Raw genomic sequence first — 72,089 nt, 5'->3', positions numbered from 1 at the left:
ATCTCAGTTTGAGATAATGTGACAACATCCGATGTATTGCCATCTTGTTGATTATTTGAAGTCGTTGCAGGAGGTGTAACACCCCGGGTCTACACTGTGTAATATTGTCCGCTTTGGGCCCACTGACCCTCACGGCTTTAAACGCGTTACACAGGATAGGCCACCCAGGTCTTATAAGCAACCCCAGGACTCCCCCCCTAAGCGATGTGGGACAGAGAGATGCCCCCCCTTGCCATCCTAGAAGCCTGCCAGGAGCCGCTCCTTGTCCAGGCCCTCTGGCCCCGGTGACCACTCCCCGCCCTCGTCGGACCGGGATGTTACATTCTCCCCTCCTTCGAGCACAGCGTCCTCGCTGTGGCCCCACACGCGGTCGGGAGTCGGCTCTGATACCACTTGTAATACCCCGGGTCTACACTATGTAATATTATCCGCTTTGGGCCCACTGACCATCACGGCTTTAAAACGCGTTACACAGGATAAGCCACCCAGGTCTTATAAGCAACCCCAGGACTCCCCCCTAAGCGATGTGGGACAGAGAGATGCCCCCCCTTGCCATCCTAGAAGCCTGCCAGGAGCCGCTCCTTGTCCAGGCCCTCTGGCCCAGGTGACCACTCCCCGCCCTCGTCGGACCGGGTCGTTACAGGAGGTGTTGGATTGATTCCTTTGAGGACAACGTCCCATTGCAAGGGATCAATGGATTTGATGAATGTCTTCATTTTGTTTTTCCAGACACCGTATTCTTTACCATCAAAGTATGGAGGTCTGGTGTTACTCTGTCCTTCCACCCACAAGACCTGGAGCATTCATGCTAGCCATAAAAATTGTTAGCTTAGAAGAAAAACACTCCAATAAACGAGCAACCTGTTCGGATACCAATTGAGGTGGCTAGCAAGGATCACCTAAAGAGGGTGAATAGGTAATTTAAACAAATCTTGACCAATTTAAAGCGGAAGTAAAAGATCAAGAGCAAAGTCTAAACAATGTTTAGATTTTAAATAGTCTTTGATAGCAATCGTGCAAGTGTGCAATGAAATAAATAAAAAGAGTTTTAAGAGATGAGAAAATCTGCACACAAGACGTATAGTGGTTCGGTTTAGATCAAGCCTACGTCCACTCTCCCATGCTGACAGCCTACTGATTGGATTCCACTAGATGATCAATCAAGAGATTACAACTGTGAGTGATAATCCTCAGTGTATAATAGGTTTCACTATCTCACTCAATCATTATTTTCAGTCTTTCTTAAAGATTGCACTTTAAAGCTCACGAAAGACAAGTATATAGATTGAAGATCGCTCAGACTTTGAAATTTTATATTCTAGATCTCGTCTCTTACTTCTGCTCCTCGGCACGTTGGTCTCATTTTATACTCCTCCACTTTTAATCTAGCTGTTGGACAGTCTCTAGAGGACCGTCTTCTAATCTACCCATTGGACAGAACTGTATCAAGAAGATTGCGTAGCTGTTGAGGGAAAAAAATTGAATCTTCGCTGAATATGATCGCCCATACAACTAAAGTCTTGGTTTCCATAAGTAGAGCTTCTCCGTTTAGAAATATCTTGTCTCGAGATTAATTGCCAGTCAATCAAGATGTTTTGCATATTAAACCGTTGCAAAATAATCTTCAAGATTGAGTCAATCAATTTATTTTAAGTGTGAAATCCAAGCCAGATTACTAGCCGTTATGTATGTTCTGAGTTTGCGTCAAAGTCTAGATAAAGTCTGCTTCTTATCTCACATTCAAAACTTAAGTCAGGATGGGTTGTTCTATAAAGTCCGATCCTTTCGATTCCAACATAAATTCTGAAGTTCATCATGTGCAGTATATAAAGTCTCAACTTTGTCATTTACGGTATAGAATCTAAACTTCTCCTTCTGATTCATATAAAGTATGAACTTCATCTTCTAATGTCTAAATTTCTTATCTTGAGGTAATTTCATAATCTGAACAAGACTGTCACATGCTTCTCTTCCAAGAATAATTTCCTGAATCAAAATACTTCCAAGCATTTGTCGGACTTACAAAATACTCTCGGAACAGAATTGTTTTTCTCTCTAAATATTGTGTTAATAGCTTGATTACATCAGTAATCACTTGCTTACGTGCACGATGGGCTGTTTATTAAGGCCTACTTAGCTCTAAGAGAATTCTCAATTAAACCTGAAAACAGTTTATTTTAATTGATAAAATCCTTTGCTTTCCTGGAAAACAAAACTTATTTCCAATTAAAAAAACAGAGAAAAAAACAAGGGTCGAACTCAATTAGCAGATCCCGACAATGGTGAAAAGAACAGGAACTTGCCTCGTAAGTTCGACCTTGACTTAGTAAAGTTCCACACACTCACTTCACCATCAAAGGACCGTGAAAAAGTCAAGTCAAGTCAAGTCAACTTCTGATTAAGACAAGGCAAGGAACGAAATCCATGTGTTCACAGGGGTTGTCGATGAACATTGGTTTTTGGTCTTGTCTCTCGGACAAGCCTTCGCTTCCAATCCCGGATGAGGTTCGTGCACAAGAAATAGTGTGCACTGCGAAGTCTTTGTATTTGATTACAAGTCAATCATTTATATACCAAAGTAATTCTAGATGGACCAAGTCATTAAGCATCATGAAATATTTCGTACCTCAACCATCCTTCTAATTTTTTGTGGACAAATTATCCAAAAAGTCCTAAATATATTGTATTTTTGTCAATTCAGTCTTAAATATTTTATTTTGTCAATTCAATCCTAAACATTTTTTGCGTTTTGCCAATTGAGTCCATCCAGCCAATTTTAGCCGGAAATTGCTGACGTGGATGCTAGCCATCTTACGTGGTATGGCCGACGCTGACGTGAAATTTTTTTAATAATTTTTTGATTTTTTATTTTCATTTACCTTTTTTTCTTTTCTTTGTTTTTTTTTACAACTCTAGCCGGCAACCATTGCTAGCCACAGGCAAGAGTGTCGCAGCCCTCGCCAGCCCAAGCAATGGTCCGCAGGCAGCCTCACTGGCTAGGGTTGTAAAAAAGAAAAGAAAATAAAAGAATTAGCACTAGGTCATTTTTTTTACTTCGGTTACATTTTACTTACGTTTCTAATCGTCCTGTAATAAATTAGTGGTGACTCCATATTCAATTGACTTACATGTTTAATTAATTAAATCAAAACCCCAAAAATGCAATTAGTATGGGCTTGTGAGTGTCTGTGCTAAGTCTTTAGCTTAGTATTCCATTAGCTTCCCCCTAGTGGTTCACCAACATGGAGGAAGTTAAAAATCGACTTCACCAAGAGGTTATGATATATAGGGCAGAGTTGGGGTGAGTGAGTATGCAAATTGGGAGATTGCAGTGTGAGATTCTGAGAAGTTGGTGATGAGCTTTGCGCTTTTGGTAGTGGAGATGATCTGGGGTTGGTCTTAAAAATGAGAGACTTCTCTAAAAAAGGGAAAAATTACCAAAAAAGTCATAAACCTATTATAATTGTGCTAATTAAATCCTAAACTTTTTTTCGTCAATTCAGTCCTAAACCTTTTGCAATTGTGTTAATTCAGTCTATCCGACCACTTTTGGCCTGCCGGCATTAATGTGGACGCCGGCCGGCTGGCGAATGCTGACGTGACAAATTTTAAAATAATTTTTTATTTTTTCGAATTTTTTTATTAATTTTTTTCTTTTTCTTTTTCCTTCATCTTCTTCAACCTCAAGCCGATCGTCAGTCCGACCAAAGGCTAGGGTCGGCGAGGCTGACCTCGCCGTTGCTAGGCGAGGTAGACCTCACTAGCGGCCGGCGAGGTCTTGTCCTTGCCGTTTGCTTCAAGCGAGGCCAACCTTGATAGTTGCCAGTGAGGTCAAGCCCTCGCCAGCGACAGCGAGGACGGCCTCACCCGACCTCGCCAGTTGCGAGCGAGGACGGCCGCTCGACCTCGCCGTCGCTGGCAAGGGTTTGATCTCGTCAGCAACTGGCGAGGTCGGCCTCGCTCGAAGTAGCTGGCAAGGACGAGACCTCGCCAGCGGCCAGCAGGGCCGACCCCACCAGCTAGAGGTTGAAGAATATGACTATAAAAAAAAAATTTCAAAACAAAAATTCAAAACAAATAAAAAAATATTTTAAAATTTGCCACGTCAGCGTTCACCAACCGGCCAGTGTCCACGTCAGTGCCGGCTTGCCAAAAGTGGCCGGATAGACAGAATTGACAAAATTGCAAAAGGTTTAGGACTGAATTGGCACAATTGAAATATGTTTAAGACTTTTTTTAAAAATTTTCCCCTAAAAAAGAATCTGCAACAATCACCTCCCTTTCTGCTTAACGGCGTCTTCGGTAAAGAATTTGCTTTGGTAACAACATGCTGCAGAAGAGGTTAAACATTCCCGGGCACAACTCGGTAGGCCGAAATTCGTTCCCAAAAGCTTATATACCACCAGAGCATCATAAGCTAGGTGCTTGCACCATTCGAGATTTGCCCCAGTTGGATCGCATAGGCCCATATCCACGAAATTGGAGAACAAACTTGGCATCATAGGAGTCACGTTCTTGATGCTATCGTCCATTCAACTAATTGCGATGCGATAACGAATCCCTTTGCTTCGTAGGTTCTAAGATTGCTTCACACGTTCATCAAAAGAGAAAAAGTTAGTGCAAGACAACTTGTCTAACCCGAGATGTTTCCTGGCAATATCTTGTTGACACTAATCATTGTTAGTCCTTTCCAACCCCAATGCTCCGACCACACTCCGACCGGAGCTTTTTGACTTCAGGGGTTTTGCATATTTTAGTGGAGCCATTTGACGTACACGAAGACCATATCGAAAGACATCGCAGAGCCAAAAATTACCAATGCTTGAGAAGTGTAAGCCGATCTTTCACTATATATGGTTGCAATTAGCTCTTTCTACATGCCGTGGTCCAAGTGCCGGTTGTTTGGGGATTTGTTAGTGAATTCAGCATAGAGGAACGGCCGCAAATTGGACTCCATCGAGGCGTCGCTTTAATCACACTCTGAACTTCCTCGCGCTACGCCTACTGTAAGTACATAATCCACTTTACTCGAAAATTTAAATAACTGCCGAGTATATGTGCATATGTTGACAGACGCTGAAGCAGGAGAAAGAAACTTGCACTTATAAATGTTTGATGCAGCGAGTTGTGCTTGTTTGACGGTTATTCCTATTTCCAAGTTTCATTAGGTCGAAGTCTACAATTTCATATAATAATATGGCTTTGCCCCGGGGTAAATTGTCCAAAAAGTCCTAAACTTATTGCACTTTTGCCAATTCAGTCCTAAACCTTTTAACTTTGCCAATTGAGTCCTAAATCTTTTTACTTCTTACCAATTGAGTCCAACCGGTCAATTTTGACTAGAAATCGCTAATGTGGACACTGGCAAGCCACATGGTGTTGACGTGGATATTTTAAAATAATATTTTAATAATTTTCTGAAATTTTTATGGTTTTTATACCCTCGCAGGCCCTAACTCCAAAACCTAAAATTATTAAAAGTACACCGCAGCAAGAATCTCTAGAGACCTATTTTTTAATTTTATTTAAAATTATTAAAATATTATTTAAAAATGTCCATGTGGCCGGCCGGTGTCCACGTCAGCGATTTCCACCAAAAATTGATCGGATTGACTCAATTGGCAAAAAATGAAAAGATTTAGGACTCAATTGACAAAGTTGAAAGGTTTAGGACTAAATTAGCAAAAGTGCAATAAGTTTAGGACTTTTTGGACAATGTTCCTCTTTGTCCCGTATTGTTTACTCCTCTCAGTCTCTGTGCACCACTAAGGTCTGATTTTTGGCGACTTCCATCGTTTCCCAGAATGTCGCCTTCAACCTTCCTGCACTGGCTTTGCCCTTCTTCTCTTCACCTTGAGAAGATACAGTCGATCTTCCTTCACTGAACCCTCCCAATCAGCTCTTTTTACAGAACGCTGCTCCTCTGTGGGTGAATACAGGTGAGAGGACCAGCCCACAGATGGGATCCAATGAAGGTCCGGCTCTAATCACCATCCTCGCTTTGGCTGTAGCAAGAGTGTAAGCGCTCTAATCCCACTTCTTTTCGATCTCCTCTTGACATATAATGAAAAATAAAATAAAACTTTGCTCCTGTACATGTTCGATATAATTCAGCCTGCTTGTTCAATTCACATTCCTTATTTTACGTCTAAATCAGGTTACAAGTCTGTAATTTTTGTTTCACGAACTCAAGGAGAAATAGGGACACGGAGTCAAGCTCAAGAACAGACGATAGGTCTGGAGAAAAGGAGGAGGTGTTAAGGAGGGACTCAGAGTCAACCTCGAGAACCAACAACGCGTCTCGCGAAGAGTACGATGTGTTGCTGAGTTTCCGGGGACCAGATACTCGCGATGGATTTGCCAATTGCCTCTATCATCGCTTGAGAGACGCTGGAATCCGCGTTTTCTTGGACAATGAAGAACTCCGAGTTGGTAAAGTAATTGGTGGAGAGCTTTTGAAAGTACATGAAAAGTCTCGAATATACGTACCTATCTTCTCTAAGGGTTACGCTAATAGTTCGTGGTGTCTCCGTGAGGTTGCACACATGGTGGAATGCACCTCAACATCATATGGGAAGAAAGAGATACTTCCCATCTTTTACGATGTGGACCCTGACGATGTTAAGCTCAAAACTAAATTGTACAGAAAAGCCATGTCCAAGCACAAGAAGAAGTTTGGCTCTGATGAATTGAAGCGGTGGGAAAATGCCCTTGTTGAGGTTGCACGTGTGAAGGGATGGGATCTTAAAGGCAAAGGGTAAATATCCCCAACTTTTATGATTAATACGCATAGTACTTACATTTCATTGGATGAAAGTTTGTCCCTCGAAATTCTCAAACATAAAGCATTTGGACATTTTATTTAGGATTTGCATTAGGAGTTAATGAAAGCAAGACCAAAACAACCGAAAGCCCACAATAGAAAATAGAAAATTGCTAATTTTTTTAAAGCACAACAAATCGGGTCAAACCCAACGCAGATAAGGCATTTTTCCAATTCATGTCGGGTTAAGCCAATATGATCCGACAGGCATAACCAGCTTTTTACTTAATGATATTCCTCACTTAATCAACTATTTTACTTAACCGTATAACCACAATAAGTATAGTGGTAATCATGCGCTTTTCTGTATTTTTATCTCCCGTGGTAATCACAAATATTGTACAGTAATAAACTCGTGTGATTGTTGATTTAATAGGAGTATTGCAATTTTAAAATTATACTAAGACATGATTAGATTTTTTTTCTAAAAAGAGTGCATAATTAACATTACAAAAGTGCACATGCCATGCATCTATGCAAAAAAGAGAAGTTTAAAAGATTTTTAAAAATTCCCTATTATGAAATATTAGAATAAATAATTTAATGAAAATAAATTATTGACATATTATGAAGAAATTGAAGCGGTGGAAGAAGGCTCTTGCAGAGGGGAATTTTCTGCACTTTTTCTTTGGAAGAAACTTTGTGTGGCCAAATTTTCAAACCTATATCACTGTGTCATTACATTAGAAGTTAATGGAATGCTGACTAGGATTCTGCTCGAGAACCTACAAAAGGTAATGTCAATGAGGTGGGGGTGAAAATCTTTTTCTCAAATCCGCAAAAAACTATGTCAAACCTAACCTACACCCGAAAAATGAAAAAAATACCAAAAAAGTCATGAACTTATCGTACTTATGCAAATTTAATCATAAACCATTCAATCGTAACAATTGAATCCTAAAACCTTATGACAATTTGCTAATATAATCCATCTAGCCAATTTTGACCGAAAATCGCTGATATGGACTCCGATCCTACAGGACACGACCGGCACTGACGTGGACAAATTGTACAATTTTTTAATATATATTTTTAAATTTTTATAATATTTTTTTTATCTTTTCTTTTCTTGTTATCTTTTTCCTTTTCTTTCTTTTCTTTATTTTTTCCCAACTATGGGTTGGCGAGTTCGCCGGCCGATTAAGCAAATATTCAAACTTATAGCAATGTCGCATTACATTAGAAACTAATTGAATCTAGACTGAAATTGTGCTCAGAAACCCTACAAAAGGAAATGAGGCGTGGGTGAAGGTGAACTTTTTTCAAACCCACAAAAAACTACGTAAAACCCAACCTGTACCAAAAAATTTCCAGTTCATTGATTATAATGGTTGAATTCCATTTTTTTAAGTAGTTGAAATAGCTGAGTTATGTATCCATTTGTTCCCTAGAGTCCACTAGTCTATCATGTCTTTGATTGAAAAGAAATTTTCATGCTTTACTGCAGCCAAGGAGAACAAATTGAATTGATTGTTGAAGAGGTTTCCCGCAAACTTAATACAAGACACATGATTGTGACCGAACATTTGGTTGAAGATACTGCTCAAATGGAAGCCATAATGAAATTGTTGGATGTTGGCTCTGGTGGTGTACGTTTTGTCGGTATCCATGGCATGGGTGGTGTTGGAAAAACAACTCTTGCCAAAGTCATTTTCAACAAATTATCTTCTCACTTTGAATGTTGTAGTTTCCTTGAAGACGTTCGAGCATCATCGCAGCCTCATGGTGGCCTTATAGAATTACAGAAAAAGCTCTTATTAGATTTGGCCGGTCATGGGATTGCTAACCAAATTAAAGATGTTGATGGCGGGATCACAATGATCAAAAAATCATTGAGTACTAAAAAAGTACTCATTGTTCTTGATGATCTAGACAAGAAAGAGCAACTCCAAAAACTAGCTGGAAAATCTGATTGGTTTTGTTCTGGTAGCAGAATCATTGTCACAACCAGGGACGAAAGCATCCTGATGACTCAAGTTAGCTCATCTAGTAAAAAGGTCCTCAACCAACCCCAAGGAGTTTTGCGTTATGAAATTCAAGGAATGAGATTTGATTTAGCGCTTCATCTATTTTATAAGCATGCATTTAGAAGTGACTCTGGTATAGAAGAATATGATGCTCTTTCAAGAGAAATTGTTTGTACAGTGGGCATGCTTCCTTTGGCTGTTGCAGTTATAGGATCCAATCTTTTTGACTGGGGCAAAGATTTGGGGCATTCGGATAAAATAGAAGTATGGGATGAGACGTTGAAGAAGTTAAAGGAAGGTCCTTTTGAGGATGTTCGAGATACATTAATGATAAGTTATGAACGATTAGAGAATAAGCATCAAGAAGTATTTCTCGATATAGCCTGCTTTTTTATCAATGCTGACAGATCATATCCGGTTATCATGTGGAAGGATTGGGGATACTTTCCTAGCATTGCTATGAGGGTTCTCTCTCAGAGATCCTTGATCAAAATTAGATATGATAATAGGTTTTGGATGCATGACCAAGTTCGAGACTTTGGAAGATACATTGTTCTCGAAGAGTATCCTCGCAAGTTTTGTAGGGTGTGGATTTGTGAGAAAGCCCTAAACCTACTGGGGAGAAAAAAGGTAAACGGGAACTGCATCTATTATTTAAAGTACAGCAATTTGGTTGAAATCTGCACCCAATAGATGGCTTTGTTTAACGTCGCTTTTGTCTTGCGGGGGTTACATCTGTCTGTCAAAACCTCCGGTCAAAGGTTTCAAAGTTTGAAGAGAGAAAAAGAGATTGCCTGACAGTTGGCTTTATTTTCTTGGTTCTAGTCTATATAAAGTAGCTCTTTTGAAATTTTGAATAACTAAAGAGCAGTTTATGTGTGATCCAGATTATTTTCAATCCCGAATTTTAGAATAAACTAAGAAGCTTTTGAATTAATATGCAAATTATATTTCCCGAACAGTAGAAACCGAAAATTCGATACCTCCAGACTTGAAAATTAGTTTACGTAGAGAGAAAAGGAAACAACTACTTGTTAGGGAAAAAAGTGTGCCATAGTTTTGGGAAGCGTATGTGGCGAGCTCAATCACCGGAGAAATTGTTTGACAATGCTTTTGAGTCCTCTCGGTTGTAGTTCTGTAAACCTTATGTTGCATGTTCAATTGAGTCTTTGATATGCAGAGAAATGAAGACGTTGAAGCATTAAGCCTGACTTCCAATGGCTACAGCCGCAACATTGCATCTGAAGAATTAGCTACTCTACCAAATCTAAGGTTCCTTAGAGTGAAAGGCATTGATTTTTTCGGCAACTTCAAGAATCTTCTTTCGGAGCTAAGATGGTTTTCTTGGGAAATTACGAATAAGGAATTTTATGCGGAGAGTTTTCATTTTACTAGTTTGGTCGTGCTAGACCTTTCAAGAAGTGATATCGAAGATGACTGGGGTGGGTGGAGCCAAATCCAGGTACGATATGCCTTTCTCTATTTGCCTTCTTTCCATTCTTACCGATCATTCAATGCACAGTACACATAGGTAGCATGCTTCCCTGATCTAAAATTTTTTGTGCTAGTCTAACATCTAGAATGGACTACAACCAACTAAACTATAGAATCACATGGAATCAGCATATCATCCCAGCAAATGATATTACGAGCGGAATATCATTGTTGTTCTATATTTCATCCATTCATTGCCGACTGCTTTAGTAATCGAGCCATAGATAAATATGATATGCTTAAAAATCGTACTAGCAAGAATCATTGGCTGTGCTCACAAGTCCAAGTACACCAAGTAACATCTCTTCCATTCTAACAGGATGTATATATTTCCGCTCTTCCATTCTTAGAAATTTTACAACAACCTATAGTATTTTATCTATATTACTAACAGGATGTACATCTCTTTTACTATGACATTTTTAAGACTTGATCACGAAGAAATATTGTGACATCGTAAATCTTTGTAATGACACTTTACAATTTTCTTTTTGGTAACTTAATTACGACTCCACATCATGAATATGCATGATTTAGGGATACATGGAAGTGCCCCATTCTCGTATTGTTGATAAGACCCGAAATAAAGTTCCATGTGTAACGTTTTTAAATCTTGGGAAGATTTAAACTTCAACTGCAACTTGCAAGCAGATTTCTATAAATTTATTGCCAAGAGGAAACTTGTTTATGCATTGTAAATTTGAATAATAGATGGTAAATTTGAATTGTCGTTGATAAGAAAAAACTGATTGGCAACTTTTTAGTTCGATAAATTATCCACAAACTAACAATGTTACCATCATTAAACCTCAGCCAGATTGCCAATTGTTTTTTAATATTGCAAGTGATCCCTTTCATTAGTTAGTAGATTACGATTTGCGTAGATACTTTACTAATAGTTTTGTTTAATTGTTGTAACATATAAACAAAATACTATTTACCATGGTAAAGGGATAATAGATTATGGCCATCGCTTCAATTTTACCAAGAACCAAGTTTTATTTTTCAGTAACATACAAATATAATAATTAATATATCAGGTTAAAATACCTTTGTAGACTACGAATTGTCGTCATTTTTCAGCTGGTAGACTATGGAATTGCTTACATACTTTACTAATAGTACTAGTTAACGATTTTAACTTAGGGTTAATGCCACGGAAAACCCCAAGCTGGTACAGTTGAGAAAAATTTATCCCAAACTAATATTTTGACCACAAAACCCCAAACTGTTATACCCGTGACAAATTTACCCTTAACTAATTTTTTGATCACAAAAAACCTCAAATTGATACACTTGTCACAAATTTACCCTAAACTAATTTTGTGACCACCAAAAACCCTAAACTTGTTATCCCGTGACAAATTTATCCTTGTTAGCAAATCGGTTTGGGGTTTTCGTGGCATTTTCCCTATGGATATCCACGTGGACTTACCACGTCACCATACCACGTCACCATGTGTCATCTACGTCAGCAAATTTAAAGGTAAAATTTGATGAAATCTAACGGAGGGAAAATTTCTCACTAGCGTATCAGTTTGGGGTTTTTGGTGTTCAAAAAATTAGTTTGGAGTAAATTTGTCACATGTGTACTAGTTTTGGGTTTTTTGTGCTTAAAAAATTAGTTTGGAGTAAATTTGTTACGAGTGTACCAGTTTAGGGTTTTCGTGGTCAAAAAATTAGTTTTAGATAAATTTGTCACAAATGTACCAGTTTTGGATTTTTCGTGGTACTAACCCTTTAACTTATGAACCAAAAAATTAGTCTTTTACTAAAATATCGTAGTAGTTTGTTGACACCTATTTTAATTTTTTAATTTTTTAATTTAAGGGTTGGTCGCGACATAGATAATTAGATTTATTTGATTTTACAAACAAACAAACTGTTTTATCACTATAAATCTCTAGTAGCTAATAATTTTCACTACTAACACAAAGATGTAGTTATGAGCAGTAAATTTATAAAGAAAGGACTTGGTAATCTTCAATTACATTGAGGTACATGTTTTCAATCAATGGAAGATTATTCCGTTTTCCCCGAAGGAAGTGTTAGAAGCGACCTAATGGCACTATTTGCAAGTAGACGAGGGAGTATATTGAATTATAAAAATGAGAATAATTACTTACATAAAAATTCTAGCTAGGATGATTGATATGTTTCATTCTTTTTAATATCACATTTTTTCCTGCAGATGACAGAAAAATTAAAAGTTTTGGATTTAACGGATTGCACAAAATTGAGGAGTACACCCGACTTCTCTAATTTCACATCTTTGGAGACATTAATACTTGCTCGGTGTACCAACATAATCACCATTCACCCCTCGATTTCTAAGCTTCAACTTCTAGAGATTTTGAATATCAAAGGGTGTAGTTCTCTTGGGGAGTTGCCTGAAGAAGTCGGTTCTCTACAATCTTTGAAGCATATCGTCATGCCACAAAATTTTCAACCCTTCAAGCTTCCGGAGATATTTGGCAATTTGAAATCTCTGTCGAGTTTTAGATTAAACGAGCACCCTAAAATCCCCCAACTTCCGGACTCAATTGGAGGGGCAGCAAATCTTACTAGCATAACTTTGCGCGGGTGCGTCGGGATAAAGGAACTTCCAAGCTCAATTGGGGAGTTAAAAATGTTGGCAGAGTTGGATGTATCAACTTCAGGTGTAATTGAACTACCCGATTCTATCGGAAACTTAAAGAAACTAAGGGTGTTGAGGTTATGTAGATCGAAGATAAAGGAGTTTCCTCATACTATTGGAGGACTGGAGATGCTTGAAGGCTTATATGCCCACAAATCCTATGATTTGATAGATAAAAACTTGGAGGAAATTGGGAAGCTATTCCATTTGAAGACATTGGACTTAGCATTTACTAGTGTTTCTAGATTGCCTCTAGAGATAAGTCGTCTCCATCTCCAAAAACTTCAAGTGGGTTCAATTGAGCTTCAACATGTGCCGGCTCTTCCATCAAGTTTGAAATTCCTTGCGGTTCAAGCTATGGACTTCTCTCTTGTCCCTCACCCCTCAAGCATCACCGATTTAGAACATCTAGAATTATATAGATTTAGCAATTTGAGAATTAGAAATCACTTTACTAGGTTGGACTATGACTCAAAACTTAAAGCAGCTTTGATGAGGGAGCAACCATCCTATCAGCTTCCATCTCATTTGTTGACCTTGAAACTCAGGAATATTAGTCCACTGCCACATTTTTCCAACTTACTAAATTTGAAGGTTCTGCATGTAATTGAATGTCCAATATTGCACCTACCTATCACTCCAGGGCTAACACATTTGAGGGAACTGCACATAAGTAGATGTGAATCCCTTAAAGAAATACCCGGTCTATCACTCTTGAAGAGTCTGGAGCGCTTGGAACTGAAAGGCTTGAATATGCTAGTTGAGATTCAAGGTTTGGCAGAACTGCAATCTCTGCAATACCTCCTCCTTTCCAGTTGTGATTTACTAGGAAAGTTACCCAACTTGGATAAGTTAGGTAAGCTACAACATCTAGAGCTAGAAGCTTGTCCAAATTTAAGAGCCATTGAGGGTATGGAGGGCTTAGAAAGCTGGGTGTTGGATAGTCGTGGCCGCACAATCCTTGAAAGAATGTTGAATATTTCAAGATCGACTTGGCTTTCCCACAGATTACCTATGTATGATGTGTTCTTGAGTTTTAAAGGACCAGACACTCATTATAGCATTGTCAATTATCTTCACTATTATATGTTACGTGATCGAGTTTCTGTTTATAGTGATGACGATGACTTGAGGTCCAATGAAGGGATTGGGGAAGAGATTCTACAAGCACTCACTAATTCCAATATCTATATACCTGTCTTCTCTAGAAACTACGCTTCCAGTCATTGGTGTCTCCGCGAACTTGCCTACATGGTAAAATGCGCGTCCGAATCAAAGGGGAAAAGAAGAATCCTCCCCATTTTCTACGACGTGGAGATTGATGATGTTAAGCTTGAAACTGATATATACAAAAGTGACCTAGACAAGCATCAGACGAACTTCGACCACAACGAAGTGAAGTCATGGAAAGAGGCCCTCATTGAGGTCGCAGCAATGAGGGGTTTCGTGTGGAAAAATAACAGGTAATTATGCTATTTTGCCACTAAATCATGAGCTGGAAGGTCAATTGAACTTCGACCACAACTAAGTGAAGTCATTCAAAACTTTCCCAACATACTGAGTTTCAAAGTTACTGCAGTGCGACCCTTTTCCATACAAATAGTTGTCCACCCAAGCAAATTCAATCATGTAGAATAAGAAGTAGATCCTTCTAGTTCCTAATATCAAGAGGAACTCTGGGGTCGAACAGAACATAATTGCATATTAGTACCGGCACACATATTTTATTTCTTTTGTTTTGTTTTCTAAGTTAAAGATCTTCAGGTTACAGTGGTTTGAGAAATCAAATCAACAATTAGATTGCCATTTTGATATGCTTTAAATTTTGTCTATCCAACTAAAATGAACTGTCTTTCACTTGTGCATTGCTGCAGCTACGAAGAAGTACTTCAAATAATCATTTCAGAGGTTTTTAGAGCAAGGAAATTGTTAGACGTTGACTCCTGAAGCCTTCTTTTGGTCAGTTGACAAAGATCTTCAGGTTACAGTGGTTTGAGAAATCAAATCAACAATTTGATCATCATTTTGATATCCATTAAATTTTGTCTTTCCAACTAAAATGAATTGTCCTTCAATTATACATTGCTGCAGCTACGAAGAAGTACTTCAATTAATTATTGCAAAGGTTTTTAGAGCAAGTAAATTGTTAGACGTTGACTCCTGAAGCCTTCGTTTGGTTCGGTCATCAAAGAAAAGGTGAATGGATTTGCTATCAATGTACTGAAATTTTCCCCAATTGCATTCTATTTCAATTGTTTGGAGGATCTAGATATTTCATTGATGAAAATGGTTTACGATGCTAATGCTTAGGTGCATTATTGACATGGTTAGCATATTTGTATGAATGAGTATATCGGTGAACTTCCATGCTTTTTTAGAGGGTTGGTTAGGCTCAAATGTCAGTGTTTACAAGGGTGCTATGCAATAAAAGAAAAGGAGCTTTCATACAAAGTTGGGAAAATTTGAATTGCCGGTGGAATTGGATTGGCAACTGTTAAAGATAGTTGATCTACCTAATTTAGTCGTAAATCTAAAAAGATACTGAAAGATAGTTAATCGCTCACTTCTCTTTGAATGTCAATTTACGCACATGTAGTATGAATACGAGTAACGGTGAAACTTCCTTTTTAAAAAGTGTGTCAAAATTATTCCATTACCATGCAGATCTTAGTCTAGTCGCTGTCAGGCGCCTACCTTGAATTTTTGGGACTGTGGCTCCATACATGTTATATCATAGTCTCTCATAAAACTCACATCCGTCATCTCACAGGCTAGCCATATGGATCGTGGTCAATTCATATCAGTCACTTTACATAAATGTTACCGTGACCTCATCTTGATCTTTTATCAAGCGAAATTCGTATGAGAAAAAGAAAGAACGTGCAGAGGAGTTCTTGTTTCAGCGGACGTATAGCTTGTGCTTCGGCTTGAACATCCAACGATTCATGCTATGAGTCTTACATCTGAATTGAGTTGTTTATTTGTAAATAATGCGGGTTTGGACTTAACCTAGGTGTGGAAAATATTCAAGTGTGTGAGCGATTGTAACTCTAATTCTCCGATTATAGTGGATTATTTGCTGCTGGTTCTCCTCGTGGATGTAGGAACCAACATTCGGATCGGACTACATATATATTCGGTGTCCTTTATTGTTTCTCATTTATGTCTCTGATTCTCTCGGATTTAATTGCAAGATCCTATTAATTTTCATGTTAATATTACAAGAGAAATGAACTTGCCCAGGATATGCAAATTAACAAAGACGAAATGTTCAACTAAAAGTCTGGGTAGAAGACTTTTGTGGACCAGTTTTACCATAAATATTTTCCTTTTTTCTAGTACAATTTCATATATGCCTTTCTACTGGATTTCTTTGGCAACATATTTGGAATGAATAAGTGAGAATACGAGTTTGGAACTTTAATGATACCCAGGTGTCGTCATAATCTGAGGTAATAGTACAGATGCGGTTTTCTTTGATCATGCTTTTAGCTTGTTTGCATCCAACCACATTACCATCATTCAAATTTGGTACAGACGGCAGTAAGTGTTAGCAAAGCTGCTTGTGCAAGAGAATGATGTCTCAGCTGAAGCTGAAATTGTCTGCCAGGCGAATCACTGGTACTCCTCTTTGAGATTACCAATTTGTGTAGCATGAGAAGTCGGGGAATTCCTGGTTTTGGAGTTTAAAGATCCCACTGAAAATTCTGGAGAAATAAGACATTTGAGGTCCCTTGACTTCTCAAACTTGAGAAGCGCACAGCAGCTTCAAGAAGAATGGCGTGAGATGCTACAAGACCGTTGACTTCTCAAAGATCAACAATATACTCGTTGGAGCCGTGGGCACTAGTTAGAGAGATGAGACGTAGGAGCCGAGGGCCTGTTTCAACCACCTATTCCTATCTCCGAGCCGTGGGCACTCGTTAGAGAGATGAGACAATGAAGTAGGAGCCGAGTCCTGTTTCAACCTCCTATTCCTATCTCCTGCCACCATTTCAAATATGCCAAAGGAAAAAAGCGTGAGACTCGATATGGAACGGGCCAAAGTGGACAATAACTCAGTAAGTTAATTTAGAGATGTCACAAAACCCTCAAAGGGAGAACTTATGGGATGGGTGTCCACCATGAAATTACATAAATTTCCCAGTCAACATGATTTAATCCAAACTTCAATCAAGCTTCGAAGGGTAGTTTTTTGTCTCTCACTAGAAAACATGTCAATCAAAACAAAATCAATCCATTCAATTTGAACCAGCACAAAAAAAGTGCAAGTACCACTAGAAAACCTTTTTAGCATCATTAACACGGAAAATTCAAGCATCTACTGTCCTATAAGAAATCTCAGAAAGTCTACAATTCTCAAAAGAATATTAGGGCATCGTGTGGATAAAAATTCAGCTACTGAGCAAATTAAATATTCATGTGCTGATCTATCAAGAGAAATTATTCGTATAAGTGGTAAGCATGAAGTTAGAAGTGACTATACTGTGGAAGAATATGATGCTTTTTTTAAGAGAAATTGTTCGTACAAGTGAGTGTTCGATACAGCCCAAATTGAAGTTGTATCCAAATTCCAAAGCTTAGTCAAAAGATTAGTTGTGAAAAATATTAAGGTAAAAGAGAAAATTGGGTCCAAGTGAATGTTCAAGAGAGTCCAAATGGCAGCGACCCGACTTATCACTTGTGTAAAGCGGAACTAAAAACATGATCATCATAAGAATGGACTGGATGAGGATTGGGGTGTAAATTTAAAAAAAAAAGACTTTCTCAAGAGAATTCGGAAAAATTTTGGGATTGGGGTCAAATCTTGGAAAATGGAAAGAATCGCGTGGAGTTCTAGGAAAAACAACAAAAATGGAGGGAAAAGAAAAGGAAGGAAAAGGATCGTGTGGAGTGGATGAGATTAGCCATCTTTCACCAATAATTGTGCGTACGTGAGATCTCTCTGTCAAACCTTCAGGTCAAAGTTCTCAAAAGTGTATGTAAAGAGAGCCAAAAGAGATTGACTGATACTTGGCTTCATTTTCTAGGTCAAGTCTTGTGGAAGGGAGATGGTGGCTTACTAATGCACAGGCGATACAATCCTGGTATTTATTTCATTTTTCGTTACTTTTGTTGTCTTGGCATCCTAGACATCACCACCAAGCAAATGATACTATTCTTTTCTAATGTGCGCTCCATCCTTCCCTTCGAGAAGCAATCAAGCACGATATATTTGATAAAATTTCCTATTCAAATTATGTGGACACGAATTCGGGGTTGGGCATAGATATTTTGCATTGATAGGAATTGGTACGACTAAATCAGCCATTGATAATTCAGGGTGTACTTGCTATGATGTCTCTAGTTCAAAATTGCGGAAGAGTACCAGCAGAAAAAATAAACGCAGAATAACGAAATGACAGAATTTTTTATTAGGGGTTGAATTGCGCAGTTATCGGCAGATTCAATCCCAATCGTTGTGGAACGTACGGACGAGCTATGTAAATTGAAACATGGACATTCATGGGCTATCATGCCTCTAGAGACGGGCTTAAGAGCAAAGTTCGGATGTCAACAGTGGGGCGTCTGTCGCTGTGGGGCTGAGCGTTCGGGTGGTGAGGTGGTGCACGACTGTCCGCGGTGACTGATTCTAGGTGACTAATGTTTGATTTTTGTGGTTAGGGTTTGTGTGTTTGGCGTGTGGGAGAGAAGGGTGGGGTATCTTGGGAAAGAGAAATAGTAAAACTGCAAATAAATGTACAATTCTACTGAGCGGGGTATGAAACTTGTAGTTTGAAAGGTAGAGGCATGTTTTTGGTATCAGGATGAAAGCTCATTAATGTCTTTGGTATTTTACCTCAAGTATTTTAGGCATGCACACAATTTCATTTTAGTGTAACCGTCCAATCATTTTGTTAAATTGGTTACATTGCTAAGTAATCGTTAAATCTGTTTGTGAATTGAACATAATGAATGCGCACTTTGGTTAATCACATGTACATGGGGCGACTGTAAGATGGGTATCCCGATTAATCTTTCTTTGCATCATAATATAGTGTTTTGATCATTGTAACGGATGATCCGAGCGTATGTATGTTTACGACCGGATATATTGACAATTGAGATAGTTAAAATGCTCACGGAATACAATTAGAGGATTCCCTATCTGTAAACATCACTATAAGATTGTCACTTAATCATTATTTAAGTGTAATAAGTATACTACACTGAATCTAATATAGACAAGAAGCACAATCATATTACAAGCACATAGCAGAATAAACTCTAATCTCTGGCCATGTTCGTCCAAGAGGAAGCCTTTGATGATGTAATGAAGATGCTTAGATTGAACCGCACATGAACAAAGGCACAAACCATTCATATTGATATATCTTATATGGTATTTAGTGTCTTCTAATCAATGTCTCGGGAACTTGTGGAAAACCCTTACATAAATAAACAATGACAGTCATATTTATGAATTAGACTAGAGACCCAGTCACCATGTTTCACGTGAAACTGATTAGTGCCTATTTGATGTGGACATCGAACCCTATCGAGGAGGAGGTGCTAGGGACCCGTTATTCTATCCGCTAGGCCCGATCACTCGAGCGAGAGCGAAGAAATTCAAACAAGCTGTCGGCATCATGGTTCAAGATATTTGGAATGGAGACAATCTGGATTCGCAACTTGAAGATTCTAAAGCTCCTTGGCGCAACATGATTACTCTTGGTCCAGCGAATTCCGAAGGAGCTTAGAATTGACGAACTCCGAATTAGCTCAAATTTGGATGGACGCTTGGAAACAGGCCGCTGATCAATACTCCTACTTTAGTAGTGATTGATGACTTCTTTTAGCGATTTGGAGTCGTTTAGATGAACTTTTAGGTCTTTTTCTTTTTTTGGACAAATTTTTTAGTAATTAAGATTATTTTTGTAATTTTAAATCCTAGTAGGGTTAGGATTAGGGTTAGCACCCTATATAAGGTTGCTTATATTTTTCTAAGGGAGGAGGCAGAATTTATATAGAGAAGTTTTCTTCTTGAGTTCTCTTGAGGACTAGATCTTATCAAGACTCCTTTGTGGCGATCGAATTCAACTTATCGAGCAAGATCGCGAATTCTCTTGTTCGTGGCATTATAATGTGGATTGGTTGACACAGGTTCGTCAACAGGTCGCGTTCATACCGAGATTACCAATCACAGGTTTGATTGGGGGTCGAGGTCAGCAATTCGTAACTCACAAATCTTCGTAAAACGATCATCTTCCGCACAGATTCATATCATCTAGTACCAAAGCTGGTTCTACAAGATCTAGTTATCCTACTTTTACTGCTTTTCATTCATCAATCTAGGGTTCATAGAAACTAGGGTTTATAGAATTAGGGTTTCGTTATTAATCGAATTAGGGTTCTGAATTTGTTCTTGCTATGATTTCAATTTTGATTTAGGGTTTTCGGTCCTAGTTGTTTTTTTTTATATTGTACTTGAGTTCATCAAAAGAAAAAAGAAAAAAAAACCAAAAAAAAAAGCAAAGAAAAAAAAAATTCAAGAGGACGACTCTTTTTTTTTTTCCATTGATAGTTGGACCGAATAGAAAAAAAAATTTCAGTAGCAGAAATTGAATCTGAATCCGAATCTAGCGAAAATTTGCTGAATTGCTGAGTTGAGCGGTATATTGCTGAATTTGATCTTGCTTGGTGGTTTATCGATTGTTGTGAGGAGCTTGTGAGACTAGATTCAAGTCTGAAAAAATGAGCTTGCTAGAAGGAAATGAGAGGTAAAAGGCAAGAGTGTGTGAGTTTAATTGAGGGAAGAAAAAGCCAAAATTGAGTTAAACACAAGAGGAGTGACAAACACTTTGAGCGGAAAACGTGAGGGAGTGACTAGTGAGATTTCTTTTATCTCTAACATTTTCTTGCAGGTTTAAAAAAAAATGTCAAGCTCAGGCTAGGGAAGTGTAAATCAAAGGGAGGATCGCGCTCATCCAAGGGATGATGCGATTCTAGCAGGCATCCAGCAATTGAGTTTACAAATTGAAGCACTTAGCAACCGAGTTGTAAGATGTGAGACGAGACTTGAAGATGACCGAGAGCCACCACAAGGGAGGCCACAAAATCAGCGAGAGCCTAGGGCACAACCTAGATGGCAGCGGCAATTTGATGATGCATATGTGTCCGATACAGAAGATGATCGAGATGGCAGGTATGAGAGGAGAAACGGTCGTCGAGGATTTAGACGTCGAGAAGATGATGAGCTTGGCAACATCAAGATGAAGATTCCATCTCTTCAAGGAAAAAATGATCCTGATGCGTATCTAGAATGGGAGAAACGGATGGAGATGGTATTTGATTGCCAGCGATATTCGAAACTCAAAAAGGTAAAAATTGCAGCTGTTGAATTCACTGATTATGCTATAATTTGGTGAGATCAACTTGTGACTAGCAGGAGACGCAATGGTGAAAAACCAATAGAAATGTGGGATGAGATGAAAGCAGTGATGAGGAGGCGCTTTATACCTAGTCATTACCACAGAGACTTGTTCCATAAGCTGCAAAATCTCACACAAGGTAATAGAAGTGTGGAAGAATACCATAAAGAGATGGAGATTGCTATGATCCGTGCTAATGTGGTGGAAGACCGTGAGGCCATAATGTCACGATTTTTGTGTGGTTTCAGCCGAGATATAGCAAGGGTGGTAGAGCTGCAACACTACGTTGAATTGGAGGAATTAGTGGACAAAGCCATCAAAGTTGAGCGGCAATTGAAGTTGGATCGAAATTACAAGAGTGGTGGAGGTTCAAGCTCAAATTGGAAGTCTAATTGGAAAAGAGACGAGAAGCCGAATTGGAAGGGAAACAATATCAAGACTGAAACTTTGAAGGAGAAGGAGAAGGATGGTAAAGTTTGTTCGAATCCGGCTTCAGGTAAAACTGAAAACCCTAACACTAAGACTCATGATATTAAATGTTTCAAGTGTTTGGGCAGGGGTCATATGGCAAATCGGTGCCATAATAGGAGGGTGATGATCATAACTAGACATAATGATGTTGAATCAGAAAGTGAGAGGGAGGAAGAGGATGATGACATGCCACCATTGGAGGATTGTAATGATGTTGAGATGCCAGCAAAGGGTGAATTGATGGTGGTTAGGCGTTCTCTTAGTGTTCAAGTCAAAGAGGAGAAGCATCACCAGCAACGCGATAACTTATTCCATACAAGATGCTTGGTGGATGGTAAGATTTGTAGCTTGATTGTTGATGGAGGTAGTTGTACAAATGTAGCAAGTTGTACCATGGTGGGGAAGTTGGGATTGAAGACTGCAAAGCATCCAAGATCATATAGATTGCAGTGGTTGAATGATAGTGGTGAAGTAAAAGTATCGAAGCAAGTCTGAGTTCCATTTGAGATAGGGTGATATAAGGATGAGGTGATGTGTGATGTTATACCTATGCAAGCAGGGCATCTTTTACTTGGTAGGTCATGGCAGTATGATCGAAAGGTATATCATGACGGGTACACTAACCGATATTCATTGGTGATGAATCAGAAGACATACACATTGGTGCCAATGACACCTACTGAGGTGTATGAAGATCAATTGAAACTACAACGTAAGGCTGAGAGAGAGAGAGAGAGAGAAAAAAAAAAAGTGATAAAACTGAGGACCTGCGTGGAAACTCTAAGACGCAAGTAAAAGGAGAGGAAGATAAGAGTAGAGTGAAAAAAAACCGAGAGAAAAGCAGAGAGAAAAGAAAAGAGAGAAAAGAATTTCTATGCAAAATTGAGCGAAGTGAGGATAGCTTTGATTCTGGACCGATCGATACTTGTACTTTTGTATAAGGAGGCACTGTTTACTACTAACGAACTTGACCCGAATTTGCCAAGTTCTGTCTTGTCTTTGTTGCAGAAATTTGAAGATGTCTTTCCTGATGAGCTTCCTAGAGGTTGACCACCGATTCGAGGCATAGAGCATCAAATCGATTTGATTCCTGGTGCACCATTGCTTAACCGACCCGCATATCAAAGCAATCCTGAAGAGACAAAGGAACTTCAGTAGCAAGTTAGCGAATTACTAAAGCAAGGATATATGAGAGAGTCTCTTAGCCCGTGTGCTGTTCCTGTTTTGTTGGTGCCAAAGAAGGATAGGTCTTGGCGAATGTGTGTTGATTGCTGAGCAATTAATAACATAACGGTAAAGTATCGACATCTTATTCCTAGACTAGATGACATGTTGGATGAATTGCATTGAGCTTCCATATTTACTAAAATTGATCTGAAAAGTGGTTATCATCAAATTAGGATGAAAAAGAGGGATGAATGGAAAACTGCATTTAAGACCAAAGTACGGGTTATATGAGTGGTTAGTCATGCCATTCGGTTTAACTAATGCATCTAGTACTTTCATGCGACTTATGAATCATGTTCTGCGTGCTTTTATTAGTCGATTTGTAGTTGTCTATTTTGATAATATCATGATATATAGTCGAAGCCTTGATGACCATATTGAGCATGTGCGAGCTATTTTGCAAGTCTTAAGGGCTGAGCAATTATATACTAACCTAAAGAAGTACTGTTTTGTAACTGACAAGTTAGTATTTATAGGCTTTGTTGTTGGTGCTGATGGAATACAGGTTGATGAAGAAAAGGTGAAAGCAATCCGTGAATGGCCGACACCTAAGACAGTAGGAGAGGTGCGCAGCTTTCATGGTTTAGCCAGTTTCTATCGTAGATTTGTAAAAGATTTCAGCACCATCGCCGCACCTTTAACCGAGATTATCAAGAAGCACGTGGGTTTCACATGAGGAGAAGAGCAAGAGAGAGCATTCAATATGTTAAAGGATAAGTTGACTAATGCTCTTTTGTTATCTTTACCGAATTTCAGTACTACTTTTGAGATAGAATGCGATGCTTCTGGTACAGGAATTGGAGCTGTGTTGATGCAAGGAGGACGTCCCATAGTGTATTTCAGTGAGAAGTTAAGCGGAGCGACATTGAATTATCCGACTTACGATAAGGAGATGTATACTTTGGTGCGAGCTTTGGAGACTTGGCAACATTACTTGTGGCCAAAGGAGTTTGTGATCTACACTGACCACGAGACCTTAAAGTACTTGAGGGGGCAGCAAAAATTGAACAAAAGACATGCCAAATGGATGGAGTTCATTGAGACTTTTCCATATGTAATCAAATACAAAAAAGGTAAGGAAAATGTGGTAGCCGATGCACTTTCTCGAAGGTACGCAATTCTAACTACTCTAGGAGCAAAGTGTCTAGGTTTCAAGCATATCAAAGGTTTATACGCTGACGATGATGATTTTGAAAGAGTATTTGAAGCTTGTGAGCATGCGGCGTTTGAAAAGTTTCATAGGCATGATGGATATCTCTTTCGTGAAAATAAGTTGTGTTTGCTTAGATGCTCTTTGAGCGAGTTGTTAGTGCGAGAGGCACATAGTGGTGGTTTAATAGGGCATTTTGGAATCAATAAGACTTATGAAGTGCTGCATGAACATTTTTTTTGGCCACACATGAAACGAGATGTCACACGAGTTTGCGATAGATGTATCGCATGTAAGCAGGCTAAGTCTACGATTAAACCACATGGTTTGTATACACCTTTGCCTATCCCGACACATCCTTGGGTTGATATCTCTATGGATTTTGTGTTAAGATTGCCTAGGTCTAAGCATGGTAAGGATTCTATTTTTGTGGTTGTTGATCGATTTTCAAAGATGGCTCATTTTATACCTTGTCATAAATCTGATGATGCATTGCATGTTGCTAAATTGTTCTTTCGTGAGGTTGTGCGTTTGTATGGCATGCCTAGGTCCATTGTTTCTGATCAAGATACTAAATTTCTTAGCTACTTTTGGAAGACATTGTGGAAGAAGTTAGGTACACAACTTTTATTCTCTACTACTTGTCATCCACAAACTGATGGTCAAAATGAAGTAGTTAACAGGATTTTAGGGACATTGTTGCGTGCTATCATTAAAAAGAACATTAAGTCTTTGGAAGATTGTTTACCGCATGTTGAGTTTGCTTATAATAGGAGCGTGCATTCTGCTACTAAATTCACACCGTTTGAGGCTGTCTATGGTTTTAATCCCTTAACTCCGTTAGATTTAACCACTTTACCTGTTGCTGAGCGTGTGGATTTAGATGGTGCTAAGAAAGCTGAATTTGTGAAGACTTTGCATGAGAAGACGCGGCTGAATATTGAGCTTAAGACAGAGCAGTATGCAAAGCAAGCCATTGTTGACACCTAAATTTCGGCGCATCATTTAGTGGTTAATTGCATAGAAAATTAGGGATTAAAATTTAACCCCTGAACAAAAATATTACAAATCGCATAGCATAAAGTTTAGGTTCATATAGATTAACTGCATTTCGCATCGGATCGGCGGTGGTAAGCGAGCTTAAAATTCTTCACGTAAATTGAGCTCGGGCACCGAACGAGACTCGGCTCACTCGGAAAGCATGGGCCGAAAATCACACGCAAAAGGGCTTGGTTGTCTTAATTTGAGCGTAAATTAGCCCATTATGCTTGATTAAAGAAAAGCTCAAATTAATCCAGCCCACTTAGAATTAAATTAAAGCCTAAATCTAAGCCCATTAGGACTAGAAAGCCCGACTAATTGACCTAGGTATAAATATATGTTTATGTCTCATAATCAAGGGGGGCTCTCATAATTTTTCAGATCGAATTTTTAGAGAGACATACGAGAGAATTTTGAGAAGAGTGAGAGAGAGAGAGAGAGAGAAGGAGACCGCCTGCCACGTCGCACTGCACGCCTGCCGCGCCACCCCCCGCCGCACTACACCGGAGCTGCTCCGCCCCTCAGCCACTGCACGCCTGCAGCGCCACCGCCGCGCGCCGCTGCCTCCTGCTGCGCGCTGCCGTCTCCCGCCGTGTGCCACCGCCGCTATACGCCTGCCTGCCGCTACCTCGTCGCACACCACCGCCGCGCCGGTGCCACCGCCGCCTGGACGTCCCTGCTCCGCCCGCCTGTGTCGCCGCTGCTCGCTGTACAGCCGCCGAAGAGCTGCCCTGCACCGCCGCTTGCCAGCCAGAGCTACCCTGCACCGCCGCTCGCCAGCCGGAGCCGCCTGTACCGCCTGTGCTGCCGATGTTCGCTGCACAGCCGCCGGAGAGTCGCCCGTCCCCTCCTGTTGGCCGCTGCCCGGAGACGCCCGTTGCGCCGCCATTCCCGTCGTGTCACCGTCGCTAGCCGCCACTGTTCCCGACGTCACACCGCCGCTCCCGACGCACCGCCGATCCGCAATCCCGATCCACTACATTTTCAAATTAGAAAAGAAATCTGCAAATCAGGTAATTATCATATCCCGATTTGATTCGAATATTTGGTTGCCTAATTTGTGCTTATTGATATCTAATTTTGCATATTTAGATAATAAGCATTATTTCAATTAGGATTTTATTTCCTTTTTTGAAATCTTGGATATCTATTACTTTTCAAATTTGGATAGAATTTAGAATTTTCAAAATCTTTTGAATATATCCAAGATATTTAAAATATTTAATTTTTTTCAAGATGTGATCGATTAGGAAAATTTCCTAATCCGCAGCCGCACACGTGGAAATAAATCTATCTATCAGGCTTTAGATAGAGTTATTTCCATAGCGGGTATTTCGAATTTTAGGATCGATCTGTCAGGCTTCAGATCGAAACTTAATTCAAAAGATTTAGCGGTTATATTTTTTTTACTTGATTTTAATTTCTAATTTTGATAAAAAATGCCAAAAAGATTACTCTAGAATAGGTTAATTTCTTTTGTTTAAAATTGCATGTTAGGTTGCATTAATCGCATGTCAGGTTGCATTAATCGCATGTCAATTTTTGCACGTCATTACATATAGGTTAGCTTTCATTTAAATAAATAAAAAATAAAAAAAAATTCATAAAAGAAAATCAAAAAAATTTCTGCACCTTTGAACTCTAAGTCAGGATTTATCAAAATTGTCAAATTGAGTATTTTTCTTGAGATTGGTACCGAAAGGGCGTTAGGGTAATCTAGCGTAACCAAGTCCCCGGATTTATAATCTCTCGTTCGCAGAAATAAAATAGTACTCCCGCTATTTTACTTAGGTTTCTAATCAACCTACCTTAAATGATTAGTGGCGACTCCCATTGAAAATATTTGCATGCTCATAATTGGACCTAAGTTGCGAATTGGTAGAGTTTGGGAGAACTCGAGCTAGGTTAGTTAATTTAATTGATCTAGTAATCCATTAGCCTAAGATCGGAAAACATGATTTTTTTTTAGGTCGCGACTGCCATCAAAGGGCGCAAGAAAGTAGTGTTTGAGCCCGACGATTGGGTTTGGGTTCATATGCGCACAGAGCGTTTTCCCAAACAGCGACACTCTAAATTGCTACCGCGAGGGGATGGACCATTTATGGTGTTGGAGAGAGTCAACGATTGTCACGCCCCGAACCCCAACGGCTCGCGACACCCCTTCGACGGTCGTATTGAACGCGACGTCCCAGGACGCGTCGTCGACCCAAACGAACTACGCAAGCGGAAGCGAAATAAAACAACCCGAACAATAAAATATGACGAAGGGATAGCACAAAACAATAATTCCAAATACACAACATCAAAACGGAGTAGTGATTGGATATCCTACTTCACTATACAAAAGAGGGGCACACAAAAACATGGGGCAACTTGACCCGTCCTTGATCTCCGAGACACCCTTGCAGCGTCTCCCATCACTTACGGTCGCGGATCTGAAATGGTTATATAATAACCGTGAAAACGAGTCTCAATAAGTAACCCCCTATACCCCACGTAGGCCAATGCGTACCCAGACAAGTCGTACATGCAATCTACCCCATAACATAAAAAATAAAATCACATCCTTATACTTACCTCACCATCGAACCCATGTAAACTCTGCACGTTAGTCAAATCGCGACAAGACAATAATACTAACTCAATAACATATCACGATCAATCAAACGCCAACCACACTGGCACTCAATCAATCCCACCAATTCAATCACACATTCAATTAGCCAGTCCAATCAGTTCAATCAATTCAATCACACACAACTCGCATGCGTGGTCGAACAACTTTCCACGACCTCCCAGGTCCTTTCACACTGCCCGCGCCACTGCGCCTCAGGCCCAATCTCACAGCCCGCGCCACTGCGCCTCAGGCTCAGCCCTCAGATCAAGCCGGGCTCGGTCCCGCGTAACCACGCCTCAGGACATTTTTCCCCTTCCATTGACCCGCGTAACCTACGCCTCAGGTCTGGTCATGCCTTTCTCGCCACACCCGCGTAACCTACGCCTCGGGTTGGCGACCCTCCGATCAATCCGGGCTTTTCTCATGCACATGCACCACAACACAATTCGCAATTCTCACAAATCGTACCAATCAAACTCAAGGCATGCTCACCACAATATTCCATCAATCCGACCTTCAAGTCGGTCACATTCAGCTATCAACTCCACTCACAAACGCCACGATAGGCCAATCATTGACCCACCAACAATAGCCACAATTATGCACTTACAATCATCTCAATTCCAAATCACAAGCTCACGATTCCGACATTCAAGTCAACACATTCAATTGATTCCAATTCACCCACAAGCGCCACGACAATTCAGTCATGCTATTTACCTCAGTCAATCACTAAATTAACCACACGATTACCGCCACAATAATTCACAAATTAAGCACAATCAGTCTAATTAGCCCACGCCTAATTAAATTCCTAAGCCGGTACTAAATTTCACCCTAAACAAGTCTAAAAATACCCAAAGTACTAGGTAGGGTTTAGGAAGTCACTTACTTAAGTTTGGCCGGGGAAAAGTCGGCTCGGGCCCAAAATGGCCCGGGTGAACAGTGCCGAACTAGGCGCCGGCAAGGGCGCGACGGGCGCGGGGCTCGGCCACGGTGCTCGGCCATGGGCACAGCCCTCGGCCACGGGCACACGCATGGGCACGAGCGCGGGCACGGACGCGGGAACGGGCATAGGCACGGCGACGGGCGCGCGGCTTGGTCGCGTGGGTGACGAGCCGGCTACGGCCTAGGCTGGCTGGCCGGGGCTGGCTGGCTGGCCGGGGCGGTGAGAGAGAGAGAGAGAGAGAGAAGGCTGGGGGTGGTGGGGCTCGCCGGCCGGGGGAGGCTGCGCTGCGTGCCGCCGGGCAAGAAAGGGGCGGGCGAGCTCTTGGCGGCCCGCGAGCCGAGCTCGCGGCGGTGGGACGAACGGCAAGCTCGGGCCGCGAGTTGGGGCGGAGGACAGAGAGAAAGAGAGAGCAGTCGGTTGGGGCGGTGGCCGGCGGACGGTGAGGCGGCGGAACGGACGGCGAGCTCGGTCGGCGATCATGCGGCGTCCGGCGGGCTCGAGCAGAAAACGAACCAGAACCAGACATCCCGAAGAAGAAGAAGAAGAAGAAGAAGAAGAAGAAGAAGAGAGAAAAGGAGGAGAGAGGGGTTTCAAGGGGGTTGGTCTGCATGGGTATGGGCAGATGGGACGCAAGCAGGGGGGAAAACGTGCGCGTCCGGCGACCAGAGAGGGAAGAGAGAGGGAAAGAGAGAGAAAGGGAGAGAGAGAGAGAGAGAGAGAGAGAGCAGGACAGACGTGATAATGGGGGGGAGTGCGTGCGCGGGCAGAGGAGAGAGAGGAGAGAGAAAGAGAGAGAGAAAAAAATTTAAATGTTCAATCATATAAATAATGCGATTAAACGGCCCATAATAAAAACTGACAACGATTTATCGGTCCAAATTAAACCTCGAATATAATAAGGGACAAAGGCCAAATCAATTAAATCAAACTATAGCGAGGGAGGTCTACTAGTCCAAATTTGTACCTGGTCAAAAACTCCCATTTTTCCATTATTCCTGACAATCTCAACGCTGGCTACGATAATATTGACACCATCCAATTTATTTCGTCCTGAAACTCCCGAAAATCGACTGCCAAGTTCGAGGTCTAAATAACGGCCAAATTCGATCGAATGCGATTCTAGCGAAATCTCAAGATTTAAAAATAATAACCGGGAGTGATCAATTCCCGGGCGAGATTTTTACTATAAGCGCACTGACGAAATACCCGTTTTATAAATCCCAAAAATGGGCTGAAATTCGGGATGTCACAACTCTTCCCTCCTTACAAAAATTTCGTCCTCGAAATTTACAATCCAACCCAACTATTCAAACAAATGGGGGTATTGGTGTCGCATCAACTCTTCACTTTCCCACGTCGCACCTTCGATTCCATGGTGTTCCCAAATCACTCTGACTATTTTAATTGACTGCTGAACCAACTTGGGACCCGTGATGTTCCTCTCACCCACTCATCCCAACAAACCGGTGTTCTGCAAACCCTGCCATGCCATGCCCCAAACGGTGCCATTCTGAAACTCTGCTGATAGCTATTGTTATAGGCAAACTCAACTAAGGGCAATTATTCTTTCCAGCTTTTCCCTAAAATCCAATGCGCATGGTCGCAAGATATCTTCCAAAGTCCGAGATCGTCCTCTCGACTAGCCATTCGTCTGCGACTAATAGGCCGTGCTAAACGTAACCTTGTTCCTAATGCCGTATGAAGACTTTTCCAATAAGCGGCAGTAAACTTAGGATCACGGTCTGAAGTGATCGTCACTAGTACTCCATGAAGATGAACTATCTGTTGCACACACCATCTTGCGTACCTTCCTAACGCGAAGTCCTTTCGCATTGCCAGAAAATGTGCTGATCTTATCAGCCGATCTACTATAACCCAAATTGAATCATGGCCCATTTTGCTTCTTGGTAGTTTCATAACAAAGTCCATCGCGTTATGCTCTCATTTCTATTCGGTGATTTCCAATGACTGCAACAATCCACCCGACTTACAATGCCGTGCCTTCACTTGTTGGCATGTTATATACTGGGTCACGTGCTTGGCTACATCTACTTTCTTGCCTCTCCACCAATAATGCTGCTGTAAATTCTGATACATTTTTGTACTCCCCGGGTGAATACTATACGTACTACGGTGTGCTTCAAACAGAATCTCTTCCTTCAGTTCTGTATCACTTGGCACACATAACCATCCACGGAACTTTAGAATCCCATCCTCGGATATCTGAAAATCCGATTTCCTTTTTGTGGCATCCATACATCAAAATCTTCTGAATCTCCGGGTCCGTATATTGTAAAGTCTTAATTTTAGTCTGAATTTTTGGTTCAATCCTCAATGCGGCAAGTAGACTTTAAAACATGGCTCACTTCAAACTTAAACTCTAAATCCCGGACTCCCTCCAACAAGGTCCATTCTTTGACCATCATATGCACGATGCTCGATTTCCCACTCAGTGCATCCGCTACCTTATTAGCCTTTCCGGGGTGATATAAAATATCGCAGTCGTAGTCTTTAAGGAGTTCCATCCAAGGACGCTGTCTCAGGCTAAGTTCTTTTTGAGAAAACCGATACCTTTAAACTCTGATAATCTGTATAAATCTAAAATTTCTCCCTACACGAGTAATGCCTCCAAATCTTAAGGACAAATATAATTACGGTCAATCCCAAGTCATGCATCGGATAGTTCAGCTCATACGGTCTCAATTGACGCGATGCATATACCACTACTTTCCCGTGTTGCATTAGCACGCATCCCAATCCTCCTAACGACGCGTCACTGTGATTCTCAAATCCTCCCGGACTTGACGAGATCGCTAACACTGGCGCGGTCGTCAACCTCTGTTTCAATTCTTGGAAGCACCTTTCGCACTCATCCGTCTATTCAAACCTCGTCTCCTTCTTTAACAACCGTGCCAACGACGTAGCTAGTGCCGAAAACCCTTCCATGAAGCGCCTATAATAGCCTGCTAGACCCAAGAAGTTCCGAACCTCGGTTACTGACGTCGGCCTCGGCCAATTCGTGACGGCTTCAATCTTTGTCGAATCCACTACAATCCCTTCCCCAGTATCGCATGTCCTAAGAACGCCACTCAATGAAGCCAGAATTCGCACTTATTAAACTTAGAATAGAGTGCATGTTCCCTTAAAGTCCATAGATCTCTTTTCCAAATGTAACTTATGCTTAGCGGGACTCTGCGAGTATACCAAGATATCGTCTATGAACACGATTACAAACTAATCCAGAAATTCCTTAAATACCTAATTCATTAAATTCATAAAGGCTGCAGGGGCATTCGTCAGTCCAAACGGCATCACCGTAAACTCATAGCGTCCATACCTCATCCTAAATGCCGACTTCGGCACGTCCTCCTTCTTGATCCTCAATTGGTAGAAACCAGTCCTCAAGTCAATCTTAGAAAATATTGATGTCCCTTATAACTGGTCGAACAGGTCATTTACCCTTGGCAACAGGCGTTTATCCTTAATAGTCACCTGATTCAACTGTTTATAGTCGATGCACAACCTCAAGGACCAGTCCTTTTTCCTCACGAACAACACTAGCGCTCCCCATGGAGACACACTCGGACGAATAAAAATTTCATCCAATAACTCCTGCATTTGAACCTCCAATCCCTTCAATTCTGACAGCGACATCCAAAAAGGGTGCTCGCTAGATTGGTTCCGTCCCAATGGCTAACTCGATTACAATTTCCACTTCTCGATCAGGTGACAATCCCGGCAATCCCCGAGGAAAGACATCGGGAAGATTGCACACCTCGGCTATGTCCTTTAGCCTTGGTTCCTCAACCAACTAGTCAACCACAAAATAATTATCTTTATACACCTCAAAGACAAGCTCAATCCATCCAATTTCAATCCAACAGTCTCCCAAAACAAATTACCCATGTTCTTTATAAAATCCGAAATTTCCAAGCATAACTCATCATTCCAAACTTGTCCAACAATGTCATTAGTAAATCAGAAGTCCATAAATCGATTGCGCCTACCCACCATAAGTAATTATAAGTCGTACATGACCATTAGAGTTATAACTTCAAAATCGTTGCCTATTGCACCCAATATCAACACGTAACGCCTTTAGACTTTCGCGGCACATCCTCTGATTCCTTCCCCACCACAGCGTACATCTTTTCTTACGTCAATGGTCAATTCTGATTATTCTGCGAGGAAGCTCCCGCTTAATATCCTACTTGCGATCGCTATGATTGCATTAGTGGTCTAACCCGTCGGCTCCGCAATTTCTCACTTAATGACCTTGCTGACCACATCCACAACATGTTCCACTTCTACCTCGGCAATAGTCATTCCTATGCCCCTTTCCAGAAGACCGACATGTGGCGTTGGAGTAGTAGTTCGGCTTTCTAAAGTTCTTTCTTAACGAAGGGACAAGTTTCTTGTTCTCGGTCATAAGCTTCTTCCCAAAGTTCCCATTGTCCCTAGCTGGCGTGTACCACGATCCATATACGTTAACCTTCTCATTCATATCCCTTTCAACCGTTTAAGCCTTGTCATATAGCTTATTACCATCCCTTAAGACTCAAAAGTACTAACTGATTGCGGAATTCCAGTTCCAATCCATCCCGAAACCTCCTTGTCCTATCCACATGGTCCTTGACCATCCTTGGTTCGTACTTAGGCAACCTTATAAACTCGACCTCGTATTGATCGATTACATCCGAATCTAGCGAAGCCAAAGAAACTATATCATTTTCTGTCCTCACGTGCTCTCTGAAAGTACCTTCCATTGAAGGCCTCGATAACGACACCCCAGCTTGGAAATATGCCCTATGAAATATCCCACTTCGGGGGCCCTCTTACTAATCATTTGCATTTCCTTAGAGTTGATATACACACAGGGTCACTTTCTCATCATCAGTGCACCCGAATACCTCAAGGCCCTCCGTCCAAAGTAATGTAGCCTCAGGGTCACTTTTCCCATCGAACCTTGCAGGTTTAAATTTAAAAAATTTTCCAACCGACTAACGCATCTGTCTGACTGCATTAACTTGCCATTGACCTTGATTCCCAACATTTTCATTATGCCCATGATTCCCGTTATTTCCATTGGCGGCGACAATAGCGGCCTCAGCATTAGTAGCAATAGTCGCATTTTACTGCTCAGTCTGCCTTCCCATTAAAACTCCAACTTCCTCGAGTGCCCTCAAAATCTCATTCCATCTGGGATCTCCCACAACTCCAACTTGCGGACCTACATGACCTTGACCTCGACCTCTTCCTCGGCTACTCTTACTCACAGGATTCACACCACCCACTTACCTGCTATAATTCCCCTCGGGAATTAAAGACCTAGGCCAACTATACCAGTCTAAAGCCCTAGGCAGTGAATCACAACACAATTCACTAAGCAGGCAGCCAATCACAACCGACAACCAATCACAACCAACAGGTTTCGTGCACTTACCTCAAGTCCTGACGCACCTGCACCTCACATAATATTGCATAAAAAAATCACTTAGCAAATCACAATCACACAGTCTGGGGTACGCATGGCACACAAATCTCCCTAACTAGCTTCCCCAAAGTCATCGCTCCTTATCACTCCAGGTTTCGACCACTTGGATCGAGCTGACCTTGCTCTGATACCAAATCAACGGGGATGTCACGCCCCGAACCCCAACGGCTCGCGACACCCCTTCGACGGTCGTATTGAACGCGACGTCCCAGGACGCGTCGCCGACCCAAACGAACTACGCAAGCGGAAGCGAAATAAAACAACCCGGACAATAAAATATGACGAAGGGATAGCACAAAACAATAATTCCAAATACACAACATCAAAACGGAGTAGTGATTGGATATCCTACTTCACTATACAAAAGAGGGGCACACAAAAACATGGGGCAACTTGACCCGTCCTTGATCTCCGAGACACCCTTGCAGCGTCTCCCATCACTTACGGTCGCGGATCTGAAATGGTTATATAATAACCGTGAGAACGAGTCTCAATAAGTAACCCCCTATACCCCACGTAGGCCAATGCGTACCCAGACAAGTCGTACATGCAATCTACCCCATAACATAAAAAATAAAATCACATCCTTATACTTACCTCACCATCGAACCCATGTAAACTCTGCACGTTAGTCAAATCGCGACAAGACAATAATACTAACTCAATAACATATCACGATCAATCAAACGCCAACCACACTGGCACTCAATCAATCCCACCAATTCAATCACACATTCAATTAGCCAGTCCAATCAGTTCAATCAATTCAATCACACACAACTCGCATGCGTGGTCGAACAACTTTCCACGACCTCCCAGGTCCTTTCACACTGCCCGCGCCACTGCGCCTCAGGCCCAATCTCACAGCCCGCGCCACTGCGCCTCAGGCTCAGCCCTCAGATCAAGCCGGGCTCGGTCCCGCGTAACCACGCCTCAGGACATTTTTCCCCTTCCATTGACCCGCGTAACCTACACCTCAGGTCTGGTCATGCCTTTCTCGCCACACCCGCGTAACCTACGCCTCAGGTTGGCAGCCCTCCGATCAATCCGGGTTTTTCTCATGCACATGCACCACAACACAATTCGCAATTCTCACAAATCGTACCAATCAAACTCAAGGCATGCTCACCACAATATTCCATCAATCCGACCTTCAAGTCGGTCACATTCAGCTATCAACTCCACTCACAAACGCCACGATAGGCCAATCATTGACCCACCAACAATAGCCACAATTATGCACTTACAATCATCTCAATTCCAAATCACAAGCTCACGATTCCGACATTCAAGTCAACACATTCAATTGATTCCAATTCACCCACAAGCGCCACGACAATTCAGTCATGCTATTTACCTCAGTCAATCACTAAATTAACCACACGATTACCGCCACAATAATTCACAAATTAAGCACAATCAGTCTAATTAGCCCACGCCTAATTAAATTCCTAAGCCGGTACTAAATTTCACCCTAAACAAGTCTAAAAATACCCAAAGTACTAGGTAGGGTTTAGGAAGTCACTTACTTAAGTTTGGCCCGGGAAAAGTCGGCTCGGGCCCAAAATGGCCTGGGTGAACAGTGCCGAACTAGGCGCCGGCAAGGGCGCGACGGGCGCGGGGCTCGGCCACGGTGCTCGGCCATGGGCACAGCCCTCGGCCACGGGCACACGCATGGGCACGAGCGCGGGCACGGACGCGGGAACGGGCACGGGCACGGCGACGGGCGCGCGGTTTGGTCGCGTGGGCGACGAGCCGGCTACGGCCTGGGCTGGCTGGCCGGGGCTGGCTGGCTGGCCGGGGCGGTGAGAGAGAGAGAGAGAGAGAGAGAGAGAGAGAGAGAGAGAAAGAGAGAGAGAGCAGGACAGACGTGATAATGGGGGGGAGTGCGTGCGCGGGCAGAGGAGAGAGAGGAGAGAGAAAGAGAGAGAGAGAAAAATTTAAATGTTCAATCATATAAATAATGCGATTAAACGGCCCATAATAAAAACTGACAACGATTTATCAGTCCAAATTAAACCTCGAATATAATAAGGGACAAAGGCCAAATCAATTAAATCAAACTATAGCGAGGGAGGTCTACTTGTCCAAATTTGCACCTGGTCAAAAACTCCCATTTTTCCATTATTCCTGACAATCTCAACGCTGGCTACGATAATATTGACACCATCCAATTTATTTCGTCCTGAAACTCCCGAAAATCGACTGCCAAGTTCGAGGTCTAAATAACGGCCAAATTCGATCGAATGCGATTCTAGCGAAATCTCAAGATTTAAAAATAATAACCGGGAGTGATCAGTTCCCGGGCGAGATTTTTACTATAAGCGCACTGACGAAATACCCGTTTTATAAATCCCAAAAATGGGCTGAAATTCGGGATGTCACAACGATAATGCTTACAAGCTTGACCTTCCAAGTGAGTATGGTATTAGTGCTACTTTCAATGTTTCTGATTTGACTCTTTTTTATGCAGACGCTGATTTGAGGGCAAATCCTTTGCACGGGGGAGGGAATGATGTGGACATCGAACCCTATCGAGGAGGAGGTGCTAGGGACCCGTTGTTCTATCCGCTAGGCCCGATCACTCGAGCGAGAGCGAAGGAATTCAAACAAGCTGTCGGCATCATGGTTCAAGATATTTGGAATGGAGACAATCTGGATTCGAAACTTGAAGATTCTAAAGCTCCTTGGCGCAACATGATTACTCTTGGTCCAGCGAATTCCGAAGGAGCTTAGAATTGATGAACTCCGAATTAGCTCAAATTTGGATGGACGCTTGGAAACGGGCCGCTGATCAATACTCTCTACTTTAGTAGTGATTGATGATGTTTTTTAGCGATTTGGAGTCGTTTAGATAAACTTTTAGGCCTTTTTTTCTTTTTTTGGACGAATTTTTTAGTAATTAAGGTTATTTTTGTAATTTTAAATCCTAGTAGGGTTAGGATTAGGGTTAGCACCCTATATAAGGTTGCTTATATTTTTCTAAGGGAGGAGGCATAATTTATATAGAGAAGTTTTCTTCTTGAGTTCTCTTGAGGACTAGATCTTATCAAGACTCTCTTGCGGCGATCGAATTCAACTTATCGAGCAAGAACACGAATTCTCTTATTCGTGGCGTTATAGCGTGGATTGGTTGGCACAGGTTCGTCAATAGGTCGCGTTCATACCGAGATTACTAATCACAGGTTCGATTAGGGGTAGAGGTCAGCAATTCGTAACTCACAGATCTTTGTAAAACGATCATCTTCCGCACAGATTCATATCACTATTCCCTCAAGAAAGCGTGAAAAATGCAAATGTACACTATGACTTTTGAAGATAGAGTTTAACTATTTATTATTGCAAGACTCAACATCACTGTTTTGATATTAGTATTCTAGAACTTGATAAGGTGACAAAGTGGACTACATTAAGTGTGTCTCTAGAAAAGATCTTTCAATATCATGACTAATAAAAATGGTGGATCTCCTATGATTCCGCATGATCAAATCGACGAAGGTCCACTTTCATTTTCCATCGTTGCTTGATTCACTCAATAACTCCGCTCTCAAGTAAGAGAGATATTGGAAGCACCAATCCCATTCGAGGAAGGTTGTCCGAATATGTGGTAGATGTACCCACGAAACTCGCATGATTCCCGTGCTTGAAATGAATGATTGTGAATTAAGTTGAATGCTCGTCCCAAGTTTTAATGTTGTGTTCTACCTGTGCCGTAGCATTTACGTGTTCACACTCGGCAAACCTCCGTTGCTCGTACTTTAAAAAGGAAGAGAGCCCATCCCAGCTCAAGAACAGTAAATGCAAAGAGAAAGAGAGAAGAGAAACTATTTGAGTGTTGAATGATTGTGAACATGGCCACATCATCGTCCAATAGCTCGAACATCTTCCTCGTTCCGATGTTACTTTTTCTGGGGAATGTTCTAATCGGAGCTCAAGCTAATAATGTCCACTATTACGACTTCGTGGTAAGTAACAAAAGGGTGCGGTGCTACATGTGCAGTTCATTTATTGTTTTGCTAGAAATTAATTATTCTCAAGTCTTTTTATTTTCCATATATTGTAGATAGACTCTTCAGAAATTACACATTGAGAGGGACAGATAATGGATGTGACGTGGGTTAAAACATGCGGATGAAGAGACGACAGAGTCCATCCGTTTGACCATCCCTTTTAGTTTTACTTAGGGGAAGTAAAGCAGGGATAATCTTGCATTCTTGATTACTTGGGGTATGTCTTATTTCGTGGACAAATATGTACAAAAAAAAGTTTTGTTGGGGCAACATCTGCTTCCAATCGCCTGCGCAGTTTGTCTTCCTTGATATAAGAAGTGAGAGAGAGAATGGACCGAGGCATTGTGTGCAGAGCTTCTGGGAAAAATTGTATACACGCTCGATGTATGTGAACCCAACTCACACATACTGTTAGACTAGATGAAGTCCATTTAGGATACACACAATCTAACTGTTAGGAAGTCTGATCCAAAAGTTTAAAAGTACGAGTGGAGAAAGATCACATGTATATAAAGAATATATAGGCTCCATTGTCAAGCTATATGGATATGTTCAAACTCCCACTCACATTGAAGCCGGATTAGGAGTGGCACGTAGAATTTGATTGATGGGGGTGGATGCACACGGAAAAGGGACAAAACCTTACTTTAATACTATGTTAGAAAGTCCAAGTACAACCAAAAGAATGGGTTGGACTTTCTAATATAGTATCAAAGAAGAAAGTGAAGGCCATGAAATAACGTACCATGTTAAGCGATGTAAGATATTTTCAACTGTTAAGCGTTCGGATTTTTCTATCATGGTATTAGATCTAGGTTCTGCCCCTTTCATGTGTGCGTCCAATCGTGTTAATAAAATTCTACGTGCCACTTTTAATCTAACTTGCACGTGAGATGTGACATCCTCGTTTCGACCTCAATTTTAGAAGCAGAAATCAAAGAAGAAATTACTATTCAGGATTGTGCAAATTGAAGACGTTTCGAGCAAAGTTGTCCTTTTCCCCCTCTCTTTTGTTGGCCGCTCAATTGAAGAAGACAAGGCCAAAATAGTCTCATTTTCTTCTTTTGTTTCTTGCATATTAATGCAATTTATGATAGTTGGTAAACTTGGCTTGGAAGTTTAATTCCTAGCCAAGCATTCTAGCTTGTGGAACAAGTTCGATTCCTAGCCAAACAATCAAGCTTGTTGAGCAAGTTCCACTCCTAGCCAAGCATTTTAGCTTGGTGAGCAAGAAGGAATGTGAACCAAGTCTTTCTTCCTCTCTTATTTCTCTCTTTCTCTCCTCTCTCTCGCGTTCATTCATTCCCTCTTCCCCTCACGTCCACGCCCCACGTCTCTTTCATCTCTCTAGCCCATTTTCACCGACACCACCGCCACTCGCCTCACCACCTCACGCCACCGCCACCGATCGCTGGACCTCAAGCCACGCCGAACTGAGTTTCGTCGGTCGCCTCCTAGCTCTTCCGCCACGTTCCGCGAAGTTGATTCGTGCTTTGAAACGCTCACGTGGCTCCATCGTCACCGCGCCGCCACCGTCACCGTTAAACGGTGAGTTAACTACCTAATCGTTTATTAGGCCATTAATTACGCTTAAGGCTAGATTAGATTAGAAGTAAACCTAGTTATTGTTACTTAATTAGGATTGGCTCAATAAATCATTGGGATAGGTTATCGGTATTTGCGACAAGTTATCGTTGTATTGTGATGCAATTTGGTGGCTTGCATGTGCGGTTCTGAATGTTTTATTGTGCATGTGTGTTTTTGAATTCTAAATGGATGTTACATGTCCATTCAAGTTGCTGGATATGAGTTTTGTTGCATCAAATTTAGTGGTTTTCCCATTTGGACTCAATTCTTGTTTTTGTTCTGGAAAATCCAAATTCGGTTCCTCTGTACCTCTTCGTTTTATTATTTTTTTGGAAAACTTTGTGCACCGAATTTCCAGAAACTTCCTTCTTAAAAGTTGTTCCAAATATCTTTAAGTTTAACATATTTTAAATTCAGAATTTTTGGACTTGATATGAGTAGCAAGAAAGCCTAGTTTTAGGACCGTGTAAAGCTATCTAGAACGAGTATTTCTGTGATGTTTACACTTTTTCGATTTTCTACAAACTTTTTTGGATCAATTTTGAAAAAGCTTCCTTCACAAAAGTTCTTGAGGACTTTTTTCTCTACAACTAAAAATTTGATAATTTTTGGAGATGTTTTGAGTATGGTACAGAACTGATTTTGTGGAACAACGGTTCTGTTCAGTGAGCAAGTTTTAGTTTGTTTTTGGGTTATTAAAAAGGACACTTACAGAAAGATTTGGACTTTAGTTCCTTCATGAGAAATGTTTATCCAGGTGTATTTTATAACATATCCAAATTTTATAATTTTACGAGTACATTCACTATTTATTTTGAAGGAATTTCCGTTACTGTGCAAAACTACCCAGATTTACCCAATTTCAAAGATGCACCATTTCTCACGTGAAACATTGGGAATTTGTACTTGATGTCTTCTGGTGACTTAATGTGTACAATCTGAGCTTTCAAATGAGATACGTTAACTTGTTATTTGAGATCAAATGATGGGACAAATGTGATTATGCATGTGATGGCAGAATCTGGATTATGGTGTGAAATTTGCCATGAGTTAGAAAGGTGTCACACTACCATAGTGGCCTCTAAGGCTTGGTAATGAGATGTGAAATAATATATGAGGTTCATGATGAGAAACATTTATCATGTGATGAAATATTTGAGTGCATGATGTAATCTTGGTATGCAGTGTTGGTGCATTAACTGGTGGTACGTGATCATGTAGGAATATTTTGTGCATTTTCACGTGTGAAATCAAATATATTCCGACGTATGAGCATATAGCACTTTTGCATCGAGTTAAATGAGACAACTTATAATTTGGCATGAGTGGCTGTGTGCTTGTCTGATCACATAATACCCTGATGCGTTTTACGCGGGGTTGAACCCGTCCTGATGCGTTTTACTCGGGATGATGCCCGATTTATCAGATGCCCGGAAAGTGTCCGGATGCCTTGTCGCGGTAGAGACCGGACTTGATGCTCGGAAAGGAATGCCGTCCTGAGGAGTATGCATATGCGGGATGATGCCATGCTCGATGGGGTGGGATGATGCCCGGGTAGGTTCGGAAGACCGCCATCCTTCAGGATGTGCCGTGGCCCGAGGGGTCGTTAATAATCGGAACACGCGTGGTGCATTACGCATGGAACTGTTGTGATGTGTTCTGATTATATGTGATATATGCTACTTATTTATATGATATTATAACCTATCGTATGCAGCAAGTGTGCCAGGACCAGGTAGGGTTGCCTGTGTGTGAATGTGCCTAGTTAATTTATCATGTTATGATTGAGTTGCCATTGTGTTTTGTAACTACGGCTGGCCGCGAGGCGCATTGCTATTGATCTACCATCGTCATTTAAGCATAGGAACAGGGGACACCTGAGGCGAACCAACGTCCTAATCAGAGATTAGTTGGTTGACTCATTGAGATTTTATCTCACTCCCCGTTGTTTAACATTTTTTTCAGGACCGTAACGATGAAGGTGCATACGGTCTACTTTATAGAAGCCCATTTTTGGAGTAGAAGCGTGACGTTAAACCCCTGATCATCAACCCCTTTTATGACCGGTTGGTCCTATAGGAAGTACTGTAGTGTTGGTTTGTAAAAATACTAATTTCCTGGGGTAATAATGTAAATGCACAAAAGCATCTTGTTGATATGTTTATGGATGATTGTTTTCTTGTGCTATCCCTGTCTTTTTAATTGTTAGGAGTTTAGTACACGTTTCTGCATGCTAATAATTGAAAGATGAAATGAATGGGTCGGCGACGCGTCCTAGGACATCGCAACATAACAACCGCGATGGGATGTTCGTGTGCCCGTGGGGCGGGGCGTGACATGAGAGGGCTGTTGAATTATCTCCCATATGGAGCCTTTGTATTCATGTATTGTTCCTCCACTTATAAGTTTAATTTTTTGAATTAGCTTGCATACGAGAGGGATGCTAAAATATCCCATATCGCTTGACAATGTGGACTAAGTGCTCTTTTTATATATGTAATATCCCTCTATTTATCAGTTTAACCTTACCTAATTGTCAAGCGAGGTGAACATTTTCAATAATAATAGTGAACGAGATTTAGACTCACATGTGCTGTACTTTGCCGAGGACTCCATGTGACCGACATGTGCTCACATGTGCTCTTTTTACCCAATTGCTGCACTTATTTCATCAAAAGGAGAATAAGGGGGATGATCGACTTCTCTTCTTTCTTCTTATTCTTTTTTCTTTTTCTTTTTTTGTTGTGTGTGGACCATCACTAGGCAAATTTTGAAAGTACATCGAACTTGGTTTGAATTTGTGGACCATATACATGGACCCCCGAACGTCTCCGCTGAACGTAGTCAACGATAATTGCTTTATCTTACCCAAGTAGAAATTTGATCGGTTGGTAACACGTCCATACACAATCTTTGAGTTAGAGACAGCATGTAATTCGACAATCAAGTACCTTATACAGCGACATTTTTTTTTCCACAGCTGAGAGAAATCAATATCACAAGAAATTGCACTACCACGACAATTCTAGTTGTGAATGACAGTCTTCCCGGGCCAACTATTCGCGTTCGAAAGGGCGATCTTGTGTATGTGAAGGTTCATAATCAAGGATTATATGGGGTCACTCTTCACTGGTACTTTCTTCCATCCATCTCGTTCTAATTTTTTTTTGTTGCTCTCTTATTGTTAGTTTGTGATGCGATAGACCACTAAAACGAAACAAGTGCAAGGCTTAATTAAAAAAAAACCTTGGAAATGCAAGATAGAAATAAAGAATAAACGACGTGAACTTGTATCGCATATTGTACTAAAATATAACCTAATCAGCAAGTTTTATGCTCAGGTACCTATAGTTATCTGTGGTGGTGTTCATTAGTAGGTTTAATTCAACTCGGTTTTCTGAGTTTGCCCTAGCTAAAACAAGATTAATTTAATATATGCGCACAAGTTAACCGACATGAAAATTGCATAATTATGTACCTGATGACGAAACTATATTTCAACTGAATAATGTGCAAGAAAGACATGGAATTTTGTTTATGAAATGCAAAGAAAAGGGACTAGCTCATGGGGTTCATTTCTACGTGATGGAATTCAATGATTTGTAGGCACGGGGTGAAGCAACCGCGAAATCCACGGTCAGATGGTCCGGAGTATATTACTCAGTGCGCTATTCCACCGGGAACAAATATCACTTATGAAGTGCATTTAACTGAAGAGGAAGGAACCATTTGGTGGCATGCCCACAATGAGTGGACAAGATCTACTGTGCATGGTGCTATTGTCGTTCTACCATGTGAAGGATCAAGTTTCCCATTCCCGACGCCAGACGGAGAACATATAATCGTGCTCGGTATGTTCTTTAAAGATTTCATATGAGACTCTTCACTACAAAAAAACATGTTTTTTGCGACAAATTTTGCGACGAAAAAATTGCAAAAATCCGTCGCAAATCGATTTTGCGACGAATTTAGCGATGGAAAAAATTCCGTCGCTACTAGGTCGTCGCAAATTTTTGCAACGGAAAAAAAAATTCGTCGCAAATTAGCCACGAACACTATCCATCGCAAAATTCGTCGCAAATAATTCGTTGCAAATTAGCCACGAACTTTATTCGTCGCAAATTTCATCGCAAATTTCGTCGCAAAATTAGCCACGAATTTTATTCGTCGCAAAATTCGTCGCAAAATTCGTGGCAAAATTCGTCGCAAATTAGCCACGAACTTTATTCGTCGCAAAATTAGCCACGAACTTTATTCGTCGCAAAATTCGTTGCAAAATTCGTCGCGAATTAGCCACGAACTTTATTCGTCGCAAAATTCGTCGCAAAATCCATCGCAAAATTAGCCACGAACTTTATTCGTCGCAAAATTAGCGACGAACAAAATGTATTGGACGGAAATTAGGCACGAACTTGATTCGTCGCTACTTATTCGTCGCAAATTAGTCACGAACTGTAATGGTCGCAAAATTCGTATCTAAATATCCGTTGCAAATTTTACAGCATTTCGGCCATCAAATATTGTCCATATCAATAGCTACGCATTAATGAACATCATGTAACACATTGAAAACAATCAAAGGACACGAGAAAACCATAGATTCCGCTTCAGAAACAGAAAACGAACAAACTAGACACAATGCCATATAATTGAAAAACGTAACTGAAGGAAAGATGCTAGTCCGCAAAAAATAATGATATATGCAAAGTTGCAAAGTCTAACACGATGATATTTGATATCCAATCTTATAATACATTCAAAACATTCATAGGAGGCGGGACAACCATAGATTTTGCTTAGAAAACGAAAAATCGACAAACCAGACACAAGATTGGGCAGCTGTGGTACTCGACAGGACACCAAAAGCAGTCACTTTTGTCAACACCTGATGAAATGTGGATACATAAATAAAGATATTCAATCAGTCCAGAATATAAAAGAAGTGTTTATGCATGGATGTGGAAATAGGTATAAAAAAACAAGTAAGAGGGTTAACAAAAAAACGTTTCAGGACGAACATCAATGTTCTTACATATGAATATGAGTCAACTTTGACATTCACTGTAGTTTTTTCACCCTTGTAAACCGTATTTCTGTCACCTAGAAAAAATTAGATCCTTGAACCTAGTTGTAAAAAAGTTGTGCACAAAAAGTAATTGTAGGGCATGAACAAATTGGGTGAAACTGCACTTATGTCATAAAAGATTGTGAAGCAAACTTACTCCCGATTTTGGCAATTTTAACTAGAAATGACCGAGAAAATCATCAGCATCATCATCAATGTCAACATCATTGTGTCGCTCATCATTATGCTCATCACCTATTGGATTAGCCGGAGGTACAGGAGGAACCTCACCACGATTGATGTTGAGGTGTCGCATAATGATTTGCATTTGCTGTTTTAAGTTATTTATTTCTTCGTCCCTCTCTACAATTATATTTTTCAGTTGGTTCACTTCTTGGGTCAATTGCTCGTCATGTCGTGTCCTCCTTCGACCAGTCGCATTGGATGATGAAGTTCCAGCATGATTCGGCATGAACATCCTTGACAAGGATCCCATCCCAAATATTTTTCCTTTTTTCATCTCACCCGTTACCTCCACCCATAATGCCATACTGTCAACTGATGGCTCAGACGCAGCAGAACCATCACTACCACTAGCATTGCCCATTAAAAGTTCATCATATTTTTCCTACATTAACAATATAGATGAAAATAAAATAACTTCATATATATATATATATATATATATCTACCATAAATATTAAAAGCATTCACAGTTTTCATTCTAGTTTCCATAAAGCCTAAAGTATAACCTTACATACCTTAATAGCTTTTGCTCGATCGCCAATCCATGTCTTATCTTTCTTTTGAAATGTGCGTTCAAATGTAGCTGCAAATGTCGGTTCCGTCCCCAATTCTTGTGCCTACAAAATGTAAACATGAGTAATTGAATTAAATTAACTTATAACTTATTTAACAGACTTACCAGTCGTTTGCGATGCTCCCCAATGTTGATAAAGCCCCCAGCATATATGGCAGACCCTTCACTAGAACTTGAAGATCGATTCTTTTTATTCTGCTCACTAATTTGCTGACTCTTTTCAGTTTCCCAAATTCTGTTAATTTTCGCCCAATTGTCAGCTATAATGAAAGCCGGCTTCACTTTCCTGCTCTTTGCTCTATTCATCACGTTTAGTATGTGATCACTAACTTTCTTCTGAAAAATTCTTCTCACTTCATTCTCTTGCTGGTAATCCCACCTGAACTTCCGCTGCAATCAATACAAGAAAAACTGAAAGTTATTATGATGGTCACATATCCATTACCATGCAGCAGACAATTCGGCGATAGACTTTGTTAAGTTCATCTCGGGGAAAATATATGGTCCCTTTAGTACCGAAAACTAAAGAGTTGTTCTGGTTCCTTTACATTATTCTTGACCATCAATATACTACACCGAACTTAGTTGGTGAGAAAATAGAATATCTAAAACTTATCTTGAACTCATTCCACCACAAATTTTTCACCTCTTGTGGAACACTTATGTAATTAACATACTCCCCCATCCAATAGTTTTTGACTATTTTATTCAGTTCCCTCACAACAAACGGAGCATCCGTGAATCTGCAAACATACAGATATTGTGCAACATCGACAATTCAGTTGACATCCATATCTAAAGCCATAAATATTATATATACTAAAAAAAATTTGAAGTACTTACGAATCTCCAAATGTGCATATCAGGAATCAGTTATCTTCTTCACATTTGTTTCCGTCATTGTGCGAATGTTGCGCTGAATAATAAGGTGGAACCGAAGGAGAGGGAGCCAAAGGAGATGGAACTGGAGGAGATTGAGTTGGCATGTGGCCAAGTCCCATAACATGTTCTTGAGCGTTGGAGGAAGGACCAACGTGTCCATATTGTCCATCAGCATATTGTAGTTGCGGGTTAGATGAAAGGACAGGAGACGAGGAAAGGGACGGGGACGAGGACATTGAAGAGGCTGGTCTTCTATGCATGTGACCTCCACGTTTATACTGACAAGTAGGAAGGTTGAATAAATATGTAAAAAAATATGAACACGTATTACGGACACATAATGACGTACATGACGAAGCTTACCATTTTGGTTGAGAAGCAGAAAATGTTCCATCTTAATTAGCCAATGCCGAGTGTTTATGACATACAATTTCCTGCGAACAAATATACTATGAATCGCACTCATTTTGATATCAAAGATCAATATATGAGCACGATATGCCATGCTAAGCCGACATTAACCATAATTAACCACACGATCCACTTTCAAACCACACGATAATTCATCAAGTACAAGAACAACCATGAAACATCAATTTCAGCCACATGATATTCGTTCTCGGCCACACGATCATCAATCAAAGTGGCTGGCCACAGGCATTATAAGCAATTAATTTTTTTGGGCATCTAAAAAAATTTAAATTTCACTCAAAGTGGGTGGCCACAGGTATTCTAAGCCATTATGTAAAGTTTTGAAATTTTGCTGTTTCATTATTTTTTTAATTTTGTTGGGCACCTAAAAAAATGTAAATTTCATTAAAAGTGGGCGGCTACATGTATCATAAGCCATTCTGTGAAGTTTTCAAATTTTTAATTTTTTAAATTTTTTTTGGGCACCTACAAAAATTAAAATTTCACTCAAGGTGGCTGGCCACAAGTATTCTAAGCCATTCTGTGAAGTTTTGTAATAAAATCAATTTTATTATTTTTGCAAATTTTTTGGGCACCTAAAAAAATTTAAATTTCACTAAAAGTGGGTGGCCACGGGTATTCTAAGCCATTCTGTAAAGTTTTGAAATTTTTTTTTTTGTATTTTTAATTTTTTTGTCAACGTAAAAAAATTTTTAATTTCACTCAAAGTGGGTGGCCACAGGTATTATAAGCCATTCTGTGAAGTTTTCAAATTTTTTAAATATTTAATTTTTTTTGGCCACCTAAAAAAATCTATTTTTCACTCAAAGTCGATGGCCACATGTATTCTAAGTCATTATGTAAAGTTTTGAAATTTTTTATTTTATTATTACTTTTACATTTTTTGTGCACCTAAAAAATTTACAATTTCTCTCAAAATGGATAGCCACAGGTATTTTAAGCCATTTTATAATATTTTGAAACTTTTGAATTTTTTATTATTATTCTTTTTTCGAGCACCTAAAAAAATTAAATTTCACTCAAAGTGGGTGCCCAGAGTCATTTTTTGTCATTTTGTGATATTTTGATATTTAGGTTTTTTTAAATTTTAAAAAAAAATTCACCAAATTTAATATTTTCCCAAAATATGACTTTTTTAAAATTTCACGAAATTTTTCGGAATTTTTCTAGAATTGTTCAATTTTAATGCATTTTCTGAATAAACGCTTAATCAATCACCTGATCATCATTAAACGCTTAATCGGCGATATAATGGACAAATTAACCAGTCGAACATCGATCAAAGCTACATGCAATCCTGAAATCGACTCCTAACTTAGCCAACCAATCAGACACTAAACAATCCATAAACAAGTCCGATTAATACTCATTATAGTAGGTAGGGTTTAGGGAGTTGCTTACTTGGTTCAAGGCCAAGAAAAACCAAACAATAATTAGATTTTGGCCTGTCGGCCAATGGCGGGCTCGGCGTGGCCCAAAGTGGTGGCTAGTCGGCCACTGCCGGGCGAACCACGGTGGAGCTAGGCGGCGGCTGGGTGGCGACGGCTGGGCGGCGGCTACGGCGGCGGCTGGGCGGCGGCGACGGTGGAGACGGCGTCGGGGCCGGCCGGGCGGCGAGCTGGATGGCGACAGCCTCGGGTGACGGCCTTGGGCGGCGACTGGGTGGCGACAGCGAGGGCAAGTGCTTGGGCGAGGCTGGGCAGCGACGGCGAGCTCGGCGAAGCTGGGCGGCGACGGTTGGGCGGCGGCTGGGCAGCGACGGCGAGCTCGGCGAGGCTGGGCAGCGACGGATTCAGGCGGATGCGAGGCGGGCTGGCGAGACGCGTAGGCGAGCAAGGCGGCGGCGAGCTCCGCCAGGCAAGCTGGGACCCCACGTGCGGACAGACGACGACAGGGACGGCAGCAATGGCGACGGGGGCGACGGCGATCGCGGCTGCGGCGGCGGTGGCGGCAGACCAGGGCACTCGGCGAAGACGAAGACAACGGGAGGAAGATGAAGAAGAAGAAGAAGAAGAGGAGGAGAAAACAACAAAAATAGTCAGAGAAGAAAAGCTGACAGGGGTACGTGCGCGTGCAGATAGGAGACAGAGATTGCGACGGATTTTTTGCGACGGACGCAAATTTCCCGTGGGTCCGTCACAAATTTGCGACGGACTACTCTCGTCCGTCGCAAATTTGCGACGGACGCAAATTTCCCTGGCCTGTCTCAAATTTGCGACGGACAAAAGTTCCGTGGCAAATTTTCGACGGACAAAATAGTTCGACGCAAATTTGGGACGGAATTTTTTCCCGTCCCAAATTTGCGACGGACGTAAATTTCCCGTGGGTCCGTCGCAAATTTGCGACGGACATTTTTTTGTCCGTCGCAAATTTGCGACAGAATTTTGTTCCGTCGTAAATTTGGGAGGGAATTTTTTCCCGACGCAAATTTGCGACGGACATTTTTGTCCGTCGCAAATTTGCGACGAACATTTTTTTGCAGTCGCAAATTTGCAACCAACATGTTTTGGTCCGTCGCAAATTTGTGACCAACTTATTTTTGTCCATCGCAAATTTGCGACGCCTTTTTTTGGTCCGTCGCAAATTTGGGAGGGACAATAATTTGGTCCGTCGTAAATTTGCGACGAACAATAATTTGGTCCGTCGCAAATTTGCGATAGACTTTTTTAGTCCGTCGCAAATTTGCGAGGGGATTTTTTTCCGTCCCAAATTTGCGACGAACTTTTTTTGGTCCGTCGCAAATCTGCAACGGACATTTTTTTTGTCCGTCACAAATTTTTTGGTCCGTCGCAAATTTGCGACGGACATTTTTTTGGGTTCGTCGCAAATTTGCGACGGACCTTTTTTGGTCCGTCGCAAATTTGCGACGGACTTTTTTTGGTCCGTCACAAATTTGCGACAGACCATTTTTTGGTCCGTCTCAAATTTGCGACGAACTTTTTTTTGTCCGTCAAAAATTTGCAACAGACATTTTTTGGTCCGTCGCAAATTTGCGACGGACTTTTCTGGCCGTCGCAAATTTGCGACGGATAATATTTGTCCATCGCAAAGTTGCGACGTATTTTTTTCCCTTCCAAAATTTTGCGACATACAATATTTTTCCGTTGCAAATTTGCGACAGATTTATTTCGGATTCCAAAATAAAGGACATTTTCGAATCCGTCGTAAATTTGCGACGGATTCAAAAAATTGCCGTGAATTTCACTTCTGTCAATAATTCTTCGATGAACAGTAGCCACGAATAAGTTGTTGTCGTAAAATGAGCAACGAAATTAGCAACAATCCAAATCCAATGGAAAATAGAATATCGCAAATGTCATCGCACGAATAATATTTGACTTGTCATCATTTAGCGACAAATTTTCCGACGATCAATTAAATTAAGAAGAATAAGCGACAACAACAGTAATAACAATAACAATCATGTTAATAACTAGGGGTGTGCGTGGTCCGGGTGGGCGGTTCCCAACCCGGAACTGTGGACCGCCCGCTACAGGACCGGTTCCAAAAGTTGGAACCGAGAACCGCCCATCGGTTCCATGGACTCGCCCAAGAACCGGACCGCCGGTCCGGTCCGATTCTTGGGCGAGTCCATGGAACCGGTCTCAACAAGTTTTCCTAGACAAATAAAAAAAAATCTGTGAACCAACATCGGATTAACAGAATAAAAGGAAAAGAACATAACTTTTCATACAATTCCTACACTATGATCGATTATATTAACCACATCATCCATAAATCAAGTGGGTACCCATTAATTATTGGGAAAAATGACCAAGGTATCCCAACTACACAAGAGCTTCAGACATGATAACAAATTTTCTTCTTTTTTTTTAATTTTTTTGGTCAGATTTTTTTTAATTAAAATTAAAAAAATAAAATATATTATTATTATATTACCGCTCCTGTCCGGGTGGGCGGGTGGGCGGTTCCACACCGGGAACCGGGAACCAGCCCAAACAGTACCGGTTCCAAAAAATTGGAACCGGGAACCGGACCGGTTCCCTTGGGAACCACCGGTTCCGATCCTGTTCCGGGCGGTTCCGAGCGGTCTAGGCGGGTTCCGGTTCTTTTGCACACCCCTATTAATAACAATAACAATAATAACAAGAACAATAATAATAATTATGACAACCAAAATATCACTTGTCGCAATAAAAATTACACATCATTAGTGTTTTGTCACAAAAATTTTAATCTTCGTCTTCGTCTTCCTCATCTGTCTCAAAATCAGATTCTTAACAGTCTTGTACATTTAATTCGTAAATTTCTATTGGATCCACATCTATCATAGCTCCACATGGATCTCGTAAAGTTGGAATGTTATATTCCTCAGTTTCAACCGTGTTACATACTTCCTCTTGTTGAGAGGCTCTATCCTTCCGGTGTTCCTCAATTTTTCTCCGTGCTTTGATTTTACATACAGCCCACCAATCAGCTTTGTCACATTTCAAACTAGGATATGATGCATAACATACTTGAATTGCTTGTTGTGCCAAGACAAATGGTTCATATTTCATATGCATTTTCTTGTGATTTATTTCAACCAAATTAAACTTCATATGTACCTTCATTCCTTTGACGGGGTCGAACCACTTGCACTTAAATAACACAACCCGCATCATTAATGGTCCAGGGTACTCTATCTCTATGATTTCATCCAACAAGCCATAAAAATCATCTTTTGAACTGACACCATTGGATGACCGAACAGACACACCACTATTCATTGTGGCTTTTCCCATTCCATATTCTTGAGTGTAAAAATTATATCCATTTATGAAATATGTTGGCCAACTCCACACTCTTAACTGTGGACCCCATGACAGATGATATAGCAATCTTTGCTCTTCAAGTTCATCATGATTACTGTGAACCTAAGGTTACACACGCAAAGTCAATATTATATACTTTAATAAATGATGTATAAAATTTTAATAAATTGGTTTTGGTCCATAAGCAACTTACATATGTTTTGAACCATGCTGCAAATTGTTCATCGCACATACGGTCAAACTCATTTTGTGGTAGTCCATACATTGAAGTTTGGAAAATCCTAGTAATAAATACCATTTATATATTAGCAAATATTAGACACACAATATATATATTTGCAAATTTACACTTATTCGAAGTATGGCTCGACTTCTAGGTAGTTCAGTAAAATATATGTATGGGCTGCATGCAATTCTTCGCCTGTTAGGTAACGAGACTAACATGCACCGCTTGGTCGATCCAGATAATTGAAAATAGAGAATGCTTTGCAATTGGGATCAATGGGGCCCTCATCATTTCTGCCTGCTCTCCGCCTCTTGTACTGCACGTGCGGCTCAAAATAGTATGATGCAAATATTGTCACTTCTTCCACAATATATGCATTACAAATTGAAGCTTCAACACGTGCCTTATTTTTCACTTTTTTCTTCAAATGATATAAGAATCTAGTTGCAATAGAAAGAAGTTTATCGGAACATAATATATAATAAAGTAATTTGAACTTTATTAAAAAAACAATTAACTCTCAAATGGATACATCCATCAAAATTGGACGGGACCTGCAACTTTGGCCTCATAAAGCAAGTGAACTAAGAGATGCTCCATCGAATCAAAAAATGATGGAGGAAATATCCTTTCTAAGTTGCAAAGAATAATTGGAATATCTCTCTCTAGTTTTTCCATGTTCGATGCTTTTAACACTGTCGAGCAAATATTAAGCAGGAAATTGCTTAACTCGGTAATGGCACCCCGTACAAAGTTTGGTAGAACTTCCTTGAAAGCTACTGGAATTAGTCTTTCCATCAATATGTGACAACCATGACTCTTCAAACCTGTCAACTTGCATTCATTCAAATCAACACATCTTCCGAGGTTCGAAGCATATCCATCAGGAAACTGCACAGATTTCAACCATTGACAAACAACTCGCCTCTACTCCTTATCCAATGTATAAACTGCTTTTGGTTTTGGTCCCCTGCTGCTTGCATCCACATCTAGTGTTGGTCGATCACAAATATCTCTCATATCTTTTCTTGCGTTCAAGTTGTCTTTTGTTTTTCCGGTGACATCCATCACAGTATTTATGACATTGTCGAAAACATTATTTTCTATGTGCATGACGTCAAGATTATGATGAATAAGATGGGCCTTCCAATATGGTAGATCCCAAAATATACTGCATTTTGTCCAGTTATGTTTACTTCCGTACGTAAAAGTCGTGCCGTGAGGATTCTGAACAACAGTTGGAAAGTCCTGCACCCGCTCCCAAATTTGATTGCCGGTCAACCTCAATGGTGGACGTGTTCTTTCAGTCCTATTCTTGATGAACTCTTTTTTATTCCTTCTGAATGTATGATTCATCGGTAAAAATTGTCTGTGGCAATCAAAATAGCTGGGCTTCTTTTCATGTTTTAATCTAAATGACTTTGATCTCTCCAAACATATCTGACATCCTAAGATCACAGCTGTACTCCATCCAGATAACATTCCGTAAGCTGGAAAGTCATTTATCGTCCAAAGAAGAGTAGCCTTCATTACAAATGTTTGATCGGTAGAAACATCATATGTAAGGACACATTCCTCCCATAGCCGTTGTAACTCTTCAATCAATGGTTGCATATAAACATCTATTAACTTTTTCGGATTTTGCGGACCAGGCACGATCAATGTCAAAAACATATAAGGTGTCTTCATGCACATACCAAGTGGAAGATTGTACGGCATTAAGATAACTGGCCAACATGAATAACTTTTTCCTGATTTTCCAAATGGGGAAAATCCATCATAACAGAGACCTAACCTGATGTTTCGAGGCTCTATCGCAAACTCAGGGTACGTTCTATCAAAATGCTTCCATGCCTATGCATCTGAAAGATGACACATTAAATCATCTTCTGTTTCATGATTTGCGTACCAAGTCATGTGTTCAGCTGTGGCTTGAGACGCATAAAGCCTTTGCAATATGGGGATTAAGGGCAGATAAAACATTTGCTTGCATGGTCTACGCTTCTGATTACGACCCTGCCTCATGTTAATCTTGTACCTAGGTTGGCTACAAAATTTGTATGATTCTGCATTTTCATCATCTCTCTAATATAACATACAACCCCTACTACATACATCAATCCTTACAACCGGAAGACCTAAGTTATCCACTAGCTTTTTCATATAGTAAAAATCACTTGGCATGCTGTTATCACGAGGCATTATTTCCCGCATTATTTCAATAAAAGAGTTGAAGCAATCTTGCGACATATTATGCTCTGCCTTGATATTTAACAGTCTTGTTGTCACTGATAACTTAGTGTGGTTGTCACAACCTGGCCATAAAGGTTCATCTGCTGCTTTCAACACTTCCCAGAACTGATTAGATGAAAAAGCTCCATTACACACATTCTCATCAAAACCCGTTACTCCTATCTCTTCCAATTGTGATGCATGACTAGTACCCACTTGTTCATGTGTAGGAGTAAAACTAGTACTTGCATGGTTCGAATCTGAAACAAAATTCTGACCAGCTGCATCAATCACCATCCTCTCGTATGGGTTCAATTGGTCATAATAGCTACATTCTTCGCTAACAAAAAATTGGTCACTTCTTCGATATCCTTCATCAAATATAAATAGTTCACCATGGCAAGTCTAATTATAATAATTCGAAGTAAACCCAAATCTACAAAGATGTTCTCTAACTATATCACACACATGAAATTTACCATTACTGCACTTTCTACACGGACACCTTAACTTATTTCCATCCATGAACTCATATTTACTATTAGCAAAGTCTAAAAATAGTTCCAACCCAGTACGAAACTCATCGGTCAATCCTTGACGTCCAGGTAAGTTCTTATTATACATCCAAGCCCCGTTTCTTTGCATTATGTCTGTATTAAAATAAAAAAATATCGTAAAATATTTAAAATATCATATCTAATGTTGTTAATTAAAAAAATTATGAAAATTAAAATTTTGTTTTTCACGAACAATTACTTTGAAATTTTAAAAATTGAAAAAATTACCATGTAAAGAAGATTTACCCAGATATTTAACTGAAATCTTGGTAGCAGAAAGTGGTCAATTTGAAGATAATTGCAACGTTCACTTGGATTGCGAAACCTTCAATTGGACACGTACCTAAATAAAAGCAAAATCACTTAACATTCATTTTTAAATAATTTTTAATTTTTTCCGAATTTTAAAAAAAAAATTCTTATAATTTTCTCCAGTCGCTGGCGAGGCCGCTCGGCCTCGCCATGGCCGCCGGTCCGGCTCATCTGGGCGAGGCCGAACGGCCTAGCCATGGCCGCCGGTCGACCTCGCCATGGCCGCGGGTCGACCTCGCCCAGATCTAGGGGAGGCCAGTCAGCCTCCGCCAGATCTGGGCGAGGCCGCCATGGCGGCGAGGTCGACCGGCACCTCGCCTAGGTGTGTTCGTCGCAAATTTACGACGGACCTAGACCGTTCGTCGCAAATTTGCGACGGATAAAGACTATCCGTCGCAAATTGCGCCGGTTGCCGGTCCGGCGACTGGCCACCAATTTACAACAAAAACAGACAAAAAAAATGTCAATAAAAAAAAATTTCACATCCAGCGATGACTAGAAAGGACAGGACCGTATTAGTCGCATGTTTAGTCACGAAATTAGCTACGATACTTACCGATAGAAAAGCTTTACCGAAATTGATTTCTGGGCGCATAGATTATTGAGAGAAATGATAGAGGGAGAAGGTGAGAAAAAAGTGGGCGACCTGACGAATCACTACTGAAAGAGAGAGAGAGAAATTGACGGGTGGGGTGGGGTGCATATCACGAAATTAATTTTCCGTCACAAATTAGCGACGAATCCATTTTCGTCGCAAAATCTGTCGCAAATTGCGACGGATAAAATATTCGTCGCTACTTTCGTCGCACAAGGGAACATTTCGTTGCACAAAATTGCGACGGAAAGTAAATCCGTCGCAAAATCCGTTGCAAATTTGCGACGGAAAGTTAGTCGTTGCTAATTTGCGAGGGAAATAGCGACGACCAACTTTCCGTCGCAATTGTGCGATGAATTTTGCGACAGAAAATAATTCCGTCGCAAATTAGCGACGAAAATAATCTGTCGCAAATTTCCTTCACAAAAATCATGTTTTTTTGTAGTGCTTCTAGACACAAATCTAGAGGCTGGGGATATTAAGTGGATCAGAAGTTAAAAACATAGAATTCAGATAGAGAAGAAACATGGATTTCTGAGATTCATGTAATACTATAAACTTGTCCATCTTAGTCCATCTCAATCACTTAAGATTTCGGCTACCAATCCTTCGCTCGACTTTTATTTTTTGTCCATAAGATGGACTACTCGCCCACTATATCAAAGCATACCTTTTCCTAAAAGCATATAAAGTAACTAACAATCGAGTGTCGTTATCTCTTTGAAATCCTTACAAAAGTTTATAGTATAGTGAAGATCAAATTCCCTTACTAGAATATCGAGATTATGTCACTGTTTCATTTGGAGATTCTGGTTTAATGGTTAGAACTTTTGTCACGCCCCGAATCTTAACGAGCACGCAACATCCCTCCGAGGTCGTCAAGTACACGACATCCCAGGACTTGTCGCCGACCCAATCGAAACACTAGCGATTAAAAGCACGCGGAAGCGAATACGAACACTCCATACAACATATAAACAACGGGATAATAGAGAGGCAAAGAATACATATTAACAAGATGCTTTTAGAAACATAACATCGATTACAATACATACATTTGCAAGCCTTCTATGAGGCCACTATCTACGAACCACGCACAACAAAAAGGATCAGGTGATTGGTAAGCTTAACTCCTCTACAAAAAGGGGCACTCAAAAGATGGGGTAACTCGACATATTCTCAATCCCCATAGTATCCTGGCAGCGTCTCCGGATCAATCACGGTCGCGGGTCTGAAATGGTTTGGTTATACAACCATGAGAACACTTCTCAATAAGCAACTACCTAAGCCTCGCTTAGGCCAAAGCGTATCTCCGAACAATTCTAAACATGCGACTCAAACAATCGACGTACTATAAACAATCACAGGCGTCCTTACCTCGCCTTGGCGCATGCACAAGCCCTGCACGTTAGAATATTGCCATAACATGGCCAATTGCCCATCAAGCATGCGCAAAGCAATTCATGGCATGATCAAGCATAACATGGTTAATAATCCAGACGTGCTCATCAATTAACTCAGGCAAAGCATTCCCCAATGCAAATCGCACTCATTAAGTCCAGATTATTAACGATCCCTTGGGCCACCGAACTCCCACCGGTCTTCTGGTGTAACCAGGCATCGTCTCGCTACTTTGGCGACGGCAACGTTCGGAAACCCCGCCCAGACGGCATTCCACAAAGGAGTATCGATCCGGCCTCTACCGCGATCGACAACATCTAGAACCCCCACTAGACAGCATCTGAACCCCCGTCGGGCATCGTCTAGACCCCCCCTAGACGGAACGTGTCGTGACCATGCACACACCTCGGCAATCATTACCAATTCTTATCTTTGTAAATTAGCCCAATGTCAACTAAATCCGTCAAAACGCCACGATAACACCAAATAATTCTCGAGAGAGAGAAAAATCGAGGATATACAAAATCGGGTCCAAACTGGGCAGTTGTGCAGTGACAGAAATCCATTTAAAATAAATAGTAAATAAACTCCAAAAATTCTGAAATTTGGATATGTTGCATAAAACATCTTGATAAACATTTTCCGTGAGAATTCGAAACCAAGTTCCAACCATAAACACCTCGTTTTGACACTCAAAGCCGGACAGAACCCGGTTCGCTTGGACAGCCCCTCAGACCATAAAAAATACAACTCATTCAGTATCCAAATCACTTTGGAAAGCTCTGAAATTTTTATATGTCATAGACACAAGTATTTTTAACAATTTTTGTGAAGGAATTTTGTTGAAATAAGGTCTGGAAAATTTTATAAAAATTCGGAAAGACAAGAAGGTCGGGTGAACAGTAAATCGGGCAGTTTTGTGACGTTCTGAAAATCGACTTCCGAATAACCCCAAACAACTTCTAAAAATTCTGAATTTAAAGTATGTTATACTCAAAGATGTTGGCAACAAATTCCATGAAGAACACTTCCTCAGATTCGGCCTACAATGATCACCAAAAAAATAACAAAGCGCAGAGGTACAGTAACAACCAGAAATCCGAGAATCAATAAATTTGCACCATTAAGCAAATCAAGCTTATACAACCACTAAACCAACCATCCACAGCCCTAAGCCACCCCTAAACATGTCCATTAGTAACCCATTGTCCTAACCAAGGCTTAGGGAGCACTTACACTTAGCCTAAGCAAGAAAACCGAACAACGGGAGCAATAGAGAGCCTCGGCACGGCAACGGCTACTCTGGCGAAGCAACAGCGAGGGTGGACGGCGGATGGCAGTTCAGGTGGTCGGACGGTGGCTAAGGGTGGCTGAGCAAGGGGGCTGGTCGGTCTGGTGAGCAGCAGCAAGAAAAGCAAGAAGTAACGAAGCAAAAATGAAGAAGAAATAGCAGCAGCCGCAGAAACAGAAGCGAAGAAGACCAAGAAGAAAGAAAAGAAAAGGAAAAAGGGAGAGAGAAGGGAGAGTTGGTCAGTAGAGGACGTGGGGGAAAGAAAGAGAAGTCAGCTGCATGTGGGGATGTCAGCTGGCGTGGAGGATAGGAGGAGTCAGCGGTCAGCAGAAGGAGCATGGGTTCGGCAGCAACAAGTCAGCAGCAGGGACGTGGAGAAGCAGCAAAGCAGCAAAGGTCAGCAGTCAGCAGAAACAAAAGCAACGTGGGAAAAGGAGAAAGTCAGCAAAGCAAGTCATCAAGCAAAGTCCATCATGGCAGCTGCATGGGGAGGTCAACAATGTGGGGTGTTCGGCGGGGAAAGGGGTGGAAGTCAGCGGCATGGGGGCAGCGGCGACGTGGGGGAGGAGAGAGAGAGAAGAGAGAGAAAGTCAAACGCACTTACGTGCGATCCGACCATCCTCGTTCAAATCCGAAAACAATCCAACGGCCCACGAAAAACCCTAATTATAAATTAGGAAAAAGTCCAAAAGATAATAACTAAAACACACTACGAAGGAAGTCTACTAGTCCAAATCTGCACCCGTTCCAAATTTCACTTTTCACTTATCCCGGGCAATATTGATGCTGGCCACAATAATATCGACACCATCCAATTAAATTCATCACGAAACTCCGAAAAATTCGACACCAAAGTTCGGGCTCTAAATAATGGCCAAATTCGATCGGGTGCAATTCTAGCAAAATCTCTAATTTAAAAAAAAATAACCCAAGAGTGATCAGTTCCGGACGAGATTTTATTATAAGCGCACTAACGAATTACACATTTTTTAAATCTCAAAAATGAGTCGAAATTCGGAGTGTCGCAACTTTCTACAATGGCACTCCCTCTATTTTCCAATGCATCTTTCCTGCCCAAAGGAAGATGAGGAAAAAAAAACTTATGCAAAAGTGAAAAAAGTTATCAGACGACTATGCATTGGCGTTTGAATGGTAAAAGCAGATGTTAAAGTAATTTAATTTCTCATTTTCCTCTCATTATTTGCAGGTTCTTGGTATAGCCAAGGAACTTCTCTAAATAAAGCCTTAGAGATGGCATTGTCGATAGGCAGTCGTAATATACCTCTTGCAACTGGTTACATGATCAACGGACAATTTGGAGATTTTGTTCCATGCTCGAATGGTACATTTACAGTCTTAATCATCTTCTTTTTTATCCCTTTTTGTTTGGACAGCATGAGGACGAGGATAGGAATGCAGACCATGAGGCAAAGACAACTTCCTTGAAATGTCTACACTTTTTGAGTTATTGTAGATATATGATTTTCTTTCCCGAGAATATACTGCAACCCATAAACTAATACTTTTGACACTCCTTAACTGGAGTAAATCTAACTTGCATCCCAATTACATAGACGTGCATGAGTAAGCATTAAATTGTCTACATTAAAGGCATTAGGGTTTTTCCACATTCCGTTGATATGTACAATGTTCTAATATTTTTTTGTTCATGCTATCAATTTGACAAAAACAACGCCTCACTTGTTTGTTGATTTTGGCAAGTCCTATCTCCTCCGTATAGTCAGTGCGGTGGTCGGTGCAGAAAGGTTCATCACTATCACTAATCACAACATGATGCTAGTTGGAATGGACGGAGCATACACAAAACCAATAGTCGTTTCATATATAATGATAGAACCTCGACAAACAATGGACATAATAGTTACCGCAAATGAATTTTCAGGAAGGTATTACATGGCAGCTCAACGGTTTTCAAGTGAAGACATGACTGTCACTGATTTTTCCCACGTTGTTGCTACTGCGATAATCCAGTATAAAGGGAACTACAGTCTGACAACACGACCAAGTTACCCAAATGATACCCTGCCATTTTATTATGACTATGGTGCTGCAGCGAGTTTCACACAACAAATGAGAAGTTTAGCAACTGAAGAACATCCCATAGACGTCCCTCACGATGTGACTACAAGGATGTTCATCACAGCTACCATGAACTTCGTGTCTTGCCCTGATGATTCGTGTTTTATGGGTGATACCAAGATGTCAGCGACTCTGAATAACATAAGTTGGCGGGACCCTTCTGTAGATGTGCTGCAAGCTTATTACAGGTTCATCTCTTATCCTCGTAGTTTGATATTTTCTTCCTAGACTTTTTATCACAATATGCTATAAACATATTTTGGGATAAGAATAGTAGGAGTATCCTAACTTTTGTACGGTTTATGAGTGCTATAACTTTTTTTCTACTCATTTAAGTGCCACAAATTTGAAAAATCGATCACTGAAGTGTAATCGGCGATTTGCCCTGCGGGAAAGTTCAACGTGGACGCTGGTCTTCATATGTGGCACCATTGGCGCCAACGTGGACAATTTTTGCAATTTTTTTCGCTCACTTAAGTACCATAAATTTGAAAAATCGATCACTTAACTATCACAAATTTAAAAAATCAATCACTTTAGTGCTATCAATAATTGTCTAGCCAGAAAATATGCCGCCGACCTTGCCCAAATCTGGCGCGGGCCTTTACGCCCTCGCCCGCGGCTAGCGAGGCCATCACGGCCCCGCCGGTCAAGGGTGAGGCCATTGTGGCCGGCACACAAAAAATTTAAAAAAAACAAAAAACAAAAAATCCACATAGGACGATTTGCCAGAAGTGATACTCAAATGATCGAATTTACTCCGATGCGGCACTTAAGTGAGCAAAAAAAGAGTTATGGCATTCAAGTGACCGACGTATGAAAGTTATGGTACTTACAATGTACTTATCTCAACATCTATGTTCACGTTAATGATACGTGATCATTATGAGTAACACATCTTTGCCATTGATATGCAGAAACATCAGTGGGGTATACACTGCAGACTTTCCCGATATTCCTGCAGTTATGTATAATTTCACGGGAGATGATTTGCCGACCAGTCTTGCGGAGGCTGCTATAGGAACAGCCGTAAAACTTCTGAATTACAATGAAACCGTAGAGACAGTTTTCCAAGGGAATAATTTGTTGAATGCATCAGGAACTCATCCAATGCATATGCATGGATATAGCTTTTATGCTGTCGGGCTCGGCCTAGGAAATTTCAACAACGAGACCGATCCTCAAGCGTACAATCTGGTCGATCCACCTAAAGTCAGTACATTTGGAGTTCCTAAAAGAGGATGGCTTGCAATTAGATTCACCTAAAGTCAGTACATCTCATACTCTTTTCCTTCTTTTTGATGTAATTTATCGTATAACACCCGATTATCAATTAACTAGAAACATTGAGACATTACTTGGGTGAGGTCAAATGTTAATTAATTTGCCTATTTGATGGGGAAAAAAAATAAAATACACAAAAAAAACACATAACATACATAAAGAGCTTTGGGAAAATAGCAAAAATCATTTTCACTCTCTTGGTATGTGGCAGGTGTATGGTATTGGCATTGTCATTTTGACAGACATATGACTTGGGGAATGGACACCGCTTTTCTAGTGGAAAATGGGGATACCGAAGAGACGAGTATGAGGCCACCTCCTTCGTATATGCCTCCTTGCATTGCCTCGAAGCACAAGTTATTTGGCGAAACTGATCAGAATTTGGAAAGTGACATATAATTGCTAAGATCAGGTAAAAATCACTTGGCCATTGGAAGTCATTGGGTACCAGGCAACAAGTCATGTTCACGTGAATTTTCGCTTTCATAAGCGCCATGGATTTGCGTTTATATATCTCCCATGTACATAAGTTTGAATTGGATATTGTTCAGAAATTCCTTGATTGATTTAGATTATCTCAATTAGCCAAGCGGGTCTAATCAATTATGCAATTAAAAAGCGGAATAAGAAGCAAGCGTGAAGGACAACTAACGATGGAAAACCTAATAGAGCAAGCCTGGTGTGCTAACTCGACCGTCTCTCTTGCTCTCTCCACTGAGAGATCTTGTTTTCTTCGTTCATAACGAACAATTGTGAGCAAAGCAGCACAAAGAAATCTGAGTTTTTATCTATGGATGCATGTAAATTGTCCCTCGGCATGCATTGGCTTGGTTAAGCATATTACACCGATGACCATTTTTAACAAAATGAAATAAAAAATGTGCTTATCTTTGAGAATTGCTGCATACTTAAAATATTGCACGACTTAAGTTTGTAGAAAACCCAATTTCTTTAGATTGTCTAGAACTTTATAGGCAATTATGGAAAATAATGTTGAATTAGTCAAAGTAGTTGTTTGTTTTTAAATAAAGCCTAGTTGGTTGTCCTAGTTTATAGGAATATGTTGCTGCACGTTTGTTGCTGCACACACGTTCAGGATAGTGGGTAGATAGTTCAGCATAGTGGGTCAATTGTTGTGGCTATTTTTCTGGGTTTTTCTGTTTGTGTATGGCCTATCTAAAAGGCTAAGTTGTTATTCAATTATGATGAATGAATGCAGTAAGTATTTCTCACAGGAGTACACTCTCTTCTCTTTGACTCTCTTTTCTGTGTTTTTTCTTTGTGCTTGCAAAGCACAGCCAGCTTCTACACTTTTTCTGTAACAAATAAATGTTCGTAAAAGTGTAGGAGAAAGGTATTTTTTTTTTCTCAAAGCCCGTGATGAGCAATAGAGGTGTAAATGCCAATTTTTACCACTTGCGTAGCATACGAATGAATGATGCCCACTTTTACCGTGTCACATTGTCCCAGGGGTTAAAATGACGATCACTTGTTTGATGAGGCCCAGTCCTTAATAGCAGGAGAAATGGACTCGGTTTCGATTGAGCTCGACTTAATAAAACTCGACCTGCGAAAGCTCGACTTACAATCACGATCTACTTCTCGACTTATTGATACATGTGCTGGGCGAACTACAATTGAGGAGAAGTCAAGTGGAGAGTGACATTGGAGTAGTCGGAGATTTAAATGGTAATACAAGTGTGATAAAATAAATGTTCACCACTTAGGGAATCCACCTGAGGAGTTTACCCAAGAGATACATAATTTAAATAAAACTCTAATGTAAGAGTTCAATTATGAGATTTTTAGTCAAAACACTCTGACCCTCAAAGAAACCGCAGAGGAGTTTAAATAGAGTCAAATTATAACAACTCTCCAAGCATTGGCAAATTCCAATACATCTTACGCTCCGTTCGTTTGGCGGAAAATATTGTGTTTTTGGAAAATGTTTTCCCAGAAATCATTTTCCTAAAAAATGTTTTTCCGGAACACAATTTTCCGGTGTTCGGCTGAAATATGAAAAAGTTTCGGAAAATATTTTCCAGTGTTCGGCAATGATCACCGCCGACTGTGTTCTTTTTCCTTCTTCTTCTCCGGCGGGTCGCCGGCCACGGCCGACGTCCGGCGACCGACCAGAGGCGAGCTCGAGCGTTGCCACAGGCCGACGAAGCCCCAACTTGCCCGTTCGGCGAGGCCCCAGCTCGCCCGGCCAGCGACCTGGGTGAGGTCGCCCGATTCGGCGACCTGGGCAAGGTCGAGGCTCGCCCGAGGTCGCCGGATCCGGCGACCTGGGCGAACCTCGACCTCGCCCAGGTCACCGGATCTGGCGAGGCCTGAGCTCGCCGGCCGTGCAAGCTGGGGCCTTGCCAGATCCGGCAACCTGGGCGATCCTCGACCTCGGGCGAGCTCGACCTCGCCCAAGTCGCCGGATCTGGCGAGGCCCGAGCTCGCCGGCCGTGCGAGCTGGGGCCTCGCCGGACGTCAGCGAACCTCGCCCAGGTCGCCGGACGTCGGCGAACCTCGCCCGAGGTCATCGGCGAGGCTTTGGCCAGGCTGAGCTCGCCGGTCGCCAGTCGCCGGCCGCCGACTGGCTGAGGTAGAAGAAGCAGTAGCAACAAAAAAAAAAAAATAGGAAGAAGTCTGAAGCAGAGCTTCAGACTTCCGGAAAATGACTTCCGCTTCTCAGAAGCGGAAGTCATTTTCCTCAAAATTGTGAAGGGTTTGGGGGTGGGGTGGGAAAATGTTTTCCCACGGAAAACATTTTCCGCCCCCGAACATCGGAAAACCCGAAAAATATTTTCCGGGAGAATATTTTTCCGGAAACGAACACAGCCTTAGTTATGTTTTATTTTCGAGACTAGAATAACAATATCTTGATAAAATATAAATAAAAAGATTTGACTCTCGACTCAGGATGACTCTAGAAACAAGATACTATGGGCAAGACCCGACGAACTCCTAGCAAGACTCAAAGACTAGTTTTCGGTCAAACTGAGCAACAATTAGTAAATTGAGCATAACTTCCTCTATAAATCTCCAAATTGCGTGAACCTTTATGCATTAGAAACTGGACACACAGAACTTTTCAAACATATATTGTGAGACGAGATTGGAAATCGAAATTCTCATAAAAGTTGAACTTGAAATTCTACTGGCGCGGTTGAACTTATCTCCGGAGAAATTTTACATTAACTATGGCTCAAAACTTAGTTCCCTTGAGATAATTCTTCGTCATTCTCTCCCGTTTGAAAAAGACTTGTCCTCAAATCAGCTTGTTCTCGTCGCCGACAAAAGGAGAAAAGATTGGAGACATTAAATGCTGCCGAAGCACCATAAACATGGGGCAATTCGATCTTATGAGCTTTTCACCAATTCTCTTTAAAGACTCAAAATGGACCATCGGCACTCGGTTTAATTTTCTCTAGAAGTCTGGAGGATATTCACTCCATAGAATTCGTTCGATAGGTCGCCTTGGTAGGGGTAAGAGAATAATTAAGAATTATCTTTTCTATTTACCAACCCATTTTTGTTTTTTCCTCTTATTTTACTTGAACGGCCAATGTTTCTATCTATCTGTATTTGTCCCCTTCTAGATCTGCTTTTGGAGAGTCCAGATTCTTTCTCTGCTCCCCAACTTGACTTGAACCCGCTGATGTTTACGTTTCCTAGTCTACGATCGCACGACTAATTATATATGTATACGTAATGCCTTCAACAAGCTCCTGATGTTCATATTTTGAGTTAATAACCAATCGAAAACCAGTGAGTAATTTCCTCAGCACGGAAGCCTTTGTCTTTGGATGATCACCTGCAAGCTTTCTTTCCTCCTGTACAGTTGTTCCCCCAATTTTAGATCTAGTTTTTCATTAGAGACCATGCAACGTGCACAAATGATGAAAGTTTATTTGTATAGCTCGAAATTTGAAATTGAAAAAGGAAAAATGGAGGCCGCAAATAACATATACAGTGAGATATAGGGTTAGAATTATCAAAGAACTGTAGACAAATAAATACGTAATGCATGCATCAACGCCCACGTTCATAAGCATGTTGACACTTGAGTTGATTATGAGTTGTCCAAAATGTTTGCATCAATGAATTGTTATCCTATTTTGTCAATTAGTCTTGCAATGTATGTAGAGTGCCTTACAAGTTACAAGTTACAATTCAAAGCATATACTGGATGCACTATGGTCATTTCATTTGAATAAATAATCATTTCTCTAGATTTCCTAAATTGATAATGAATGTTGTTGGTAGCTTTATATGTACGTCTAATAACATCCAGACAGTCTCGGACATTTGGTTCCGATATCACTTGTTGAATCAGAAAAAGCTTTGATACGCCTTGTTGGGTGGAGCATTGATGGGCACAAAAGCAAAGAAGTTTGATTTTATTTCCCAAGAGAACAAACTACACACAGACCATCTCTCTTACGGACATCTAATTCGCTCATTCTTACAGACACAGCACACTCACAAGAGCTTCTCTCGCTCACTTAGGTCACATCAACACAAGCACCAGAGTCTCCTTTTTGCAAGTTTAAGTTAACTTGCTTCTTTGTGCTTCGTCGAAATATGATAGAAACAGCCTCTATCAATAGTAGTTTGGGGCCACATATAACTTCACGTAGAGGTAACTTGTTGGGGAGGTTCGACACCAACTTCTTGTGGATTTCAAAACAAGCGCAGATTAGCCGTAAAATATTCATTCAACTTCTTTGAGATGTTAGAGACCAACTTCTGGAGGAAGTTAAAAATCAACTCGGGTGAGAGAGTATTTAAATAAGGAGATCGCAGCGTGTGAGATTTCAAGAAGCTTGAGATGAGTTTCGTGTTTTTGGTAGAGAAGATGATCTGCCATTAGTCTTAAAAAGGAGAGACTTCTCTGAAAAGGAACCTGCAACCATCAACCTCCCTTTCCACACTCAATGGCGCGTTTTCAGGTTGAGTAAAGCTCCGAACCGCATTTTTGTTTGTTTTCAAAAGAAAGAAACCCCTTTCAGCTTTAAATTCATGAAACCAGATTGGTGTTTTTCAAAGGAGAATGAGGAACCGAAAGTGGAGGATCTTCTTGAAAGCAAACAGCACCAAGCAATCGGTCAAAAGGAAACTATTCCGCGGTGTCAGCCATGTGTATACCACCAGCTGGCTCATCAATGGAGTTTTTTGACGTTGGTGGTTTGTATATTTTACCACATAATGCACTCGTTATTCCACAGGTCCTCTCTTTCGCAAAAATTCACCTTTATTCTCCCCGCATTCTTGATGTTCTCTTCATACCGAGAGCAATCGCAGGGCCAAGAGTTCACCCAACCTCGAGAAGCCATAGTCGATATTGGAATGAAGTTGATGGAGCGAGTTTGCAACCGTCCATTCTAAATCCGGTGATCTTTCTTTTCCCCATTTTTCTCTAATTTCAGCAAGCATCCTATAAAGCCTTGGCAAAGTTTAATTAGGTCCACATAAAGGGACCGATTATAGGAATTGCAAGGTAAAAAAAGAAGTGCTTATTTTTTTGTTAAGCAGGATTAAGAAGGTAAAGGTGATTGTGACGTATGGAGAAAATATGCTACCACAAGAAGAAGTTCCTTAAGCAGCAGAATGGGATAGTGCCTAGTAGACCTAGAAAACACTGTCAATAATACGCAAATAATTTCCAAGCAAATACTGATTTTCTTGTTAGAGATATAGATATATTTAGAGAATTTCCTGTATTTCTTCTAATTGATTTTGATGGGTTGCCATTGATATTTTGCTACGTTAAATCTTCATTTGTGAACCAAGAAAGAGAATGACAACTTCCATTTGAAGCAGTGAAACAGTCCAGGAGTTCTTTCTCCCAAGAAAGTACCCGTAAGGTGTCCTTAAAAGCTGCAAAATCTATTCCCAGAAGCTCGAACCGAAAGAAAAGTAGTCCCCTTATTTTTTAGCAGCATTACAAAAGTACACAAATAGGACCGAATATTGTACTTTCGATCCTTGGTGGACAACCTCTTATGAATAAATCACTCAAGACAATAAACCATGCCAACGAGTCATAAAGCTTTAATATGCGAAGGTGAAATTCGAATTCAATTGCCTTAATTAAATAAGCAGCAATAATATTCGGAAAAGTGTAGTTATTATTGTTGTAATATTAATGAACACGGAAGTAGTCAATGTGAAAATTGCCAGAAAAATAAATTACTAGCGATAAAGAACACCCAAGATTTATATGATTCGGTTCGACGTATCGATACCTACATGATCGGAAAGTGCCAACAGCAAGTAATCTACTATAATCGGAAAATTCAAGTTACAATCGCTCACTTATACTCTCTCGAGTATTTTTCACACCTAGAATAAACTCAAATCTCACCTATCTACAAATAAACAACTCATTTGAATAAAAAAACCCAAGTCCCAACTATTTACAAATAAACAACTCACTTGAATAAAAGGAACTCATACTCATAGCACAAAGCCCACCGCCTGTCCGATGCTCATTGTTTGGAATGGTCCCTCGCGTGGCTCAAAATGCTCAAGCTCTTCCCACGAAGGAACTCACTGGCATTCTTCACTTGTGCGGCTCCTGCTCTTCCTCGAGAGCTACCGTGCAGCCATCAACTCTTCATTGTGCGGCTACAACGACTGGCCGAAGGAACCCCCACAACCACAAGTCATCAACTGTGATGCTACTTTCAAGAAAGAAGGCCTATATTTCTCTTTTGTTTTCTTTTTGTCTTTTCTTGGCCCCATGGGAACCCACGCCCTAATCAGTCAACAACTTTACCTCTTGATTTTTTCCTTTGACCTGGACCCACCAAAGAAGAAAGGTCTTTCAACTTTTAGCGGCAAAGATCATTCCCTTCATTTTTCTTTCATTTGTGCGGTTCATTCTACTATATTTATCCAACCGGATCGGATTCCGTAAACGACTCAAATTCAAGACATAATTGAATAATTACGATTCGTTTAATAACAAGCTTGTTAAGATCATTAAGGGTATGAGTTATTTTCTATTTTGATGTCTTAGTACATCGTACAATTGACTAACCGATTATATGCAAAAGAGTATGTAAAAAGAAAACGTTATTCGTCATCCATGATGTCGATTTGAAGAGAGATTATATTATCCGTTTTCAAAGACAAAGATATCCCGAAACTAATGTACTATTAATGTGAACGGGTCATCATCGTCTGTTTCAGCTTATCCATAAATGTTCTCAACTGAACACTTAGAAAAATTTCGAAACAAACACACTAGATAATTCATATTAATTACCAAACTGCCAAATCCATTTTGTTTTTTACTATCATTTTACTCGAACAGCCAATATTTCTATCTGTATTTGTTTGTCCACCTTCTAGATCTGAATTTGGAGAGTCCAGATTCTTTCTTTCTCTGGACTCCAACTTAACTTGACCCCGCTCATGTAAACATATTAACACTTGAGTTAATCTTGCCTTGTCCAAATTGTTTGCATCAATTAATTGTTATCATACTATGACTGTTGTTCTAATTGAAACAACGTATTTTCTAGATTATCCTCGCATCGCATGTAGCATGCCTTACAAGTTACAACTCAAAGCATATATATTGCGGAAGCCAAGCGATTGAACAATAAAATTTGACAGAACAAGAAAATAAATCAAACACTAGATTTACATGGTTCGATCGTAGTGAGTTCACGAGGAGAGTAGTAAGGAATTTCACTACAGATCAAGCGATACAATAGAGATTACAACTACACTCAAGTTACTCAAATACTTTAAGTATTTCCCAAGTCCCTAATTATACTCAATAAATCACGCAGTGTTTAGCCCCATAATTCCTCACGAAATAATCTTTTAATCTCGCGAAGGAATTATACACAAATCTTATCATAAAATTTTCGCTTGAACACTAATTCTTTTTTGATGTAATTCACGAACAAGAACCAAACGTGGATGTCACACCATTATCATCTGCTCGCAAGTAAACCTCAGCTTCAGCGGCAAAACAAGGCATGACGATCCACTCTGCATTCGTCTCTGCCCCGGACCACAACCCTTGAGAATATATATATAAAAGCCACCGCCAGGGACAAATCCAAGCGGGATTTGGTCAAAGAAGTCAACTTTCCTTTTTCTCCTTTTGTGTTTATTTTTTTACTTCTTTTGTTGGCTGCCAACTCTCGCACCTTAGGAAATTAAATTTTCAATATTTCCTTTTGCTCGATTTCGAACGTCCGCAAAATATCAATTCGAAATATTTAGATTTTTATTTCGAATTTAAATTCGAAATATATTTTAATAATATATACTGATTTCGATATCTTTCACCAGCCTCCTTTTTCCTATTTCATTTGAAAATATAATTATTTCTCTGATTTTCTAAAGGATATTGAATTTTGTAGGTAGCTTTATATACAGTCTAATAACATATGGACGGTCTCGACCATATTGTTATGATATCACTTGTTGAACAGAAAAAGCTTGGATACTACTTGTTGAGTTTAGCATTGATGGACATGAAAGCGAAGAAGTTCGATTTTATTTCTCAAGGGAATAAATTACACGCAGACCAGCTCTCCTATTTCCCATTCATCAGACCCACGCGGCACACATCTAATTCACTCGTTCTTACAGACACAGCACACTCACAAGAGCTTTCTTTCGCTCACTCATGTCACATCAACACAAGTTTTTTATGAAAGTTTAAAGTAAGTTGCTTCTCTCTCTGTGCTTAGTCAAAATCTGATTGAAATAGCCTATCTACATTCCTAGTGGAGTTTAAAACAAGTGCGGACATAGTTTTAAAATGTTCAATCAACTTCTTTTGAAGAAGTTTGACTCAAGGGGACAAAGTATCATGATTTTTAGCTTTAAATATGAAAAGACAGTTTCCACACTACTGAACCAGTTCCCGTGGTTTCATAAGAGAATGAAAAAAATCTGATAAATAAAAGGATAATTTAATATTTAAATATTCTAATAATTTTTTCATTAAACTTTTTTCCATTCTGAATTGGTGTATTATTGTTTAGGATTAAAACAAAGGATACGAAAGAATGGCACGCAAAAAAGAACGAAGAAGATTTCGATAAAGAGAGAAAAAGTGTGAAATAAATTATTGATTTAAATTGTTATGAGAAGGGTACAAGTTCATCGAAAAATGTCCAGAACCAGACATTATAAAATACCTTGGACGGCAGCGATGATTGTGCATGTTAACAACAGTGAAAGATGATATTCTTCAGCAAAAAGATGATAAACTTCTTTAGTGGTATGCATATTTTATTACCTCACCTACTCTAGTTGTTCGTTCCTCTGTTTCATCTATTTCTATCCTCTCTCTCACAGAAATTCAGCCTCATCGTCCCCGCGTTCTCGATGTTTTCTTCGCATTGAGAGCAATCGCAGAACCAAAACTCAACTGTCCTTGAGAAGCGATAGCAGATATCCTTTCGCTAAATCTCTTCTCAAATAAGCTCTTCTTACAGGCCGTGGTTCAAAGACTGCTTGTTTTGGGATTTGTTGGTGACTGCAGCGTAGATGATCAGCTGCAAATTGGAGTCCATCGAGGCGTCCCTTTCATCACTGTCTGAACTTCGTTGCGCTCTGCAGACTCTAAGTATGTAGTCTACTTTACTAACTGCTGAGTATTCATATCCTGATTGACGTCAGGACACGAGAAAGAAACTTGCACATATAAATGTTTGATGCAATTGGTTGTGCTTGTTTGATGGTTTTCCTATCTCCATGTCTCATTAGGTTCAAGCCTATAAATACGGCAGGGTTCTGAGACAACTGACCAAAATCAACAGGACGAGGAGCTCGGAAGCAATACTAAGCATGGAAAATGAGCCAGAATACGAGCACGATGTATTTTTGAGTTTCAGGGGAAAGGACGTGCGCCTAACCTTCACTGATTGCCTTTACCGCAGAATGATAGGTGCAGGAATCCATGTTTTCCTCGACAGTGAAGAGCTCGAAGACGGTGAAAAAATCAGTGAAGGTCTTTTGAAGGCACTTAATGAGTCTCAGATTTACGTACCCATCTTCTCTAAGAACTTTGTCTCTAGTTCATGTTGTCTCCATGAGGTTGCCCGAATGGTAGAATGCATTTTAAAATCAGATTGGAAGAAAGAGATCATCCCCATTTTTTATGATGTAGAGATTGATGATGTGAAGGTCAAAACCAATTTGTACAGAGAAGCCATGCTCAAGCACGACAAGAAGTTCGGCTCTGATGGATTGAAGCGGTGGAAAAG

At 40.6% G+C, this 72,089-nt stretch overlaps 1 protein-coding gene and 2 pseudogenes across 3 annotated transcripts; all 3 read left to right on the top strand.

The window, feature by feature from the left end:
* Positions 1-5,758: 5,758 nt before the first annotated feature.
* On the top strand, positions 5,759-16,101 carry LOC115674311 (disease resistance protein L6-like). Of its 3 annotated transcripts, none has more exons than XM_056311099.1 (6): positions 5,759-6,018; positions 6,158-6,757; positions 8,271-9,420; positions 9,971-10,252; positions 12,476-14,385; positions 15,587-16,101. In XM_056311099.1, exons 1-6 carry the CDS (start codon positions 5,960-5,962, stop codon positions 15,591-15,593), a joined length of 4,008 nt encoding a protein of 1,335 aa, XP_056167074.1. In that variant the 5' UTR covers positions 5,759-5,959; the 3' UTR covers positions 15,594-16,101. The 3 variants fall into 3 exon arrangements, with proteins under 3 accessions (XP_056167074.1, XP_056167073.1, XP_030452530.1); XM_056311098.1 differs by lacking the exon at positions 15,587-16,101 and adding an exon at positions 14,797-15,153 and having other exon boundaries at positions 6,194-6,757; XM_030596670.2 differs by lacking the exon at positions 15,587-16,101 and adding an exon at positions 14,797-15,153.
* Positions 16,102-38,121: 22,020 nt separating this feature from the next.
* LOC115664259 (putative laccase-9) lies at positions 38,122-62,250 on the top strand (annotated as a pseudogene).
* Positions 62,251-71,032: 8,782 nt separating this feature from the next.
* Positions 71,033-72,089, top strand: part of LOC115674305 (disease resistance protein L6-like) — a 17,441-nt pseudogene continuing 16,384 nt past the window's right edge.

The sequence above is a fragment of the Syzygium oleosum genome, unplaced genomic scaffold (genome assembly GCF_021117445.2).
Source record: "Syzygium oleosum isolate NSW1041296 unplaced genomic scaffold, Sole_v2.1 Sole_v2.04, whole genome shotgun sequence".
Lineage (NCBI taxonomy): Eukaryota > Viridiplantae > Streptophyta > Magnoliopsida > Myrtales > Myrtaceae > Syzygium > Syzygium oleosum.
This window is presented reverse-complemented; position numbering and strand designations above follow the sequence as displayed.

What these genes read in the sequence shown, in the direction of transcription:
- LOC115674311 (XM_030596670.2), top strand. Translation starts at nt 5,960, where the DNA reads ATGGGATCCAATGAAGGTCCGGCTCTAATCACCATCCTCGCTTTGGCT. An exon ending in GTGGGTGGAGCCAAATCCAG is followed by an intron (nt 10,253 to 12,475) that starts GTACGATATGCC and finishes TTTTTCCTGCAG; the next exon opens with ATGACAGAAAAATTAAAAGT. An exon ending in TTCGTGTGGAAAAATAACAG is followed by an intron (nt 14,386 to 14,796) that starts GTAATTATGCTA and finishes GCATTGCTGCAG; the next exon opens with CTACGAAGAAGTACTTCAAA.